Source organism: Abrus precatorius, unplaced genomic scaffold (assembly GCF_003935025.1).
Source record: "Abrus precatorius isolate BTA unplaced genomic scaffold, Abrus_2018 Scaffold11, whole genome shotgun sequence".
Classification (NCBI taxonomy): domain Eukaryota; kingdom Viridiplantae; phylum Streptophyta; class Magnoliopsida; order Fabales; family Fabaceae; genus Abrus; species Abrus precatorius.
In genome coordinates, this window is record NW_020874303.1 from 18,650,948 (window position 1) to 18,705,232 (window position 54,285).

At 32.9% G+C, this 54,285-nt stretch overlaps 5 protein-coding genes across 7 annotated transcripts; 3 read left to right on the top strand and 2 right to left on the bottom strand.

The window, feature by feature from the left end:
* The first annotated feature begins 13,278 nt into the window (after window positions 1-13,278).
* On the top strand, window positions 13,279-22,356 carry LOC113853990 (respiratory burst oxidase homolog protein A). 3 transcript variants are annotated; one of them, XM_027484759.1, is made up of 14 exons: window positions 13,279-14,480; window positions 14,679-14,838; window positions 15,096-15,144; window positions 15,698-15,811; window positions 17,670-18,092; window positions 18,789-19,175; window positions 19,275-19,370; window positions 19,820-19,935; window positions 20,305-20,472; window positions 20,593-20,752; window positions 20,945-21,142; window positions 21,274-21,402; window positions 21,534-21,612; window positions 21,889-22,356. In XM_027484759.1, exons 1-14 carry the CDS (start codon window positions 13,823-13,825, stop codon window positions 21,996-21,998), a joined length of 2,847 nt encoding a protein of 948 aa, XP_027340560.1. In that variant the 5' UTR covers window positions 13,279-13,822; the 3' UTR covers window positions 21,999-22,356. The 3 variants fall into 3 exon arrangements, with proteins under 3 accessions (XP_027340560.1, XP_027340562.1, XP_027340561.1); XM_027484761.1 differs by having other exon boundaries at window positions 13,410-14,480; window positions 20,305-20,481; window positions 20,593-20,756; window positions 20,970-21,142; XM_027484760.1 differs by having other exon boundaries at window positions 13,410-14,480; window positions 20,593-20,756; window positions 20,970-21,142.
* Window positions 22,357-24,372: 2,016 nt separating this feature from the next.
* LOC113856673 lies at window positions 24,373-25,038 on the top strand. Its single transcript, XM_027488626.1, has one exon. The coding sequence runs from the start codon at window positions 24,373-24,375 to the stop codon at window positions 25,036-25,038; it is 666 nt and encodes a 221-aa protein (XP_027344427.1).
* Window positions 25,039-31,627: 6,589 nt separating this feature from the next.
* LOC113855748 (probable membrane-associated kinase regulator 2) lies at window positions 31,628-32,892 on the bottom strand. The gene is made up of 2 exons (XM_027487379.1): window positions 31,839-32,892; window positions 31,628-31,725 (listed from the first exon to the last, which is right to left on the bottom strand). Exons 1-2 carry the CDS (start codon window positions 32,890-32,892, stop codon window positions 31,628-31,630), a joined length of 1,152 nt encoding a protein of 383 aa, XP_027343180.1.
* A 7,726-nt stretch (window positions 32,893-40,618) lies between these two features.
* Window positions 40,619-43,591, top strand: LOC113853751 (reticulon-like protein B2). Its single transcript, XM_027484339.1, has 5 exons — window positions 40,619-41,345; window positions 41,969-42,149; window positions 42,241-42,382; window positions 42,714-42,783; window positions 42,889-43,591. The coding sequence occupies exons 1-5, from the start codon at window positions 41,144-41,146 to the stop codon at window positions 43,056-43,058; spliced, it is 765 nt and encodes a 254-aa protein (XP_027340140.1). The 5' UTR covers window positions 40,619-41,143; the 3' UTR covers window positions 43,059-43,591.
* A 1,300-nt stretch (window positions 43,592-44,891) lies between these two features.
* Window positions 44,892-51,067, bottom strand: LOC113854077 (putative cell division cycle ATPase). Its single transcript, XM_027484917.1, has 16 exons — window positions 50,518-51,067; window positions 49,735-49,856; window positions 49,534-49,622; window positions 49,412-49,447; window positions 49,217-49,310; window positions 48,821-48,863; window positions 48,628-48,728; window positions 48,136-48,200; window positions 47,518-48,014; window positions 47,349-47,436; window positions 47,100-47,243; window positions 46,350-46,918; window positions 45,975-46,113; window positions 45,811-45,879; window positions 45,567-45,707; window positions 44,892-45,417 (listed from the first exon to the last, which is right to left on the bottom strand). Exons 1-16 carry the CDS (start codon window positions 50,733-50,735, stop codon window positions 45,304-45,306), a joined length of 2,529 nt encoding a protein of 842 aa, XP_027340718.1. The 5' UTR covers window positions 50,736-51,067; the 3' UTR covers window positions 44,892-45,303.
* Window positions 51,068-54,285: the final 3,218 nt, after the last annotated feature.

Here is a 54,285-nt window from a genome sequence, read left to right on the forward strand (position 1 = left end):
TTATATGTTCTTTTCTGAGACATTCTTACATTAACGCCTTTAAAATCTGGCTCACTTGGTTACCAGTCATTAAGGATGTAGTTGGAGAATTTTCATGGAGCGATATGTAAATAAGAACAATACTTTATTTAGGGTTAAAAAAGGGTTAAATAATTTGTTTTACAATATTTTTGCTTCTATAAACATTAAGAGGTACATCCTCCAGCAATCGGGGTAATTGAGTTTGAATTTAAATTTTTTTGTTAATGGTTGTTCATAACTCGTTAAGTCCTCCATAAAGCTTATTGAAGAATTTTATTTAATCATGGATTGCAGCAACAATGATCACTTTACATAATGTTGTTTCATGTAAATAAAGATTACTATATCAAAATAAAAAAAAATACATAATTACTATATATGTTTCTGTTTTTTTTTTTCACTCTCCTTCTCGTCTGTTTAATTATTTTAATATAAACATAAAAATATGATATTGAAGAATTTTTAGGTCTTTTTTAGAATCAACTTGTGAACTTTTATTTATTATTTAACTTATTCTTTAGCTGTATATTAATGTAATTTACTTCATAATCTATTTAAATGTGCATTATACACTGTTGTAAAATTAACATGAGATTCAATAATTGATACAATAAATCGCACCAATAAAAAAACTATGAGAATAACAATAACATTAATTTTTAAAAAATTTAAAAAATGAGTTTCATTAAAAAATTTATAATGTTTATTTTTTATTTTTTCACAATTTCTTAGTTCCTTTTCAAATTAACCCCAAACACTCAACCCAATATTAATTGCATAATTTACCCGAATTTCTAAATCGAGCTTTGAGCTCATGATTTACATTTCGTAGTTTAATGTTTCAACATGCAAATGAAATTAGTTTCTTTATAAAGTTTGGTTCAAACGATACGTAAGCTTGAATTCAACTATCGACATGCATGCTATTGTAATGTTAGTAAAATTGAGAAAACCTTACCATTCAGTATAGTTATTGTCTTTTGTTCGAAAAGCTGGAGAAACCGTCATAATGTTTTTACAAAAATTAAAGTTGTTTTGGTGGCCGTTTTACATCAGAGTAGTTTGGTTACGTCCGTTGACGTTATATATTAGCTCACTTCATATACGAGTATTAAATTTAAATATTTACATTTTGTAATAATCTTTTTATAAAATATAAGATCAATTAATATGACTGTTAAATAATTTAATATTATATATAAAATTAATTAATGATTATGCCTATTAAATTTTTTGCAATTTGAACATTTACTTATTAAAAATTTAATATTTATTTATATTTTAAAAACGTGACTCTATTATATATATATATACCTAAGAAATTAGGGATGCATTCACATTTGGCGGATTGTAACAGTTCGCATGTATTACTCGTGAACGACTCAGTTATGATTTTCTTTAAAGCAGAAATATGATAAATAATATCAGTTCACAATCCCCAATCCGTCATGAAAATTACTGCAAATGGTTTTTTGACAGCTTCTTCGTAAAACAGACACCTATGCTGAGGCCAATCAATGCAACTCATTATTCCAACTATATTCCCATAGCTGTCAAACCTCTCTATTTTAAGGGTGTAAATTTTAATAGTATGTTACTCCAAAAATTGCATATATAATTCTATTCTTTAAAAAAAAAACTTTACTAAATTAGTTTAGTAAATTTTTTTTTATCACTTTTATCTCTTAAGAGATTTACCATTAATTTAACTTGTTAAACATTAAGTTTGCCATTAAATTAAAATTTAAAAAATTCTTCGTATTATTTTTTATTTAATTTTATATTAAAAATCATGAAATATTAATTTAACAAAAAATTTCAGTTTAAAATATTAATTTTATAATTAAAATAAAAATTTAGCGAAATGAATTGAAAATTTACTCTTTTTGATATCATAAAATATCATGTTTGATGTCACAAGTGAAAATAGTACAAGGGCAATTCAAGAAAAGAATGTGGAGGAAAATAATTTTGTTAGAAAGAATGGACAGGTGTCAAATAATCCTATGATTGTGGGCAACTGAAAAAGTGCAAGAAAGAGGATGACCAATTCACACATGAAAGATTATGTGTGCGGGTAGCAGTTAGTTATATAATATAGTATCTGATTGGGGAAAGGAAGGATATGAGTATTGTTGCATTCTGTCTTTTCTCCTCTCTTGTCTTTGTAGTTGCTATCGTTGCATAGTAACCTTCATTTTCCTTATTGTAATAGAACGTGCAATACAATAATACATACAGAGAATTATCCATACTATCCATTTGCCCATTCAATCATTATTTCATTCCGTAATTGATTGTCCCCCGTTACATTGGTGCTTTCATTCACGACTCATTTCCATTCATGGCTGAAAACACACGATTGAAAGAGCTGTCCTTCGATGTCAAGCAAATTTTAGAATTGATGGAATCTCGGCATGTGGAGTATTCTACTCGTTTTGAGAGCCTTGAAGCTGGAGTTACGTCTTTGCATGTAGCGAGTGAGTCATTGAAAAGTTCTGTGCCACCGTTTCAGGTTCGTAATGTCAAACTTGATTTTCCACGTTTCAATGGCTCAAATGTGCTGGAGTGGATTTTTCGGGCAGAACAATTTTTCACTTTTTACAATACCCCGGAGGAGCAACGTCTTACCATTGATGCAGTTCATATGGAGGCAGATGTGATTCCTTGGTTCCAAATGATAGCTAAGACCAATCCCTTTCAATCTTGGATTGGTTTCACGCGATCCTTGGAATTGGAATTTGGCCCATCCCCTTATGAATGCCCTCATTCTACACTTTTTAAACTGATGCAAACGGGATTAGTTCAGGATTATTTCCGCGAATTTACACCTTTGGCCAATCGTGTTCAGGGGATTACTGCAGATGTTTTACTTGATTGTTTCCCTAGCGGCCTCAAGATTGACATTCATAGAGATGTTATTGCTCAAAATCCCATTTCATTGTTACATGCTGTTTCATTGGCAAAGCTTTTCGAAGAGAAGTACCTGTCTAAACAGAAACCTACCTCAGCCCACCTTTACCCAAAATACCAACCATCATCCCTAGCCCAAACAACCAAATCCACGAGCCTACCATGTGACACCCTTACTACTTACTAAGCAATAAATATAAATATAATCATAAAATAACCAAGCAATAAGAACATCACATGCATGGGTCTATATCTATTCAGATATAGTGAAATTAAATACACTACCATTACTAGAAGTATTCATTTCATATATACACATCATCTGTTAATTTATACAATCATCCAGTTATCTAAATATATACATAACTGAATTACATACAAACTAAAGTGGGGTCACGATATCAGAGACGACAACCCAAAACGAAGACCTCACGAGCTTTCCCCTGGATCCCTGATCACCAAAGTGCCCATTTCCTTCCAAAATTCAACAACGGTAAGGTTAGGCTTCCTATATACCCCTTTTTCTTTTCAGTCAAAAGTACTTACACCTACGTATATATATAGATTATCCCTTACTCGACTCTAACCTACTCTCCTTTTTCACTAGATTCCTACTCAGAGGGGGCAAAATTAGGAAGGAGTCCTGCTTGAGAAGCAGTTCTCTTCCTTCCGATAGCAGTAGAGGTGTTTGAACAGTGAGAAGAATCAGGAGAGTCCGAAGAACTAGAGGAAGACGAAGAGGAAGTGGATGAGATAGAAATAGGTCTTGCTAAAAGTGTGTCAACTAAACTAGTTCGTTCAACAAGTGGTAAATATGGTATAGAAGGACGTAAAGGTCTAAGAAAACCTGGGGGTAATACCGGGGGTGATAATACAGGAACAGGAGGTGGGGTAGGGGGTCTCACAAATTGTACATCTGGAGGAAATGGAAAAGTAAGTCTCATGGGTACTCGGATGGGGATAGGGTAAGCTCGTGGGCCTGGGCCATTTCTATCTAACAAAAAGGTAATAGAGTCAGTGTGGGTGAATCGTTGTTGCTCCCAGTCGTGCACCCATGTTCCCTCAGGATCATATCTGATCGAGACGCTGAATTGGTACGGTGGTCGAGCCATCAATGTTTTCACCTAATAAACATATTCACACACAACACACATAGCAATAAAAGGGTGAGACAATTTAATTCAATCTCCAGCAGCAAAAGACATATAAGGGTTTCAATCACACAATTAATTATCAACACCTATAATCTACCAAGCAAATGCATATGCCATGAATGAGAAGTGATGCAAGTCCATTATTATAACTTAGTACATTTTGACACATGCATGTGGGCCCAAAACCATCAATATGTTTCTTTTACTCAGGGAAGGATCAGGAGTTTCACTGTTACTTATCTGCCATTTTTGTTCATCTCATAATACAGTAACAGCTCTACTAATACAAGAATCTATCGGGACCAGTCAGGATAGTAAAGTTTTGCAGTGAGAGTCTACAACACAAGATGGCGAGCCTTGGCCACTGTCAGATTCAATCACACGTCACTATCCCCAAGACTACCCTGGAGCCGCCCCTAGATTTCTTATACTTCCCTGTTCACTCATCACACTATCACATGTTCATGATGCATGTCTTCACTCCTAATTAATGTAATTAGAGAAAAACTTTAATTTTTCTTTTCTGTTAAGTACAATCCTTAACTTTTTCTTTTCTCAATAAAATTTGACAGAGTCTCCTCTGTAAATCAGATATTCCAAAATTTTCTTCTTCCTGTAAAACAACCAGAAAAATCCAGAATACTTCTAATTCATTAAATTCCACCTCCATCATCTCAAAATCCATGGAAACCGTATCTTCCCCTCTTTCTTTAAATATGTTTTTATACTTAAAAATTTAAAACTTAATCATTTTAAAAATGATTCAAGCCTTCCAAATATCCAATACTACTTTCTCAGTAATATAATTTATTTATTTATTTTTATTAAATCTATTTTCAAAAGAAGTCAAAAGATACTTGTACTATATATAAAATGCATAATTATATATATATATATATACCTTAAAAACATATTTTCTTCTTTCCAACAAGTCTTAATGGACATTTAGATTATATCAATCTATATGCTCACACCACATGAAACTATATTACTTCCAATCTTTACTATTATATGGCATTCCTACCAACAAGAATATCTACACAAGCACATAATGAGAATTCAACCAATTATAAAGAAATATTTCAATACAGCACTTCAACCATAAATCATTCCAATACATTAATTTAAATACACAAAAGACCTTACATATAAGGGAGAGTCCTTGTTCAATCAATTTCCTGGTCTAAGGCAACCTTTCACACATGTCAAGTGCTATAACAAAATCTTCTAAAAATTATGGGATAGCTCTAAAACAACCCAAATTCATTTTATTTGATTAGAACAATAGAGAATCATTCCCTTATGGTTCTTAATGCCACCTATTGAAATAAAATTATCCCACCCCTTACCTTACGGATATTCTTTGATGAAGATATGGATGAATTTTTTTCTGATTCTTTAGAAAACTCGAACAATCCAATCTTCGAAACGATCAACCTAATCAATTAATCATGCCTAAACATAATTAATACTAAGGAGATGCTAATTTTATACTCTTATATGTATATGTAAAAATTGAAATTTTCTAACTTTTGCTATAAAAGTCCGATTAACACAAAATTAGTTTCTATGATCTAACTAATATAAAAGAATAAAATGGAATTGAAAAACACTCACTTCACCTTCTCTAAAACTACATGGCAGCCAACCCTTGTGAGGGTTTAGTGCTTTTTAATCACATTTTTGAAAAACTAATTATGTAAGCAATATAAGCCATGCATAGTCTACATATAGTACAAAAGAAAGTAAGTTTAAAAACCAATAATTTTGAAGTAAAGTAAGACCCATTTTTACTGTTCATGACAGCCAAAAATAGAAAAAATTTAAAATTTTAATCGGATGAAATGATAATTAACAACTAATTAAGCTTAATTAAGGATATATATTAAAAACATACCTTAAAACAAGCTTAAATGAGTGGAAGAAAATGAAAATGGTGAAAGGAAGAAGAAGGGGTTATGGACTTGGAGAAGAAGAAGATTTACGTAAGAAAATGGTCAATTTAGTCAAATAGATAAAGAAATAATAATATAATAATCAATTATTTTACTATTTTAATGTAATTAAATAAAATAATTATGAATAAAACTCAAAAATAAAAATAATTTATGCCAAACAATTAAAATAATTATAACATAATTTTTGACATCAATATCTCTTTGGTTATCACTTAAAAAGAAAAAGAAAAGGAAAAAAGAAAAGAAAAAAAAATAATCACACCGTTCCTGTGAACACATAAAACAGTATTAACCAAAAATTTAAAAATAAGCAATAATTGCCAAAATAATTATTTTTACACTCCAAATATTATTTCTAATTAAAATATAATTTTTTATTATTTAAAATAATTCTTCTAGATTAAAAATGTTATTTTTATCCTCATAGAGCAATTTTAACCGGTATAAACGAGCATTTTTTTTTATTTTTTTTATTTTCCAAAAATTGAAGAATTATAATCTAAATTATAACTATATTAACAAATTAACTGTTTAGGAAAAACGAGGATGTTACATACCACCCTTGTTACCCAACCCAAACACTATAAACCAGCCCATCCAACAATCACTTAAGTTTTCCAATGTTAAAAAAATGTCGGCAGCAGAAATGCAATTGCGACGGGAGAAGGGATTGTGTTTCACTTGTGATAAGAAATTTTCACCTAACCATAGATGCCCCAACAAACAATACTTGTTGTTACAATTAGAGGAAGAGGAGGACTCGAAACTAGGACTTGACCCACCTGATGAGGCCAATATCCATCAAATGCAATCGCTGGAGCAAGAACATCACCTTTCTTTTAATGCTCTCAAAGGAGCCTCAGGCATTGGTACTATGCGATTTCGGGGTACTATCAATGGGGTGAAGGTTCAAGTACTAATTGACAGTGGTAGTTCAGATAACTTCTTGCAACCGCGGCTTGCCCATTGCTTGAAATTAGCCATTGAACCCACCGTTGGATTTCAGGTCTTAGTCGGTAATGACAACTCTTTGACTGTGGAAGGTATGGTGAGGGTAGTTGAAGTCCAGATCCAATGGCACTCTTTAAAACTACCAGTTTACTTATTGCCAATCTCGGGTGCAGATTTGGTCCTGGGGGCAGCTTGGTTAGCTACTTTGGGCTCCCATATTTTTTACTACAGTGCTTTGACATTGAAGTTTTTTGTGGATGGAAACTTCATTACCCTTCAGGGTGATAAACCAAAACTTCCAGCTCCAGCCCAATACAATCATCTTCGGAGGATGCAAAAGACTCATGCCATCTTTGAACTATTTACATTACAGTTTCAGCAACCAAATTGTGCTACTGATTCTGGGTTGCAGTTACCTCAGAACATGGACCCAGAATTAGCATTACTTCTGCATACCTATCATGATGTGTTTGCAGTTCCTATTGGTCTTCCTCCTAGCAGATCAAACGATCATTGTATTCCTTTGATTAAAGGAGTAGATCCTGTTAAGGTTAGACCCAATAGGTACCCTCACAGTCAAAAAGAACAAATTGAGAAGATGGTCAAAGATATGTTACAAGAAGGCATTATAGTGCCCAGTACTAGCCCTTTCTCTTTACCAATTGTGCTGGTTAAGAAGAAAGATAGTACTTGGAGATTCTGTACAGACTATCGGGCCTTAAATGCCATAACCATCAAAGATAGTTTTCCCATTCCCACTGTCGATGAGTTAATTGATGAGTTATTTGGGGCTCAGTATTTTTCCAAACTGGATCTTAGGTCTGGCTATCATCAGATCTTACTAAAAAAGGAAGACCGCTATAAGACAGCATTCAAAACACATCATGGGCACTATGACTGGCTTGTCATGCCATTTGGATTGACGAATGCTCCAGCTACTTTCCAGTGCTTGATGAATGAAGTCTTTCAAGATATGTTGAGGAAATCTGTCTTAGTTTTTTTTTACGACATACTGGTGTACAGTCCAACTTGGTCGTCTCATTTACAATAATTATAAGCTGTCTTGCAATTACTACGGAAGCATAAATTATTTGCCAAGTTCTCTAAGTGTTCATTTGGTCTTACTCAAGTGGAAGACTTAAGACACACAGTTTCTGGTCAAGGCGTAGCTGTGGATGCTTCCAAGGTACAAGCTGTGTTAGCTTGGCCTATTCTTACTAACCTCAAGCAGTTAAGGGGATTTCTGGGTCTTATAGGTTATTGTCGAAAGTTTATCAAGGGATATGCATCTATTGCTGCTCCTTTGACAAACTTGCTCAAGAAAGACAACTTTAATTGGGATGTTATTGTTACTACAGCTTTTGAAACACTCAAATCAACTTTAATTCAGGCTCTAGTTCTCGCTATTCCAGATTTTCTAAGGCTTTTGTACTGGAAACAAATGCGTCAGGGACCGGTATTGGGGCAATGCTTAGTCAAAACAATCATCCAGTTGCTTTCTTCTCGAAGAAATTAACTCCCAGACTTCAAAAACAATTAGCTTATGCGCGAGAACTATATGCCATCACTGAAGCAATAGCAAAATTCAGACATTACCTATTAGGACACAAGTTCTTAATTAGGACAGATCAGAGGAGTCTCAGGAGTCTTACCCAGCAGTCCTTACAAACTCCTGAACAACAATCTTGGTTGCATAAATTGTTAGGCTATGACTTTATTATCGAGTACAAACCGGGGAAGGACAATTTGGCAGCAGATGCTTTGTCTAGATCATTTTTCATGGCATGGTCTCAGCCACACATGGAAATTCTGCCCATATTGCGTGCTGCGATTACAGAGAATGCTGAGTTAAACAACATTCGCGAGTTATGCCGCAGGGGTACTCCTCCTCATCCCAATTATTCCACACATGATGACATGCTTTACTGGAATGGTAGATTGGTTATTCCTAGGAAGCATGACTTGGTTTAGCAAATATTACATGAATTCTACTCTTCTCCACTCAGAGGACACTCGGGTGTTGCAAGAACTGTATCTCGGATTGCTGCACAATTTCGCTAGCAGGGTATGCATAAAGACATAGCTGAGTTTGTTAAACAATGCCTCATTTGTTAGCAGGCTAAGTCTTCCAATACACTACCTTCTGGGTTGTTGCATCCTCTCCCAATTCCAGCATAGATATGGGATGATATCGCGATGGATTTCATCACGGGACTACCCAATGCTAGTGGTTTTACAGTGATCATGGTCGTGGTAGATCGACTTTCTAAGTATGTCTATTTTGCTCCTCTAAAAGCAGATTACACGAGTGCACACGTGGCAGTGGTGAAATTGCATGGATTCCCCAAGTCTATTGTATCCGATAGAGACAAAGTTTTTATGAGTCAATTCTGGAAACAATTATTCAAGTTGAGTGGTACTTCATTGGCCATGAGCACTGCATACCATCCTCAATCCGATGGCCAATCCGAAGCTGTCAATCGTTGTTTGGAAATGTATTTACGTTGTTTTGCTTATGACAATCCAAAGATGTGGCTGAAATTGTTACCCTGGGCGAAATTTTGGTATAATACCTCATACCACCTCAGTATGGGTATGACGCCATTCAAGGTAGTTTATGGCAGGGATCCTCCTAGGATTGACAAATATGTTACTGATTCGAATGATCCTCCAACATTGCAGGAGCTGTTGCAGCAGCGTGATGCTGTTTTGCATCAATTAAAAGGCAATTTGCATAAAGCCTAGCAGTATATGAAGAAACAAGCGGATAAGAGGAGATGTCATGTGGAATTCAAAGTTGGAGATATGGTGTTGGTTAAGCTCCAACCGTATAGACAGACTTCTGTTGCTTTGAGAAAAAACCAGAAACTAGGCATGAGATTCTTTGGTCCTTTCCCTATTATCCAATGTGTTGGTCCGGTTGCATACAAGCTGTTGCTGCCCTCAACTGCTCGAATTCATCCTATTTTTCATGTGTCGCAGTTAAAGCCATGCCAAGGTGTTCATCAACAATCATATATTCCACTTCCTCTGGTTACTAATGACATGGGCCCTACATTACAACCACAAGAGATTTTACAATCTCGAGTTATTCTGAAGGGTGTCCAATATATTCATCAAGTTTTGGTACACTGGAAGGCCTTGGTGCAAATCATGCTACTTGGGAGGATCTTTCTTATGTGCAACAAGCTTATCCTGACTTCAACCTTGGGGGCAAGGTTGATTTTAATGGGGGAGGTAATGCCACAAGTGAAAATAGTACAAGGGCAATTCAGGAAAAGAACGTGGAGAAAAATAATTTTGTTAGAAAGAATGGACAGGTGTCAAATAATCCTATGATTGTGGACAACCAAAAAAAGTGCAAGAATGAGGATGACCAATTCACACATGAAAGATTATGTTATATAGTATCTGACTGGGGAAAGGAAGGATATGGGTATTGTTGCATTCTGTCTTTTCTCCTCTCTTGTCTCTGTAGTTGCTATCGTTGCATAGTAACCTTCATTTTCCTTATTGTAATAGAACCCGCAATACAATAATACATACAGAGAATTATCCATACTACCCATTTGCCCATTCAATCATTATTTCATTCCATAATTGATTGTCCCCCGTTACATTTGACATTGTACCCATTGAGACAGAACACCATGGCTGCATTACATGCATGAGTTTATAATCAAATAAGAAAGAAATATGATTAAAAAATGAAGAAAAAAAGATATGTAGAAATGTTATATTTTAAATAAATAAAAACAAAAAAAAAAACTCTCTCAACGAGCACACGAAGTTTGAGAGAAGAAACAAATATGAAGTATTTGCTGAAGCATTACGCACATTTTAATCGATTAATTAATAAGGGTTGCAATTATTTAAAGGTTGTTGGCAAATACTAGGGCACACCTACATTGAAAATGTTTGCTTAATCAAATATGCAATCCAAAAACTTTATTCACTAAATTAGAATTAACTTAAGTATCTTATATTTAACAAGTGCTTTAAGAGAGTAAGAAATTTAAAGTAAAAAAATTATTAAAATTATGGTAAAATATATTAAAATTATAATTTTGTTAACCTCAGTTTTAAAAATTGAGTTTAAGCATCTGCAAATAGAAAATTTTTATGAAAAAAATATACAGTTATTATATTAAAATTATAAAAATATAATAAATATTTCTCTTTCTAAAAAAATTTTACTATTATTAGTTGCTTATTCTTAGAGTTGAAGTTAATAAAATCTTTAAAATTATAGTTCTTCTCAAATTTTGCATTTTCTATAAATTTCTTCTCACAATATTTTATCCCAAAAAAAAAAAACATCTTATTAATTTAGACATATTTTTCAACATTTCGTATTGCTAGCCTATTTGTTTATATATTTTAAAAGATAAGTGAAATTAATGAAATTGAATATACTATTAATGTTAAACTCTTAATGTGATGCAAACGGCAAAAACATAAATAGGAAAGTAATGTCTTAAATATCGAACTTGTAGATATTAGTTTGGATTTTATTACCACATATATCAGTATCATCCGAAGTCATGATCATTGAAGTGCATAAATCAATTAATACGTGATTAATTCAGCTTACTTAATGATATCAAATTTAAACTCTAAATATATAACTATGTTAAATACTTTAAAAATCATCCATAATAATTAAAATAATCACCCTAAACCACCTTTATGTGCACTTTTTAAAAGGTTATATATGCATTATAATTAATTACATAATTAGTCACATAAATGATCGTAAACATGAGTGTGCCACACGATGAGGACTAACAACAATGCTAAAACGAAAATTCTACGTTAGGGATGTGATGACGCAGGTTCATATATATATATATATATATAGTTTTACATTTGTTTTAATGGTAAGAGACTTTGAGATATTATCAAGTTAATTTAAGTTTAAATGACTCAATTATTTTTTGCTTACGATTTATAATTATTACTGAATCGAGGGAGTTTTACCTTTACAAATATACGTAATAAAATAGCTTCATTCGATTGTTTCCGTTTATATAGATCTTATATATGTGTGTGTATGTATAAATTAAAGTATTTTATTTTATACCAGTAGACCGAGGCAAACCTAATGATTAATCATTAGTATAAGGATTTTTTAGTGAAATCAAAATAAAATATAATCGTGGCTTTTATATATATATATATATATATATATATATATATTAAATGCGTATCTATTTGTTTTGTTTTTCACATAGAAAATAATAGAAAATGAAAATACAGTAAGCGGTTATAGGTAATGCATTATTAAGAACAAAACTTATATCTTAAATCATATAAAAGAATCTACTTATAATGATATATTTTTTATACGCTTTGTCACAAAGATTCTATCATTATTAATAATCAATTTTTTAAAATGTTTGAAATATTAACTGAAAATATATAGATAATTCTATTTTTTATTTTAGTTTATTTAACCAGCTTAAAAAATTGTTTGACCAAAATGGATTTTTTGGCAAATAAATTTACTCTGGTGGTAGTGTTTTTTAAAATGTAACGGTTAAATTTATAAGCTCTTAATTTACCAATTTTAAATTTTTTCTCATAATTTTATTAGAAGTTCTCTTTTACCTTTTTTAATGTTTAAAAACCCTCAACACTCTCACACAGTCACTATCTTTTCACTCTCATCACACGACACCTTTTATTATTGATTTAATAATTTTTAATAACAATTTATCACTTTTAATTAATTAATTAATTATTCATAAAGATTAAAATCGACATTTTTCTTAATTTAGTTAGCAAAAGTTAACATGAATATGCATGGGGTGTAATATATACTGGACTTGTGTTTGGATTAATAGATTAAGAAAAAACAAAAGATTTTCTTGAGAAATATATTTCAGAAGTTATTATTTTGTTCGAAGGAAAAACTGTTATAAACAAACAATGACTTAAATAGACAGTAAACTTGAGAAAAAGGAAAAGAAATATTATTAAAAGAAAAAAGGGAGTTTAAAAAAAGTGAAACGACCTGCACAAACCGATAGTGGGTGGAGTTGACATGGCGATCCCTGCCGTCGACTCAAAAACACTGGAATGAGCGGTCCCACTCACGTAAAATAGAGATATTCCCTTTCGTTTTCCGACCCACCACTCGGTCACTCGCACACTCTCTTTCTCTTTCTGTATCTGCCTCTACTACTTGACTACTTCTAAAGACTAGGGGCCAAGCCACTCCAACCGCGTCATGCCACAGAATGCAAGTATTAAAGAAAAACCAAACACCAACATCTTTTAGTGGTCTTACACACACGCCGTTTCTTCTTTTTCCATCTCTCCTCCCAGCTTTAGCTAGGAAATCCCACACTACTAATATAAAACTCAACAACACACCCTTAAATTGTTTTATTTTACTTAAACACCATTCCATCATTTTTTGTTCTTCCTCTTAATCACTTGTGTTATATAGGTTCACCCATTACCAATTAAGCCCAGCTTAACATTTTGATATCTGCTGCGCAAGCCCTCCCTTCTCCTCTTTCTATTTCTGAGCAATCTCTTTACGCGTTCATGTCTCTCTCTCATAGATTATGAACACGTTCTCCCTATCTCTCGCCTCTTTGAAATTCAACTCGCTCTAAGTCTAAACCAAGCCAAAAATCCCTCTCGTAACTTTCCTCAACAACCTGTCCAGGTTAGCAACAAACGCCGAATAGCATTATACAATTAACAAATTCACGTTCCTTTTTGCTGTAAAGAAATAGAAAAACTTGAGTTGAAGAAAGAAATAGTTATTTAAAGGCCGATCCATATATTTCTTTGGGTTGTTTTGTCTTATAAATGAATGGTAATCCGAAACACGAGCGCCGATGGGCGTCCGACACTGTTCCCGGAAAAGCAACCGTCAGCGCCGGAACTTCGCCGGGAACTGAGTCCAATTCCGCTGCCGAGGAGTTTGTGGAGGTCACTCTCGATCTTCAAGACGATGACACCATCGTTCTTCGGAGCGTTGAGCCAGCCTCTGTTATTAACATCGACGACAGCGTCGCCGGAAGCGGATATGAAACTCCGGCGTCCGTTCCGCGGTCTCCAACGATCCGGAGGAGCTCGTCGAGAGGATTTCGGCAGTTCTCGCAGGAGCTGAAAGCCGAGGCAGTTGCCAAGGCTAGGCAGTTCTCGCAGGAGCTTAAATCGGAGTTGCGACGGTTCTCGTGGAGCCATGGCCATGCTTCGCGCCAGCTTTCATCTTCCTCTGCTCAGAACGGGACCGGCGCTGCCGCCGGTGGCGGATTTGAAACGGCGTTGGCGGCTCGTGCTCTCAGGAAGCAACGCGCTCAGCTTGATCGCACTCGTTCCGGTGCTCACAAAGCACTCCGTGGTCTGAAGTTCATCAGCAGCAAATCCAATGGCGTTGATGCGTGGAACCAGGTGCAGAGCAACTTCGATAGGCTTGCCAAGGACGGTTTCCTCTATCGCGCCGATTTCGCTCAATGCATAGGTCCGTTTCTTTTTCAAATCTCGTTTCGGATTCTTGCATTGTTCGTTTGAATCGTTTGAGTCCTTATCCTATATAGTTTCCCCTCCCTGTTTCATTGCATTGGATTTTATAGCTTAAAAATTGTCAGGATCTTACATACTTTGCTACTGTTTCTGTTGTTGGCTTCAAGTCTGTTTTTGTACTTTTTTGTTCCTGAAGGCATGAAAGAGTCCAAGGAATTCGCTTTGGAACTGTTTGATGCTCTGAGTCGCAAACGAAGATTGAGTATTGATAAGATCAGCAGAGATGAACTTTTCGAATTCTGGTCGCAAATTACCGATCAAAGTTTTGATTCGCGGCTCCAGATCTTCTTCGACATGTAATTATTCGGTCATTATTGTTATTGTTGAAATTCGATTTAATTAGTGATAAATAATCTTCCTCGTTTCCGTTTCCTTTCTTTAATTAATCTGGTGCTACCTAATATGAAATTAAACACAGCATTGTTAAATGTCACGTATATTTGCTTTATTATTTAAATACCTGTCAAAGCTTTGATGCTTTCTTTGCTTGTAATTCAATTATGATCATTGCGTGCTTTTTATTTTAAAATAATATTCTTAATCATCTTCACAGGGTGGACAAGAACGAAGATGGAAGAATCACCGAAGAAGAAGTGAAAGAGGTATAGAAGACTTTTATTTTATATTCCAAAACTGAAACTTTATCTCTCATGTTTGTATTCACTATTCAACTGAATTTTAATTTAAATACTCTTTTCCTTTTACTAATTTGTTTTTCTTCTTCATGTAGTGAACGTAATACTTTGCTTACATGGTGTCCACTAGAGTTTTAATTAATCAACATTAGGCTGGATTAGTTGAACTTAATTAAATGGTTACTAATAACTACGTCCAATGTTCAGTGTTCCAACTTATAATGTTTTCCATATTCTTGAACATAATATTAGTTGGTATATATTCAAGAGTTAGTGAACAATGTCTTACTTTTGCGGCTTTGGTCATACATATGGCGCTTTCATTTTTCTGATTTTACCAAATTCTTGGAATTTATAATGAAGACGTTATCAGTGGAGTTGGTGGGGGCGTAGTCGTCATTTTAAGCAAAACCTTTTCTTTTGTCCCGATATAGTTGTTTTCTCAAAGACGTAATATTTAGTGAAAAGTTCTCACATTAATTTTTAATTAACCAATTCTTGTTGCATCTATTGATCACAGATCATTATGTTAAGCGCTTCGGCAAATAAGTTATCCAGATTGAAGGAGCAGGCCGAAGAATATGCAGCTCTGATCATGGAAGAGTTAGACCCTGAAGGACTTGGCTACATCGAGGTGGGAAATCTTTCTGTTTTACTATGTAACGCATGCATACATTTATTCATATATATTCTGACTGCAATTTATTCATAATAATTAACCAGAATATAATGTGGTCGCATTATTTTTTTTTTCTACATCGTTTTTATGCTAATGAACAACGTTAATAGGGTGTACTGCACCATGAACGGGAATAACCCATTATGCCAGTCAAGTACATAATAAGTTAATAACGTTGTTTGCTATATTCACCGATAATGAGAAAATATAATTGTGTTGTGCTCTTAGCGTGTTAAAGCTTTTGGTTTGTCGTAGACATTGTTTTATATCAAATGTGTTTAACAATATTAATTTGTAATTTTTTTATAAACTAACAGAGTTGTTTAGTATATAAAAAATAAAAAAAATATATAACTTGAAAGTTAATTTATAAAGAGTTACTTTAAGTAACTTTTAGCTTATTAGAAATTGATTACTAATATTTTTTTAACTTTTAAAATAATTTATATTTATATAAAATAATTCTAATATTTTTTAATCATTTAATACAATTTTAACTAGTTACTTCTAAAACTTTTAACTAGTCACACAATTTATTTTTAATTTAATATATTAATTATAAACTATAAATTTCAATTATAAATCATAAATTTTTTAACTATTTTTATTGCGCAGAATCATAATTTTCATAAGATAACCATAACAGAAAACATTGTTTTTTTTCCTGAAATATTAGGTTTTCATATCATATTATATCGCAATTTTGATTATACAATTTAATAAAATCTCAAAATAAATAAAGTTTTAATTTTTACCGACAAATTGGTTAACAAATACTAACGAGTAAATATTAAATGAGAAGACAAGTTATTAATATATGAAATGCTGTATTGTTTAAATATTTGTTTCTTAATTTTTTAACAAATATTTTCATCGTAAACATTAGTGAAGGATGCTCGTTTGTCAGCTGTCCTACTTAGGTTTGTGTACCTTTTTGTCAGCGTTGGAGTAGGACCGTGCTTTTCTCAGTCAACAGTTGGGCTGAATTGTGTGATTGTGCAAATCACACGACATATTTAGTAGGAGTGGAGCCAGGAATTTAGATTAAGGGCTTGGTCAAAACTAAAGTGTTTTGTAATTTTCAAAAAATAACTATTTTATTATTTCATATTTACTTTTATATTGTATTTTATTAAAGTTAGTATGAGAAGTTTAAAAATATAATGTTATATATTAACAGTCTCTATAAAATATAGTTTTTTTTATCAAAAATATATATTACTATACAAAAAAAAATAAAATTTGCCGGTGGCCCCAAGATATGTATGCCATCCCACCCCTTCCCTCCCACACCCACCCCCCCCGCGGCGCCTGTTTCTAGAGTAGTTCGGCCGTGTAGGACAAAAAAGACAAATTAGGCATATTATAATCATCACAAAATGCCTTGCTGAATTTATAAAATGATTTGATGTGCTAAATCATTGCATCGTAGTGGTAAGTGTGCCCTCAATTTGCAGCTAAATTAAAAAAGGATCAATACCATTAGCCTTCGCTAATTTACGTCGCGGACGAAAACTCGGAAATGAAAAAGGGGTTATCGCCCTGACCATCTGCAATATTGACATTGTGATATCATATTCCTGCTGGGTCGTTTTTCTAAGGTACATGTTTCATCATGCTTCCGTTCCCAACTGGCCTTTCTGCTTCTTCGCCAGTTACACGCGTACACCTTACTCGACACGTATGCACGCGTGATGCATTCTGTTGTTCTTGTAATGCCAATAATGCATATAGTTGACATGCTGAAATATCTTTACACGATTCAATCTCTGATAGTTTTGCGGCATTATCGATGGTCATTATGTCATCGCAGCTATGGCAATTGGAGACGCTTCTTCTACAAAAGGACACGTACCTCAACTATAGCCAAGCTCTAAGCTACACAAGCCAAGCTTTGAGCCAGAACCTACAGGGGCTAAGGAAGAAAAGTCCTATACGTAGGATGAGCCGCAGATTGCTCTACTATTTGCAAGAGAATTGGAGGAGACTTTGGGTTTTAACATTGTGGGTTTGCATAATGATTGGGCTATTCACGTGGAAGTTTATTCAGTACAAGCATAAAGATGGATTTCAGATCATGGGTTACTGCCTTCTCACGGCTAAAGGAGCGGCTGAGACTCTAAAGTTCAACATGGCACTTATACTCTTACCCGTGTGCAGAAATACCATAACTTGGCTCAGGTCTACCAAGCTGGGTTATATTTTACCTTTCGACGACAACATCAACTTCCATAAGGTACGCACTAACGCCACCCGGGAGCCTGTTTAAGTATTGAATATTCACTTAACAGTGTAAGTTAGTGATCGCCACCAAAAACTGTAAATTCAAATTAATTTTTGGTCTTGTACATCATGATATCATTGTTTTTACTATTTATAAATTTAAAACCTGTAGTGATCAGTGGTAAATTGAAAAAAAAATGCCAACTAATATTAAACATGAGACGCGCAAATATATATAAAATAAAATTAAGTTTGAAAATGTTTTTATCTATAAAAAATATTATTTTTCTTTTAAATTTTATTTTTTTAGCCACCCTATGACATTTTTTTATAATTTTAAAATGTTAAAAACGGAACAAATTCAAATAAATACAAATTGTAAAAATAATATAGCAACGAAAACATATTTAAATCATAAAACAGTATAATGTCTTTAGAAATACTTCATAAAATTTGTCAAATCGATCATAATCTATAATATATATTATCAATAAATTACTGATGTAATTATATTAAACCTTTATTTTTAATTCTATATTAGCTTAATGAATGTGAATGTAATATAAAAATCCTTTCTCTGCCACAAATTTTTAAAAAATAACAAAAACATAATGGCTTATGTACCCCAATAGGCAGGTATATAATTTCCAAGTTCACTTTTTTTTTTCTTTTTTGTTAAGCTCCAAGTCTACTTTATTGATTCTTACAGACAATTGCTGGTGCCATCGTGATTGGTGTTATACTTCATGTCGGGGATCATCTTGCTTGTGATTTTCCAAGACTTGTAAATACGTCTGAAGAACGTTATGACAAGTATTTGAAAGGTGTATTTGGCCGCCATAAACCCACGTATCGAGACCTAGTTAAAGGCGCTGAGGGTGTGACTGGAATTTTGATGGTGGTTTTTATGGCGATTGCATTTACACTAGCAACCAAGTGGTTCCGCCGAAATCTCATTAAGCTGCCTAAACCATTTAGTAGGCTCACTGGCTTCAATGCCTTCTGGTATTCACACCATCTGTTTGTCATTGTATATGGTCTACTCATCGTCCACGGAATAAAGCTTTACTTCGTGCATAAATGGTACCTTAAAACGGTATATAATTTTTACCATCGTATTTCAATTATTTAGGAAATCTATCAAATGCTTTGTTTGCCGGTGATTAATAAGTCATGCACTGTTTTCCGTTTTCAGACATGGATGTATATTGCGGTACCTGTTTTACTTTATACGTCAGAAAGAATACTCAGATTCTTTCGTTCGGGTTTGTATACGGTTCGTCTGGTAAAGGTGAGCAGAGAAAGTGAACCGATCAGAGTTAGGCTCTGAAAGTAGATTTCAACTTCATAAATACGTTTTTATTACTTGTCTTGACGTACAATTGGCCTGGTCTATTTGTGAGCATTCAGACAGAAGATTCATACAAAAGTATATGTTAAAAACTATGAGGACCAAGAGTCCAAATCCTCAAAAGCCACACTAGCTTAATCACTTATAAATTTTGGAAAATGATTCTTTCACATCCCATTTGGGAAAAGAGCGATAGGAAGAAAAAGAAGAGAGGGAAAATAGAAAATGTGATGAATGAAGTGATAGAAAATAAAGAGAGAATTAGGAAGAAAAGAAGAATGAAAAATGGATGTAAGAGAAAATGAGTATGCAAATATAATAATTGATAAAATTTAATCATGTAAAGTGAACTTATGTTAACATCCTTTTTTAATGTGGAAAACATTTAGGTTGCCATATATCCTGGAAATGTTCTCACATTACAAATGTCCAAGCCTCCTCAATTTCGCTACAAAAGCGGACAATACATGTTTGTACAATGTCCTGATATTTCTCCGTTTGAGTGGTAAGTTGCATTTTAAATTTTTTTACATAAATTGCAATACCTACGGTGATTTTTGGCGTTAGAATTTACATTATGATTGATATACTGTTTTGGAAGTTAGTAGTGTGGATTAAATTGAACGAAATGTGGTGAAGCAATATGAATTTGGGATAATTAACCGTCCTCCCCCCATAAGACAGAGATCAAAGTGTAGTGTACTTTTGCCCCTGAGGCTCAGGTATATTGAACAGGAAAAGAAGAAAAAAGTGAAGTGATATTACACTTTAAGAGCAGTTAGGAGTCTTGATTTCGTTTCAGATCGAAACTTGCCATCATTGCTCAATTAGTGTCGGCATCTAACAGTAACATGGGACAATATATATATGACAGGCATCCGTTTTCTATTACCTCAGCCCCTGGCGATGACTACCTGAGTGTTCACATTCGGCAACTGGGTGACTGGACACAGGAGCTTAAAAGGGTATTCTCTGAGGCCTGTGAGCCTCCTGTATCTGGGAAGAGTGGGCTTCTCAGGGCTGATGAAACGACTAAGAAAAGGTACATGTTGCGCTTGCCATATTTTTTTTTGCTTTGCCTTTTAATTTTCAATCTTCAGGTAGTCAGGACAAGCAATCTATACTTAATTTCCTGCCTACTTCTTGTTAAACATTGATACAGTTTGCCAAAGTTAAAGATAGATGGACCTTACGGTGCGCCAGCACAAGATTATGCAAAATATGATGTTTTGTTACTTGTTGGTCTTGGGATAGGGGCAACACCTTTCATCAGCATTCTGAAAGATCTTCTTAACAACATCATCAAAATGGAGGAGATGGCGGTGAGTTTCAGCACTACGTCATATTAATTATTGAACATGCAGATAACAAAGTAGTTACATATTCATGTTATATATCAATTGGCTGTGGTGTCTGATGTATTGCATACGAATTGTTATCCTGATCATTATTTGAACATCTGTATGTAAATTTAGTACGATAAAAAAGTAACACTCAGGGTTACTTCTATTCAGGATTCAATATCTGATATCAGTAGAGGTTCAGACCTTAGTGTTGGGAGTGCTGATTCACCGTCTCTTAATAAAATTGCGCCAAAACGGAAGAAAACATTGAAGACCACCAATGCTTATTTCTACTGGGTTACAAGAGAGCAAGGCTCTTTTGATTGGTTCAAAGGAGTCATGAATGAAGTAGCAGAGCTTGATCAAAGGGTACTTGTTATTGTAGAAGATTTATTTATCTTATTGATACTTCGTCCTGAAGAACTATTAGCATTCCTTTTCCCTGCTGCAAGATGAATAAGAATTATTTACAATGGTTAATGTCAAATTATGGACTTCAGGGTGTCATTGAGATGCACAACTACTTGACTAGCGTATACGAGGAAGGGGATGCTAGATCCGCGCTCATCACCATGGTGCAAGCACTCAACCATGCCAAAAATGGAGTTGACATAGTTTCTGGGACTAGAGTAAGCCTTCAACTTTTGTTATTTTTCATTATGTATCAAAATTTTCTACACAATCGTTAGCACCAATTTAATGTCCAAGTCGGGAGTAAGTAAATTTAAAACCGCATGCTTCTTTGGATTTCTCGTGCCAGGTGCGAACTCATTTTGCTAGGCCTAACTGGAAGAAGGTTTTCTCTAAAATATGTTCCAAGCACTGCAATGGACGAATAGGTCAGTCAGTCTCCATTGAGCATATTTTGGTACTCGGTAGAATATTTTTAAAATTTATCGTTTAAGTATCAAATAAATAATAGACATGATGATATACATTATCATTATCTTTATTACTTTTATATTTTTGATATGCATGCATTTAAAAATTTTCTTTCAAAATAAAAAATATCAAGAAGTTATCCCATTTTATTATATACAAAAGCGTTTTTTTTTTTTTCATTTTTTCCTTTCTTTTTCTTCTGCTGACATTATGGTCATCCTGGTTCCTGTCAGGGGTGTTTTATTGTGGCGCACCAGTCTTGGCCAAAGAGCTTAGCAAGCTCTGCTTCGAGTTCAATGAAAAAGGGCCAACGAAATTTGAGTTCCACAAGGAGCATTTCTAGGGAATTTGGACGGAGCTCTCCCAACTCTACTTGAAAGTTAACACAGTCACGCACAACCTAAACCCGTCATTTTAGCAACTTGGCGTGGCCAGATTATATGATTATGTTCAATAAGCTAAAACCTTTTTTGTATAGATTTGAAGTATTGTACATACCGCCCAGCAAGATTGCTTGGTATTTCACCATACATGTGGCCACATAACTAAAGAGATAAGCGCAGCAGATGTACCGTGCACCGCCTAAAGTGCGATACAGCTACGTTGGAGGCGTTGACCTGATTGTGGAGCCACCTGGATTATTGGCAGATAGATCCACATTGAATTGGATATGGACATTCTTGAAAAGGTAATAGGAAATAAGGGGACTAAGGAATTCGATTGGGGTGCCTTTCTGAGAGTAACTTCCTCATTTTCCTTCGAGGGGATTCTGGGAATTCTAGAAAACTGAGAGTGATACGAATGACTCACCTCTGCTTCTGTTTGGATTCCTTGGGGGGGGGGGGGGGGTTTGTATCTCTGTAAATGAGACTGGTATAGTTTTTTCTTTTTTTTCAAAGTGACCATAATTTTTAACTCTTTTTTTTTATCATACATTTGATAAAACTAGTGGCAAACACGAATTAGACGATTGAGTTGAATCAACTGATGGAATATCACTCTGCTCATCTGGTCAATCCTAACGTTAGAGTTATTTGCACGTAGTTGACGAACCAGATCAGAAGTATATGGATGGAAAATTGGGCCCGCCCTGGCTTTCTCACGAGCCACCTCGCGTATAGAACACTAAAGCATGAAAATTGTTCAGTAAGGTTCAATTTGGGTATTTTTCATTTTATTTATTCAAAACTTTGAATATGATTTGACACGTTCTCAATAAATGCGATTTGAATCCGAGTTTGAAAAGGATGCGTACGAAAAAAAAGCCTAAATGCATAATCTCTTCTGCATAAAGGACAGTGGGTTTTATTATGTCAACTGTCAACTGAAGTGAAGTACTGTAAAGAACATATGTAGTTGATTACTACCGATGTAAATTTGATGATGCACTTTATACGCCTTTTAAAACATAAAATGGATGTAAAAATTAAATTTAGTATGCAAGGATTGCAACACACAAGAAAGTTACAAATAAAGCAGGCACTTCTGTCAGGAAAGTGGTACTTTATTTACTTTTTTATACATGAGGAATAGATGAGTCATTTCTATATATAAAGTGTGAAAGACTCGTTTAAAAAGATACAATGTTCTTTGTCATATATCACTGGCACTGTTATTTTATTTTATTTTTATTACTATGAATAGTATGGATGTGGAGGACAGGGATAGCTCGGGCGCACCCAAAAAATAAAGTAAACGGTCAACTGAATCTAGCGTAAAATGTCAACCCAATGGGCCAAAATGATAGCTATTTTTCCTACGCCCGATGATATTTTTGCAATCTTATATGGGGTGTTGTTTAAGTACAAAGAAAAGAGAGATAAATGAAATGTAAGAAACAGGTATGAAAATATTATTATTAATTTTCAACTTCAGCAGTAAAAGTTTTTTCAGAACAGAGAAATTTTTTTCACTATAACAAGCAAATGAAAATCAGTCTGTGATGGACCCCAAAAAAAAAAATGACGGTCAACGAAGATCAATATAGCATGTCTCTTTGATTGAGTCAACAAATAAGGGAAATAAGATGGATACATTGGTGGAGGAAATTTTATGGTAACTGCTAACGTTAGAATTCCCCTGGTTAAATTTGGTCATTTGATGTTTATCTCCTCTTGCCTTCCCCACCAGTGTTAAAAATTTATATTTCGAATGCGAAGCTTGGTCTTCATGACCAAATCAAATATAATTAATTGTCACATTCACAACCGGCGTAAATCAATAAGATACAGGGAAGAAACTTGGTCTAATTTAATTTGTTACATAACTCATTCGCCGATCTGTTATTAAGCATTATTTCACAATTCATTCTGATGAGGCCGGATTGTCGTTTCCTCCACGGCTATTTCTAGAATCCTTCAAATTCACTTATCTTAAATCACCATCTTCATTTTTAATAGATAATTAATTCATAATTTAGTCATTCCCTTCCCTTCCCTTCATTTCAAGCAAGACCCAATTTAGTCAACATTCAAACCGTGCCATTAGTGGAAGCGCGTAGAGAAAAACATCAACCATGGACCGACTCCAATGAGTCCTTAATGCTTAAAGTTGAAGGTCAAGACACAAATCTATCCTTATCAACGTAGAATCAACCATTTGAAAACGTTCCATAATGGAAATGCATCTAAATACCCGCTACCCAATAACTAATATACCATAATGTATAGTAGCATAAAGACCCCGTTAGATTAAAATCAACAAAACCACATATCACTATGGCTCAGAACCAAACTGAACAATTCAAGCCCTTAGCTCCATTCATATCATCAACTCATCACTTCAGCAGACAAGAGGATCAAAACATTTCCCAACAAAAAATCATTCGTGCAAAAAAGTTCATAAGATGCTGTGGCTGTGTCACTGCCCTTTTAGTGATATCTGTAGTCATAATATTAGTGTTGGGCTTCACCGTTTACAATGTGAAAGAACCCGAAGTGAGGATGAACGGGGTTACCCTTCTCAATGGATCTTTTGCCGACGGTGCTACTAATAACATTACACTTCTTGCAGATGTCTCTGTGAAGAATACAAACGATTTTACCTTCAGGTTTGGAAACGCCAATACCACTGTTTACTATGATGGCATGGGAATAGGTAAGGGTTTTTCTCCACCGGGTAAGGCCAAGGCCAGAAGGACGATAAGGTTCAACGTGACCATGCAGATTGTGACACAGAAGCTTTTGGCTGTTCCAAGCTCGATGATTGACCTCAAGGATCAAGCTTTGAATCTCAGTAGCTATACCATGATAGATGGCAAGGTGAAAATACTTAACCTGTTTATGAGGAAAGTTGAGGTTGAGTTGAATTGTACGGTTCAATACAATATCACCACTGGTTTTATCTCCAATGGTGACAATTGCCTCAGACGTGTTGATATTTAGGTTCCAGAGAAATGCGATCAATTTTCTTTTAAATATACTCTTCAATGCATTTTTTTGTTATTAATTTATTTTTTAAAAAGTTGAAGTGTTTATTTTATAAATTAATTATTTTTTATAAATTATTTTAACTTTTTAAAAATAATTTAATTATAAAAATGTGTTAAAAGAGTATATTCAAAAGAATGTTGTAATAGTTTAGTTTTTTGAAATGAATCTATTAGGCTAATGATATAGTTTTGTACATTATTGCAAAAGTGCAACAGGTCTGTCTAGTTTGTTTCTCAAATGAGTAGTTAGAGATGCTTCATCGATATCTTAGTTTGTATTTTTTTAACCCTTCTCTATTTAACTTTTGCAATTTGATGGTGTATTGATATTATTGTTGATGTCTTAATGCTATGAAAAGAAATTACTTTATCATTACAATGATATTTTGGGAGTAAAAAAATCCACACTTAAATTATATCTTATTATCTATGATTTGAACTAAGTAATGTTATTTATATTAAAAAAATTACAATAATTTATAAATAACATAGAAAAATTACAAAATTAGGAGAAAAAGTGTAGAATAAAATATGTGATGTGATAAAGAAATATACAGGGAAAAAAATAAATGTGTAGAAATGGTTGTGAAAGCTAAGTTATTGTTTCATTTGTTTTTAATTTAGGTTAATAACAACTCTTAGCCATATGATAAATTTTGTTAACTACTGTCTTGGATCATATCATTTGTATTTTAAAATAATGCATATTTCCTAAGATAGTTATTAATCAACAAATTATCATAATAGAATGACTTTATTCAAGAAAAATATCTTCTTCAACAGAATTAAATCTAGTTATTAATTATTTCAGCATTTAAATAAATACTAATAAACAAGGATATTACTAAAAGAATACTCAATTATTCTTTAATTATTTTAAAATTTTAAATACGTTTTAATTCCTTAAAAGTATCGTAATATTTTTAATATGCTTCATATTGTTCATATTTAAAAAAGTTAATTATTGTAACCTGATTCTATAAACGGAAAAATAAATATGCTGTAAATCAATTTCTATGTCCACTAACCTGCATTCACATCATTGTTTTATGAGATTCTGTCCATTCAACATTTCAACTGCGTATAATATATTCTTAGTTTAAATTTGATATTTTTAAGAATTATTAAGGTTGAAATTTTAATATTACACCGTGTAAAAAAAATATGATATGTGCTCTCCGAGGAACTTGATGTATATAATTTTTGGACAATCAAACGGTATTATGGAACAGGTTGCTTTTGCTCCTTATCTCCACAAAGCGATGTTACTCTTAATGGTGTGTTTTTTTTATTATTATAATATAATTTAATAATTTAATGAATGGTTTGGTACTCAGACCACTGTGAAATTAGAATATTTTAATATAATTGAAACTCAAATTTAAGATAATAAATTAAATTAAAATAATTTTAAATCAGCTGATTTATATGTTAAATGGTCTTTTCAGTATATTTTGAAAGTAAAAAAATAAGAAGATATATTCTTATTTTTTATAATTTATTAAAATAAATAATATATTAATATTAATTTAATAAATTATTATTATTTATTTTTATAAATATTATATAACTCTTAATTTTTAAGGAAATATTGTTGTCTCCCTTTCTCTCTCTCTCCAAGATCTTTACTCCAAATAAGGTTACAAGAAAAAACAATCAGCTACTTTGGTTGGTCATGCATGAAGCACTCATACAAATAAGCTTCGCTATCGATCTTTGCAACTACCAAGTGTCCTCACTTGCATGAATTTGGCTTCTGAAACCACGAACCCTTCGTTTTTCTTCTGAAACCAGAGCTCCTCTGTTCATTTCAGCCTGGGACGATGCATTTGGAGAATGAGGTGTGACATGTTCTTTTACCAAACTAAATGGGAGTTCACAGCAAGATTGCTTTAGATTTTTTTCATTGATTTGAAGTTAAATTTTAAATTTTTATTTGAGGATAATATTCTAATTAAAATTAAAAAATTGTTTTTTAAAATAAAATTATTTCTTGATATGCAACTTAGACTCAAATTTCAAGAATATTTCATAACCCTGTTATTATATCTGGCTATTTCTTATCTCGCAACTTAATAAACATATATATATATATATATATATATATATATATTATTTCATCCACACTAATCAGCAAGAAAATAAAATTATTGATACTTACATCATGCTGACACATCACTCTCTGTTGTGCTGTAGTTGTGCATCACCTCTCACTATGCACTGTCAACAACATATTGCCATCTGATATCTGATTTATTCCTAATTATTTCTTTATGATATACATACTGAGTTTAGTATATATAGTAATATTCTCTTTTGGGAGAAGATTTTTGGAGGGGAAGGGAGATGAGGGTTTATTTTTTAATTTTATATTAGAAAAAATATTATTTAAGAGGATAAATATATTATTAATATATTAAAATTTTGTTATTATCTTAATTTTTATTTTTTTAAAATTATTAATTTTAAATATATTTATTTAAAATATAAACATAAGCCTCCTTCCTTTCCCCTCTAAAAATTCTCTTCCAAACATATCCTAAAACATGTTTGATCTATTGATATTGAACTTGCAAAAAAATAGACTTAAATCACTTTTAAAACATGTATCAATGCTTGCATGTATCTCATTAAATACAAGAAAGATTAAACACTAGTAAAATGAGAATATACACGTATACATTCGTACATTTTAAAAAGTTTTTTTTTATGTTGTTTAATTTTTAAAAAAAATTTAATGGGACAGAAAATAGAATTAAACAATAAAAATAATAGATCTTTTAATTTCAAAAATATTTAAAATTTGTTAATAATGATATACAAATATTCTATCATATTTAAGATTAATTAAAAAATTATTTATTAAAATAATTAAAAGAAAACCCTAAACCTATCTCTCTTATTATGTAATTAATAAAAGATACGTGGCTAAAAAGGAGGACTACATAAAAATTTATTTTACTTATAAAAACATTAAAAATTTATTTTACTTAAAATTAATTATACTTATAGAAAGTATTTTAAAAAATAACAAAAAAATTCATTTTTGAAGATCATTTTATATTTTAATAATTATTGCGACACTCGGAGAGGAAACAAACATCCACTAAATATATTAAGATTTTTTGAAAAAAATTATAGTTGATTAACTATTACCAAAATGTTTTGCTTTGATTAAACTCTATGACTATTAATTTTAGATTTATTTTATGATTAATCAGATACACTAGCATAACGTATGTACTAATTCTATTTTTTTAATTAATATCAAGGATTTTTTTATTTATATTTATTTTATACGTTTATTATTTGAAAATAAAAATATCAATTATTATTTATAATTATAATTTTATCTTTTCATTTATTAAGAAGGAGAGAGAAAGATATTGCTAAGAATTTTAATTTTTTGTTAATTTTATTGTAAAAAATAGTAATAATATTTTATTAAAAAAATTAAATCAAGTTATTCAAATGAGTTAAGAACGAGTGGATTATGAAATTAAAATTTAAAATTTAAATTTAGCATTAAAAAATTATAAATTTTTTAATAAGTTATATATTTTTTTATAAATAAATCATATTTTTTAAAGTTAAATTATTATTTTTTTAATTCCATACTTTATACTTATGTACTTGATATTGAACATTTACTCTAATAATATAAATAAACTTTAGTTTGAGTATAAGTATTAAATGCATTAATTTATGAGTATTTTAAAACAAAATTTATTAACTTTAATTTTTATATTAAATTTTTTAGAAATAATTTTTTTTTTATTTAGTAGTGACGTGCTATACATTTAACATCTCATGTCAATAACTATTTTGAAGTAATATGTAATATAATATAATTTGATGTATATCGTGTGATTGTTAAATATTTTATTCTAAAAGCTAAAACTTTATTAAATTATATTTACAAAACTAAAAAAAGATTTTACTTATGACTATTTAGTTGCTTATAAAGTCAGCATTTTTCATACTTCATGGATAAAAATGATAATTTTACATCTTCCTATAACATTAAATATATATATTTTTTACTCAATATTTTTATTTAAAATATTAAGTAGATTGATTGAAAGATATTGTAGAAAAAGATAATAATATCATTTCTTTTCTTTTCCCTTTCCTGTAACTGATATAACAGTTAATGTTTGGTATAATAATTGGTTGTTAATTCTACTATCTTACTAATAAATATAGCAAAAAGTGAGAGACTGAGGCTGTGAGTGGCTCCATGTTAGTACTCACTTTAATCGATGTTCCATAAAATGAAAAAATATGAAAGCAATTTAACATACGTCGTGATTCATGCTTTTAATTAAATGATCGACCACTATTTTTAGTTGTTTACGTGCATTTAACAAGAAACAAAAGAGGGAGCTGGATAGAAATTTATTAAGTTTTGAAATTACGTTATGGTGTTCTATTTATTATAAGTCTCATTACTTAATTATTATTTTTTTAAAAATTAAAAGTAGTGTTAGAGCTGGATCGACCTAAGGTGACCAACTCAGAGTAGATGAATCGCGACTAAGAGAGTCAACGGTATAAATTTATGATTAATATGAAATTGAACCATAAAAAAGAAAAACGATGATACTAATGACACATATAAAGAGTATAAACAGCTCAAAAAATATCGTTAAATGGATGATAGTTCACGTAATGTAAACTACAAATACTTGTGATAAAAAAAAGATTTTGCTATAGAAGGAGTCAGATAAAAAGATAAAAATTTATAAAAAGATAAATCCATATATTTACTGTCTTTAACGATTTGAGATTACATTTTGATGTCCTCCTTATTATAAAACTCTCTACCCAGTTACTCTTGAAAATATAAACCAAAAGTTGAGTCCCCACCTTTCTTCTTCACATCACTTCACAAAGTACATTGCAATGCAGTGGCAGTAGGAGTTGGAGCATTTCAGTTGAAGGTGATGATGCATTTGGGGATAAAATTGATGAGAGCATGTTGTTACTTAATGGATAGATGTTAATAGAAATGCAAAGATTGTTCCCAAAACAGACACAGCTTCGCCCATTCCAATAGCTGAAAGGCATGAGAGATGTTGGAGAGTGAAAACATTAACCATTTCCTTTCCCCCAAAAGAAAATCTTACTTTCACTGCTCATCAGTCATGTCCCTTTCCTTTCCCCCTTCTCTCACCGCATTTCCCCTCGTCTCGACTAACTATCACTCCTAATTATTCTTATTATTTTTCAACTTTATCAATTCTACACCAATCATTATCAGTTCAACCCCTTTTTTTTTGTCTCTTCTTGTTTTTCTTTAATCGACAAGCACCCAACCAGGTTCCCGAGGATAAGCATTGTCAACATTTGAGGTTACGAGGATAAGCATTGTCAACATTTGAGGTTTAGAGTTGGACCAATCCCCAACGTTGATAAAGTTATTACTTGACGCTCATATTATTTTTCTTCATATGCATAACGCATCAACTTTAACACTTTTTTTTAAACAAACAATAACAATTATTATTCATTAAATTAAATTACTTTATTATTAATAAATAATAATATAAATAACTTTTATAGACAATGTTAGCATTATTTTCTAATTGAAATTAATTTTTTTAATAATTTGTATAATAAAATTTGATATTGATTCAATATTAAATACTAGTTATAAAAAAAACTTTAATTTTAATTTAAAAATAACACTAACAATACAATTAAATTTTTATAAAACCCTAATATTTTTACTATAACATTACTTATCTCTTTTTTATATCACGACACCTTATTTATCACATTTATTATTTCTCTCTTTCCTATTCTTATTTTTTCGTATTGCAGATGTTACAAGGGATGTTTATTAAATATTCTTTTAGTTTAAAATTTATAAATTTTAAAATTATATAAAACATTGAATAAGAATGTGATAATTCAAAGTTACCATTAAAACATGCCAATTTTAATTTCTAAAATTAAAGTAGCACTGGTGAACACTTTGAGTCTATAGCAATGAGCGAGTCTCAACACCCTCAGTCAAGACTCGAGCAAGAAGAAAACCGATTATTTAGGCAAAAATATGGAATTGACATAACCTAATAATAATGGACCACGAGGTGTTGGTTCAAAAGTGGTGCTTCTGCTACTGCCTAGATATACACAGCAAAGATCTGATTCTTATTCACTTTCTCAGAAAGAAGAGCTTTCCAACACACATTCACACTCGTGGAAATGCAAAACAGAAACACCACTCAATTGGCGAATGATCTTCATTCATCGTAAAACGGCTATTGTCTCTTGCAGCTAGCCCTGCCATGACTACTCGTTTTTTTTACCATTCTTCCCAAAACCTGATGCCGTCAGACCGAGAAAATATATTGTACTCTCACGCAATTATCATATAATATGACAAAATTTTAATATTTTTTATTAATTAGAAAACATAATTACATATCAGATTAACCTACCCCAAACTACCCAATAATTACGACATCTTCCTATGTACAAGCTACATTTTGAAGACAGCTCATTTGTTGCTTAACATCTCAAAGCCACTACTTTTATCCTTCATTCGTAGAATTTCTAGATAATTCCGGAGATATATCCTGCAATGAATCGCTTACACATCCTGCCAGCTCAGAAGACTCGCATTCTGTATCTACCAAAAACAATTCAATTCAAGCAATGTAAAACTCTTCAATTCAACAACTTTAAGGCATTGAGAAAACTGCAAAGAAATTCTTTTGAAAAAAATGGAAAACAATAATTTACCTCTAGAAGCATTGAAGGATCTCTTGCAATGCAAAATAGCACCCTGAATCCCATCCTGTTGCTGCAACAGCGAATCATCACGCCGCCTCGAAGAAACTAAAGCTGCCGCCGCCGGGGTCGGTGTCGCCGCCGACGAAGACGCCGAACGACTCTTCCCCAAATGCTTGCACACAACTCGTAGCCCTGCAGGCAGAGGAATGTTCCCCTGCTTCTGACCCTTCCCGTTGGTTCCCGCAGTTTCAGAACTTTCAGCTTCCGTCTGAGGCTTCTCCGCCACCCCCTTGGCCGGAGAAGACTCCGGCTGTGGCGTTTCCGCTTTATCTGACTCAGGTGTGCTCGCGTTGAGCTGCTCAGAGAACCTTCTAGAAACCTTAACGTAAAGAGGTTTAACCATTTTAAAATACTTGCGCATTAAGCGATTTTCGTCGGAAGCAGAAGAAAGTGATAGCGTCTCTGTTTGTGACTGCGACTCCTGTGTGTTCTGAGAAGGTTTTCCTTTTGAACTGTTATCTCTGGTGAAGAAAGACAGAATGGGAGCTTCTTCAACCTTGAATTTCACTGTAAAAAGCTTTCTCTGTTGCGACTTCTTGGGCTGTGAGTCAGAGGCGTTGGGCTCTTTGTCGGAGACGACGTTGGGCTTTGATTTCTTGAGGCCCAACATGAAGACGCGGAACTTGGTGGCGGATTTGAAGAAGGAGGCAGTGAGGTGAGGCTTGGAGTTAGGTTCGGAGTGGGAAGGTGAGGGCGAAAGGTTAGGGTCATTGCTGGAATTGGAAGGGGAAATGGTGAACTTGAACTCACTCTCTGACTCTGACTCTGACTCTGAGTCATCGTTGTCGTTGTTATTAATATCATCGTCGCCTAGGTCGTCGTTTAGATTTTCATTAGCGTCTTCAGAGTCGTCGGGTAGAGTGAACTCTAAGTCGAAGAAAGGGCCATCGTCGGTGTCGTCTTGGTGGGTTTGGATGTCGCTTAGAGGTAGTGTGGGTGAGGTAGGTGTGAGAGTGAGTGCGGCACCTCCTTTCCAGTATTTGAGAAAGCTAAAAGCTTCCATGGTTGGGAAAGCCAGTATAAGTGGAATACACAGAAAAAGGAGAATAAAGAAAATAAATGGGGTGTTGAGAAAATAAGGGAAGGGTGAATGGAGGTTGCAGTGGCTGCAGAGAGCGAGTGTTTTTGGCTATGCCTTTATTTTGTCTGCTTCCTGAACTGCAGGTGACTCATGTGAGACAAGTCAGAGTAAAATTGTATTTTCATGGGAATCAATAAAGAGTAAAGTATAATTTATAAAATAATTTTTATGTTTTTTAAGATTCAAGAATCAAGTACACTCTTTTATTAAATAGGAAATTAATTAAATAATAGTTTTGATAAATTTTCTCTGCTTTGAAATTTAGAGGAAAGGAGAGTAAAATGTAGATGTTAAAATTTCTTCAAACTTAATTTCTTCTCCCTTTAAATCGGATGGTTTTAAGAGGAAAATTATTTGCATTATTTATTTATTCATTTTATTTACTTTTAAAAAACATAATAGTAAATTATTTTTTTATTTTATATTTTTTTATATGTTTAATTAGTGGTTTCAATTAACTTATAATTTATTAACATATATTTTTTGGACTAAACAAAGGTGCTTGATAAGAAAACTTTTCATAAATTCATAGTCTTTTTTAAACACTATTTTAAATTATATATAATTTTATATCTTACTATTTTAAATCTTCGCTTCTAATGTTTTAATAAAATGTCTATTGTGTATATCGAATAAAATAGATTATAACTTACAAGAGCATGGGAACAACCTAATTAAATTATCATAAATATTTACGTTATTTTATAGACATCAACTTTATGTCATCTACAGTTTTCTTCAACTTAAATGTTATTAAAAAAAATTAACCTATTTATGAATTAAAATACTATAAAGATCCTATTTTATTTTTAGAGCTAAACTTAGACTTTTATAAGTAACAAGATTTTATTAAACAAATATTTATTACACTAGAGATAAAAAATATATAAAAAATATTTTTTAATTAAAATTATTATTATTAATTTTTTAAATGATAGAGTATAGCTAAACGATATTTTAATTTTATTTTAATAATTTATGCAATAAAGTTTTGTGTAAAGGTTGAGACACGTTATGAAGAAACAGAGTTTAAACAACTTCAAAAAAGAGAGACACACTAAATTGCCTTTTTTAGCATATTTACATACATGTTGCAAACATCTAATTGTATATTAACTATACAAATACAAAAATAAAGATAAATGATAAAGTATGGAATTAAATAAACATTCATACCACGCATTAACGCTCAATTTTGTTTTCTAATTCATTTTTTAAACGTGTGTTTAAGGGGATGTTTTAGATATTAAAATTAAATAATATATTTGATATATATTTATATAATAAATTTAAGTATTTTTTAGAATATATTCAATATTTTCAATATATACTCTTATTAGAATAGTGGTTTTTAATTTAGGCTGCAGAGTGCAGACCTACCTACCTACCTGCTAGTTAATGGGGGCCTGTCTTCCATAGCTAAATTGCAATGCATTGTTCTGTACAGTACAGTATACACTGCATGGTGCTGTCAACCCTCCCATTAAATTTTACCTATATTTTATGCGTTGTGCCATTTTTTAAAAGCCATTTATCGACATTTTAGATGATTAGTAATTTCTACGAACGTTCCAGTACTGGAAATATTTTGCGTAAATTTTGTAACATGAATCGTATATATTCCTTGAGTTCACATGTGAAGAAAACTGGGCAGAGAAAATGGGGACCCTCAGGGGTGCAGGTCTGAAGAGTAGCAGAGAAGAGGAAAAGTGGAGCCCTTTGCATTATTTTCGAGTGCCAAGTTCTAATCAAAGATCGTGCGAGACGCACTATCCTTTTAGGTTTCACAATCACTAGTCATTGTGTTGGTGGGAAAATGAACCGTTTTGATATTGTTTCTGTATCGGCTAAGCTATCAAACCATGCATGCTTAGGTACCGTTTCATTGTTGGGTACACAGAGAAGGATATGTCTATAATTTCACCCAACCACTACAAATAAATACATTCCGTATTTATGAATTAATTGAGTTGTCTGCAGAATGGAGAATCTTACTATTTACTATCTAAATTTGACTAATGTTATTTTTATAATAATTTTTGCACATATTATCTGTTATATTTTATATTTTTTTACTCTTTTTTTTTTATTAAAAACTATTATAAATTTGTGTTTTATAGATAACATTTTAATTCAACATTTAAACAAAGAAATGTTTATAATTTAAAAATCTTATTTTGATATTTAGACAACTTCACATTATTGCATTAAAGATAATCACTTTATTTTAATGCATTAATGCTGTACTTTGTATTAGATTTTTCGGAAAATGTATTTAGTAGTTAAGTTTTTTAAATATTATCTTTTTTAAATTTTAACATGACATTGTTTATTAGCTGAGTAATTATGTATTTTCTTTATTTTTTAAAATATTATAATATTTTTTTTTTACATTTAAGAATCTCATAATCAAATATTATAGATCCCAGTAACGCTTATAATCTTATGATATTACGCATAGTCGCATACAAAATATAATCTCATATTATTAAAATATTTGAAATTCATATTAAATCTTTGACTATCATGAAAGATTACACACAATGCAATGAAAATATTAATATAAAAAATTATGAAATTTACATGTCTTTGTTTACTGTTATCAACCAATTAGTTCATTTTTTAACATGAAATTTTAATAAAAAAATATTTACTTGATATATATATATATATATATTTCACACATCACTTTACAATATCATCTAAGGTAAAACTGAATCAATCAAAATGTTTGTACAGTGTGACCTCTCCTAAGCCTCGTTATTTAACTTCGTCATGAAGGTCTTAATCTTGATTCTTGAACGCTCAGTCGCACGTTCAAGGATCACGCCAAATCAACGAAGAAAGTGCTAATATCTAGAAGAATGTTGATCATTTCAACGTTCATTTAAAAGTTACATTATCAAATTTTGCTTATGCAGATTATACATAATAAAGGCGTTATGTCTAAATAGGCGATAGATAAGGGTCCATATGAAAAGCACTATTTTGTGTAGAGGCTTATAAGAACTAATTATAAATTTAATGACTCATTTAAATGCGGCTTACGAGAGTCGGCATGTACCTGTAAGTAAGTTAATAGATTTGAACAACAGGTTTGCACGTCAACCCGCAAGTCAAAGCATTGTTTGTATTGACCGAAAAAGACAACATTTTTTACATTAATGAGAAAATGTGTTTGATTAAGATGTAGGTAACAAAGTTTGTGAAATGATTACCATTTACTCATCTGGACCTGGTTAGCTTTCTTACTATAACTAATTGATGAATCGAATTTAGAAAACTATCCAATAAAGAATATGATGTTGAAAGAGATTGAATCACGCGAAACTTATGTGTAGTGATACAATGTTCATTTAATTTTTTTATTTTTGTGTGTGTGTGTATTTAGTCTAAAGATTTATTAATCTTTTTGGTTTGTCAGTTTTTAAACTATCACATAGTAAGGTTGAAAGGACCACAATGATTATCAAATCACACTATTTTTAATGAAACACAAGGATTTAAAATATAAAAATTAAATTAAAAACTATAAAACTTTTAAGAACCAAAAAAGTATTTAAATTAAAAGAATATATTTAAAATATCCCATTTGATCTAAAATTTCATAGAAAAGAGTTAATAAACCAATGTCTATACCCTTGGGTTAGTGTAACACTAACATTGGTTTCGTGAATTGGGCCACGTGGGCAAGTTAATGAATTGGGTGAGTTGGTCTGAGCTGCAGGCCTATGGGCCGAAGTGCTGCATTATGGCGACGCTATATGAAGTATGAACATTGGAAGGCTGAAGCACGTGTTGCAATAGGTAAGGGTATAGACAACGCATATTCGTTAAATGTTCTCTCTCTCTCCCTTACTCTAAATTACCACAATACCCATTTCCAAGCCAGCAGTTATTTGCAAACCAAAGACAAATCCTAAATCTTGATGGCATTTTGTGTGAAGCTACGCAACACAAAACAAGTGTCATCATCGTCGTCCATGAATAGATCCAGGTTGTTCATCTCTATAAACGATTATAGCAGGAGACCACACAGCACGTGCAACTAGAACACACACACACACACACAGAGTTCAGCAACTCAACCTTTTGCTTCTCATGCTTGCCCTCCATTCTCTTCCTTTTTGCGTCTTTCTGTTTGAGACTAATTAAGGTAATTCATTTCTACCCCACTGTCCCTCTACTTTTTATCTCTTTACTTTACACCACATATAATCTCCATTAGTTTTACTAACTATGAAACTTTATTGCTCTGATTTCTGGGTGTCAATGAAAACAATCGAATAATTCATTTTCTCTTTGTACCTTTGTGGAATTATGAAATATAATATATCTTAATAAACTGCGTTTATTAAGACCCGGCATAGAGGATGTACATTAATATTGTTCATTCTATGTTAGTTATGATAAAAGGCATTTATATCTCGCATGCATCCACAGTGTAGTTAAAGAAGAACAATATCTTGTAATCGATAATTTTGCCTCAGCCCAAATATTTGTGGCATAATCAAATTCTCGTTAATATCATCCCCTTAACCCGGTTCGGGAGGGGTTGTTCTTTGTTTTAGCAAGAAGTGTTGTTGGGTTGCAAATATTTGACTCGCCAACAACCGCTACAAAAGCTTGAAAACCACTCACAAATTCACCCGTTTGGGGTTTTTCTATTGGAGCTGTCGAGTGTGGGTGAACTGGATTGAGAGTAACAGATTAATCAAGTGACATGCCAACTAATCAATTAAAAATTGTTCATCTCAGTAGACACCTTGACAGAGACTTTGACATTGTTTTTCTATATACTCTCGGTTGGTCTCTTGCATCATTAGCTATTATACCTGTGTCTGTTCTAGTTGGCGTAAATGTCATCTTTCTTTCGTCTTTTCTTAGGTCTGTTCTTACGCTTAATTTTTTACCCGGTGTTCGGAATCTATTGAATCAAACCACTCAATCATTTAGTTATAAATTATTATTTAATCCTAAAATCCAACCGTTACAAACACATGAGGATTAATAATTTCATCTTTATGTACCAATAAATAACAATGATAAGTTCATAACAGTTTTTGCCACGTCTGATTCCCTATATAGTGCTACAATTCTTTGTACTCTTATTCCATTATTCTTCTATTATATTATTTTTATTTAGTTTTTCACCTTGATTAATTTTTATGTGTTTAGAACAATATAAACGTGAATTTTACATAAAAATTATAATTAGTTGCATTAAAATAAACACGAATCTATTTGCATTTTAATTTAAAACCAAACATGGTATACTTACTTTATGCACACATCCGAGCCAGATTCTATTATTTTGTTCAGTAGCCAGACTTAAATTCTCCAATTTTGTTACAGGAAAAGCCATTGATTTTAAATATAATGGTCAAAATTTCACGATGTCGTTAAGGTATTTTTTAAAGAAAATAATATGGTGAAATTTAACCATTAAATTTAAAATCAGTGATCCAAATTCAGTCGAAATCGGTATATATAATATATATAATCCCTAGTTGAGAAAGCCCAAAAAAGTGTAATATACGTACTTGTTTTACATCCAACTGGATGATAAGATCAAGATTGTTAGCTTGCTCGGGTTGTGTTGCTCTCAGCAAACCAAATTAGCATTAAGATATAAATCTAATTTGGACTCCTTTTCCTCACGGTGGCGTTCCTTGATTGGATGGTTGTTGCATTATACCCGAAATGTTTTTCTTTTTCCATCGGGTCTTAAGGTTGTAGTTTTCGTTGTGGGAGTTACGAAATGGTTGTTTCCTGCTTTTGATGCTTTGCATGTTGCCTTCCCTTTTGTCCACAACGCTTTCTTTTTTGGTCCACAACGCTTATTTCCTCTCCAAGTACCTGTGAACATTTGAACCTTTTTGGGGAAGGCGTGGTCTCTCACAAACAGGTTGGAGATGGGGTCTAGAATTCCTTTAGGTCTGGATTAGTGTCACAAAACGATGAAGGAAATTGGGGTTGGCCCTTTACAGCTTTCATTATGTGCCTTTGTATATGTTGCCAATGATTAATGGATTTCGTATTTTGTGAGGAATCGGTTTAGAGGACAAAACTAAATTTGAATTAATTTAATTATGTCTACACATTAGTATCTATTTGTTTTTATTTAAGGTGTAATTGTTATTCGTTTTATTTATATTAGGTTAGATATGATTAATTTTTCAGTTTCTTTCATTAATCTTTAATGTGTGAATTCATCAAATCATATATATGTATGTATCGGTTTTTTTTATTACATACATATACACACTATAGAAAAAGAAAATTATGTTTGAATTGAGGTATATTAGAAACATATACAAATACACACGTATATATTATGAAATTTTATTTGGTAAAATATTATTTCAAAAATATAAATAAGATTTTTGTTTCATCTGGGATGGATTGATCTTAAGTTTTAGATTTAAAATATATCTAATATAATTAATTTTGATTTTTTTATTTTTAAGTATGTTTTTTATTCTTTTGACCTTTTTATTAGGTTGTTTCGATTTTAAACATTATGCTTTTCTTTTTCAAAAAAAGAAAGATTAGTTTATTCTTAGTTCAGACTTGTTACAAGCATTAAGATCTTTTATAATAATATTTATAAATAATCAACCAATGAAAGTGTCGAATTGAATCATTACCTTTTCTGTTAACACTTTTAGATCCAACTAATCCCATGTACGTGAATTTTATTCGGTACATGCCTTCCTTTGATTGACATTTCAGCTCAAAGCAATGGAAGAAATGGTGGGGTCGATAATTTCACATCAATTCATTGATTTGCTTGAACATGATTAGTAGGTGCTTTGGGTTTTGATGGTCTATCATGTTGATTTAAGCAATTGCTCGTCATTATCTTTTAAACGAAAAAATTAAAATAAAATTCTAACATGCAAAATGTGTTGCAAGGGTAAAAGTAAAAAAAAAAAAGAGGCTTAAATCACATGGGGGTGTTAAGTAATGAAAGGCTAAATGCTATGCAATTTCGTTATTCTTTAATTAATCATTACACAAAGAAAAGTATAATGTTAATCATTAAATTCTAACCTTTACTCTATGTTTGATTGAACTTTTGCTGTAAAAATCACAGAAAAAGGAGGATGGGCCTGTATGTAACATTAAAATATGGGGTCATCACTGGTTTGATTATTGTCTTGATGATGATATATGTGATATATGTAATATATTGTTAATATAAGCAATGTTATGAATTTGATATTGAAATTGAAGTGTACAGTGTTGAGGAACTGAATGGACACGGATTGGGGCAGTCACATATCCTCGTCAATTGAAATGAATTACAAGGCATCCTCATCGGTGTGGGACACGTATTCCCGCATGCCTGTCCCACCATTGCTTCTCATGCCCCCGCGAAGATTCTGCTATTTGTCTATTTTACATCCAAACATGCAAAGTAAATGCTAAAGGCCTAGAATCTTCTCTTCCACTCCGGGTCGGGCCTCTTGTTTTTCCACCGCGTAAGCTCACTCCAATTTTCTTAACTCTTAAGAATTAAGTTTGTTGACTAAAAAGAAAAGAATTAAGTTTATAAGTTTTGGGGACTAAGATTCAAAATTTCATATATATATTTTATATGTAATAAATAAATAAATAAATGTATTGAACCCGGGAATTTAGTAATCTGGGTCCCCACTCCCCAAACAACGCAATCCTACGTGTCGGAGATCTGTGTGCTGCAATATGGTGATATTTTGTTTGTTGAACTGCGTGTGAGACTTTGAAGCACCGATTACGGTCCTAATGCCACGTGTCCATATTCATGACATTTAAATTGAGTTTTTTAACGGCTTGGGTCCCTTGGCACTTGCGAAATGTGAAAGTGGAACGCAGCGACGCACATTCACTATCTGTAATCGGGTCGGGTCATCCATTTCGAGCCCGATTTTGACCCATGAGTATTTCGGGTCATAGAATTGAACGGCCGAGATGCCATCCATCGTGATGAAACTCGCTATTTAGAGATGGAAATGAAAGTGAGCGTTACTTTTGCTTTTGCACACAGCACACTCCTGAGGGAAAGGCCAGTTTCTTATTCCTTCCAGACGCTTCTATTCGAATCGAGGATTTAGGGTTTTGTTTTGTTTTTTTATTTTTTTGTTGTTGATCGGTGATCGGAAACGTGAGATTCTGAGTGTGAGGAGAGATGGCGGAGCATCACGAACACGAGGAAGCGAAGGGTGAATCACTGTTGGACAAGGTTTCGGGGAAGATCCACGATCATGATTCCTCTTCTTCGTCGGATTCAGACAACGAGAAAAGCAACTCTTCTCCTTCATTCAAGAACAAGGTTTTCAGGCTTTTCGGCCGGGAAAAGCCCATCCACACTGTTCTTGGCGGTGGAAAACGTATGCGATTTTTATTTCTGATTTTCTATTAGTCTTTTTTTGTGCTACCTTATTTTTTATTCTTGCAATTAGTGTTTTTTCTCGTATAAATTGCTCCGCAACCTAAGTTCTGATTCGAGAAATTTGTTTCTTGCTCTTCCAGTGATGTGAGTTGGTTTATAGGGTGGGTCTTGGGTTTATGAAGTTCAAGTGAGATCTTGTATGTTCGATTGTTGTTCTTGTTGCTCTATTCATATTTTTTGGAGCTATTTAAAAAAAAAAATAACAAAATGATCTACATAGTTTTTGGGGGCTTAGATCTGCATTCCACTGTTCCTCCAGTTGTGTGTTTTGCCCCAAATTCTCCCCAATTAATATAGGTACCTTAGAAGATCTAAGTTCCTAGCTTCGATAATAGCTGGATTTTTGTGAGTGTATTGGAGGAGTTTGGCATTTTTCCTGCGTTTTAATTGTCAACTCAAGTCAAACATTGAGGACTCACCTTGACTATAATACTGCTTCTTGATTTACCTCTATTTTAATGGCATGGGTTTTTTCAATTTTTATTTAGGGCCTGTAACATGTTCACTATTTGTTTGCTCTGTGTGTTTTTGTTTTACACTGAATTGCTTGTTATGGAACAGCGGCGGATGTTTTTCTATGGAGAAATAAGAAGATATCTGCGACGACGCTCGGAGTTGCTACAGCTATATGGATTCTGTTTGAATTGCTTGAATATCACCTTCTCACTTTGGTTTGCCATTTCCTGATACTTGCACTGGCAGCATTGTTCTTATGGTCCAATGCGTCGACGTTTATCAACAAGTAAAGTGTTAAATGTTAATACTGTAATACGATTTTCTGATACTTTCCCACTCTGTTAGTTGATTAAATTACTTGTTTTGATTATGATTAGGAGTCCACCAAGGATCCCACAATTGCACATTCCCGAGGAACCTGTTTTAGAGTTTGCCTCTGCTCTTAGACTTGAGATCAATTGTGCTTTTTCTGTATTAAGGGATATAGCATCTGGAAGGGATCTCAAGAAGTTCCTATCAGTATGTTGATTTCCTTTTTATCATACGTTTTTATGTTGTCCATTGTTGCATTTGCTGTCCACTCTGAAATTTGTGGTGATTAAAATCCCCCGGGGGTGGGGGAAGCAGGTGGGGTTTACGGGCGTGCCTCAGTTTGTTTACATTGTTTACATTGCCATTGATATCTTCGTTTTTGTATTACCTGTATGCTGGTTACATACTTGGCAGTTCTCTACTAGTGAGTCTTAGCGGGAGGACCGCAGGTTTTGTATCCTGCAATGTTGCAGATTGTTGTGCTGATTTCTAACTTCTTGGTTGTTGTTTTGTATGGTTTTTGTTTTGTATTATTCAGGTGATTGCTGGATTATGGGTTTTCTCTATTCTAGGGAGCTGGGCCAACTTCTTGACGCTGTTCTATATAGGTAATGAAGTGCCTTTTATCCTTTGACATTTACTGCCTTGAAAGTTCAAATATTAACCTGAATTGTACATACTTAGATGTGATGTGCTATATTTTCGTGAAACAGCTTTTGTTTTGCTTCACACTGTACCTGTGCTTTATGAGAAATATGAAGATCGCGTGGACTCTTTTGGTGAGAAGGCACTAGCCGAGATTAAGAAGCAATATGCAGTGTTCGATGCGAAGGTTTTGAGCAAGATTCCCAGAGGACCTTTGAAAGATAAAAAGAAAGATTGAAGTGGCACTCAAGTTTGACAAATATGTTGTAGTTGGGTTCGTCAATGTGCTGTTAAATTTAGATTGATCATCAGTTAAAACCCCTATCATGTCAGATTTTAATTTTTTAGGGTCCTTTAGTAGACATTGTGGAAGAAGTATCTTATATAACTTTCTGCTGCTTACATGTACCCCACAAAAAATCCTATATGCTCATGGATGACTGGTTATCTGTATTTTGTGTTGTATTTATATGAAGAATACATACGCCGTGCATTTAAATGCTTTTATAGGAGTGATCGTTCTGTTTTCCAACTCACGCAAGCTTGAAGTAGCTGTTGGTGAGGCGGTGAGGCCCCCCCATCCAGTGTCTGCCCTTGTTCGAACTTGGGCACTGATCAGTTCTAAGAATTACCACAATTATTTCACCCGGGTCATGCAGTCTGGAAGCTCTTGTACAGGTTCCGACATTTTGTAGTACCTGCCTGGGCTTGAACACGGGTTTTGGTCATCCCCCCTCTTACGTCTCTACCCTACCCATACGTAATAAAAACAGGTTCTTCATGACAAGGATATAAATTCTATTAAATGATAATGTAATTAATTAAGAGATAATGGTATATAGATTTTTAGTGGGATTATATTTGCAAGATACATTAAAATTTTAAAAATAAAATATAGAGATAAGAAGTTAGAAGAAATTAAAATAAATTTATGAATGTATAAGATTTAAAAATACATTAATTTTTATTATGTATATTATAGTCGGTCGTTAAAATTGAAGTGCAAGTGTGCTCATCTTAAAGACGTAAATACTATTGTCATCACATTTTTTTCCACGTTGAGCGGTGAAGAAAAAGAAAATGTATTGCTTATTATATAGTTTATCAAGTGGCAAGAGGTGTTGTATAAAGAGAAAAGCAAGAAAGTCTACTGCTTTCCATATACAACAGGTGTTGGCAATAAAATAAGGTGATATTATCTTTGTTGTCTTAATCTTTCTTTGTAACTTTTCATTAATGATTCTGTTATTTCTGTATGCAATTTAAGCTAACAAGTAACAACTAAAAATTCTGTAAAATGAAATATGAGGTTCTGTGCTCGTTTTTCCAATATTATCCCAAGTCATCCATGTAACTTGACAAGAGCTTCCGCAGCTGCGGCTAGAATTGAGAAAAGAATTTGCACAATGACTGACTTTACGTGGACATCCAAATTATTAGTATTGCGAGCTCAATGATAATTGAATTTTAAGTAGAAGTCATTTTTACATATTTCTACGAAGCAATTTATTCTTCTGCATAATAATATCAGATAGGGGAAAAAGGTAAGGAAATAACGGCCGTCTAATGGACATGATAAATATATTTTTAATATCTTTTCTGCCTAATATCAGTGTTAGAAAAAAGTGTGGAAGAATAGATTATCATTTTTCTTATCAGTATATTGCATTAGGTAAGACTGTGCTAGTTTGTGCTGACAAACTGAAGCCCGTACTATATATTCTTTGTAATCTATTTCAAATAGTAACTTTTTTCGGATGAAATGTTTCAACATAATTAAATATTAATTAAGACTATCTGATAATGTTACCCTGGCGTTATTTTCGCTCCCCTAATTGCTGCTTGGTAAACCGTATTGAAAAGATTTGCATAACAAAGGTTTTCATTTCAGTGTAGTATTCTCTGTCCACACGAATGGATCTTCAGTCTTCATATGATTGTGTCATAAAACAGACAGAGGTTATTGATATTCCATATTTTAATGAAAATGGCAAATTTCATTGAAAACACGGTGGAAACATTCTATCGTAATGGACAAAAGATGTCCTGCTGCGTGAAATTTCAAGAGTAGGAACATAATTTAAAATTTTAATTAGAAGTTACATGCATTATGCTATCACATTGAATCACACAACATTTTTTATTTCTTGCACATACAATACAGGTTTAGTAAATCACCGACGCACCATATAATGCTAATACATAAAACCACCACCTGCTTTTAGTGATCAACAGCAAACTTTGAAACACCATTTTATAGAATAGCAATAAGTTACCTTAGTAACTAGTTATATTGGTAGGTTGTTGCAGCCTATGGGAAAAATACCCAAGATATATTAGCTTAGTTCCTAAGCTCAAGGGAATGAAGCCAGCAAGGTATTCTCGGAAAATATATATAGACAGCAGATATTGCTTGTTCGTGGAAATGTTCCTCACACTAACTCATTGAAAGGGTGCAGCTACGATTTTTTTTTTTTTCTTGTTCATAGGAAGTAAGACAATTGCTGTTGCTTCCTTGAACCTCCTTCTCCGTACAAATCGTTCCACTGTTTCAACTCACTCATTCCAGCCCCTTCAGCTGCAAAGCTAGCAGCAACCTGCGATCCAACAAGTTAGATCAGATCAAGCAGTATACAAATAGACGTTTTACTGGCAATGAAAGACCCATTCTTATTATATAACTGGATTAATCTAACTTGAGCTCCACATTTAAAAAAAAAAATCTTTTATTTATTAGTGGTGTTACCTGATTCTTGGCCTCTCTGAAATCCTGCATGTTCAATGGCCTAAGGGTAATAACTCTTTCCTCTTCTGCATCTATAGATTGTACTTCTTCACTGTCTTGGACATCTTCATTCTTTCCCTCGGCAGCTTTCTGCTTTTTATCCTGCAAAAAAAATAAAAAATAGAAAATCAGAGGTTAACATAATGAACACACATAATCAGGATTATAAAGATATTAAAAAAAAATTTATACAATTAGCAATTACCAGACTCTTCAGCCTTTCTTGCTGAATTAACTCTCTAACAGGTCGATAAGCAGCAGTTGTGCACAAATTCTGTGTTGAACAGTTTTTGACAATGAATGGATAGGTTTAATCAGAAAGCCCAAATAGAACAAAAAGCATTAACCATTTTAGAGAATAGTACAAACCTTTAGATCACTTCCGGTATATCCTTCTGTCATAGTTGCAAGTTCCTTAAAATCAAGTTCACTATCCACCTTTTCTTTTGCCAAAAGAGTCCTCAAAATCTTTTCCCTGTTCTCCACAGATGGTAGTCCCACCATGATTCTGCATTACAATAGATTCAAATGATCAAAATATTACACAACTTCAGGGAGGATATTCAGATTTTCACGCGCACACATTATAGATAGCTATATGTCGTCATCATCATTGCCTTTTATATTGCCATCGCATTTGCTCTCACCTCCCTCACACATAAAATTCACAATGAATAGGAAGTAGTATACACATAAATGGAGAAAGTGGAAATCTAGTAACGAGATAAAGAATGTAGTGAGTACCTTCTTTCAAATCGCCTAATTATAGCTTCATCCAGATCAAATGGCCTATTTGTTGCAGCCAGAACAAGGATACGCTCTCCAGGTTTGGTTAAAAGCCCGTCCCAATGAGTCATAAATTCATTCTTTATTTTCCTCATGGCTTCATGCTCCCCGACTCTGGTCCGTTGCCCAAGCATGCTATCAACCTCGTCCACAAATATAATAGTTGGGGAGACCTTGGCTGCAAGCGTGAATAAGGCGCGAACATTCTTCTCATCTTCACCAAACCATTTAGAAGTGATGGTAGACATGGACACATTGATGAAACTTGCTCCAGCCTCCTTTGCAATGGCCTTTGCTAGCATTGTCTTCCCAGTGCCAGGAGGACCAAACAACAATATTCCTCTACAAGGCTTTAGAAGGCCTCCAGTGAAAAGGTCTGGCCTTCTAAGAGGAAGCATTACAAGTTCTTGAAGGGATTCTTTGGTCTCATCTAAGGCACCAATGTCAGAGAATGTGACATCAATCTCTTTTGCCGGTACTACCTCCGGCCTTATTCGCTTCTCAAACTCATTATCAGGTGGAACTTGCTGCAAGTGATTAATGAACATCAAATGTTGAAGTGGAATTTACAGAACAGACAAATAGAGTCAGCAGAATAGAAAGGAGTGTTTCTTAAATCCTGTATGGTATGAAATCAACAGTATGTTTGAACTTTGAATAAGCCTCTTACAAATATACTTGCAATTTTATTAGAAAATAAAGGCTTACAGGGGCTTTTGATGGTGCCGGAACTGAATTTTCACCATCTGCCTTTCCCACTGAATTTGATGTTTCTGCTTCAGCCTTTTTTACAGGAGCAGCATTTTCAGACTTCGCTTCCGGTTTTGTAGCAGTTCCTTCACCTTTTTGCATCTTTTATGTCCACAGGAGAGAGAGAGAGAGAGAGAACATTGAAAGCATATCAGCACATGGTAGGTGTTCTCAATTTAATAAACAAACATAACAAGTTGTGCAAACCTCAGATTTTACAGCTTGATCTTCCAATTTTGATGTATCTCTTCCATTTGATTTCCCCTTGTGGAATATACTCAATGCATGGGACAAACTGTTTCACAAACCATAAAAGTATGTCATCAAATTAAGATAGTTCGGTGCAATTAAAGTTTGAACTTACTTTAAGCCTCACCTATTGCAAGAAATAACAAGTTTCCCATTTCTGTATTCTGGGTCTTTGTTTTTCATCAAATGATAAGAAATTGCTGACACAATAATCTCTTCTATATAGTTACTGAGAACCACTGTGTCTTGCACACAAATGGAATCCAGGTCATCACAATCAAGATCATTTGCTGCAAGCACTTCCATGATATGGTTTTTGTTATCCTGAACTTGTATCATCTTCATATCCTCTTCTAATTGAGACTTCCAGCTAACAAGATGTGACTCATCTTCTGGTGGCCTGATTTCTATGTTGTATGGGAAGAGGGAAGTAAGTTTCTCATCCACCTCTTCGTAGTCATTATCAGTATCAATGACTCGTGAACCAAGAATCAAAATTGGTCCAGATAATTTCTTCAACATTTTCTGGAACATGTTATATATCCTTTGTGATTTATATAACAACCTATCAACATCCCGCAGATATAGCACAATTGGATAAGTTTTTGACACAAAAACCAGAACCTGCAAGTAAAATTCCACTTATCAAGTCAATGTCATTCTGGAGGAATGTGATATGTGGCCTTGGTTAGTTTCAATAATGCTCTGATGCTGGAATATCCATATAATAATAAAAAAAATTTACCTTATAAAGAGACTGTATAAGAAGCTTTTCATCAAAAGACCAGCTGCTTGTACGCTTCAGAGGAGCTGAAAGGAGATTAAACATATAAGAAATCATGAGAGAGAGAGAAAGAAAGAGAAGCATGATCAAATGAGACTGCTCTCTCTAAAAATGAACGTAAAATATACTAGTTATTGCTCCAAAAGATTAAGAATCTAATGCATAAAACCAATTCTGTAAAAGATGCAGATTGTAACTTCAAATTGGAAAGTACCACTTTGATTTATGCATAAATTAACTAAACAATATGGGTCTGATCATGTAGCTGATTCAAGAATACAATGAAAACGCATCCCTCTTTCATATTTTGTCTTTTTCTTTACATGCTTCTGGCACTTGTATCATTCCGAAATTATATCTCTGCCTAAAAATAAATCTCTACCTGACCATAACTAGTAAATGAATAAAATCAACAGCCATAGTTAATCTTTTTATGTAATTTCTTCAAGTAACCTGAATTTGTAGGATTGCTTTGCAAAGTAAGGCCACTGATATTTGAAGAGGAAGAAGCATTCCTACGGAGCTTTGGAGGATTGCTAGATGCTTCAGCCCCCCTACAAACCAAAAGGCAAACACACACATTAATATAAATAAACTGGCAGCAAAGTTATATCTGTTTCTCACAATCTGAACATAGTTCAGATACATTGATTGGAGGTCCACTCCACTGCTTGGCCTGTGCATTTTGCCTGCAAATAAATACTCCAGGTCAGTGATGTAGTTTTTATAGGCATTCTAGTTAGTAAGTTGTCAATTACAGACTACCATATAGAATACCAATATCCTGATACAGTAGGAAGTTCAAGGGAATCAAACACTAGCTATCACACTTGGCAAACATTAAACAAAAACAGATAAAGTTATTTGCACACCCATCTAACCTTCCACAACATCTTTTATTCAATTAGAAGTTACCATTATTATAACTTTTCTTCGCATAAAACATAGCCGCAAAACCTTGAGTGAAAGGTTGACAAAGCTTTTGGTTGATTATGAATCTAGCTATGTGCCCGGGTCAGAGAAGATGTTAATCAGTTTGTACCTTTAGGTTCCTCCCTCTGTGGAAAGATTGAAAATGACCCAAATAGATCAGATAACCGCTCCAAAGTTGACTCAGAAGTGGATCTTTTGAAAGACTGCAATAGCATGTTTTGCTATGATGATAAGCAACATAAAATAATACACTCGGCAGAAATCAAAAGTAAAAGCAATAAACAATAAACCAGAAATATCTTACAGATTCTTTGTTGGTAGAACCATATTTACTCTGAATCTGCAGAAATGAAAGACCAACCATTATGTACATAAGTAACGGACGAAAGTAAAAATGACTCAAAACTTCTTACACTCCCTACTCACCTTCAATGAAAAGTCTGTTACATCCAACAAAAGCAACTTGGCCTCAAAGTAATGAGCCAAAGCCTTGGCAAGCATCTGTTGGTAAAGTTCTTTAGGACATAAAAAAGGGAAGAGGAGAAGATATAGTTAGCTTGACAGTGACAGTAGAAGCACCAAATCATATAAAATCCCTCATCAATAGATGCCAAGTAAATTACTAACCTGCTGGCCCTGAAAGCAGAATAGTCCTGCTTGCAGGAGCAAGATTACGTGTGTATTTAGAAACATCAGCATGCTTTAAATGGACATAAGCAGCACTTGTCAGCAAAACACGCGTCTGCTCACTGTTATCACGAATAGGATGTGAAGTGTTACTTATACCCGAACAGAGATTGAATAATCAATATATAGTAACGCTTCAGATATATGGTCAAATCAAGCCTTCATCAATGCAACAATAAGAGCATGAAATGGATTAGTATCCAATAAACTGTTTCAGTGAAACATTAATTAAATGTAATTTCTTAACAAATTATATTTGAAAAATATTGTCGCCATATACCAGATTATGTAACGTAATCTGGAAAATCATCTTACGGTTATATTTATATTACAGCATGTCATGTCAGATATAAACATAGTTCTGTTCATATCACACGGTTGTCCTCCCTCACAGACAAGGCCACCTGATTACAAAATTTCATTCATACGATTTCACTTTCACACAATGCAAAAGCATATGCCAACCGTGTAGGGATTAAACAAGAAAAACAGTACACAGGACAATTGAATTCAGATAAAATATGTATGCATGCCGTCGCCAGCAAACTTCTTTTAAACCATTTTGATTTTCCATGATTACAGGAAAAGAACCAACGTTGCATACTATAATATATATGAATGATCAAGAGTGTGTGTGTGTGTGTGTGTATAAAACCATGCTGGTTTGCATGCATAAGACATAAGAGAAAACAGATTAAGGAGCAAAAGTTTGTGGTGCGATGCCTGAGGTAATAAGGGAACTTATCAAAAGTGAGATTGCTTTCTCTTCCATCAACGACTTGTCGTAGCATTTCTTGCTCCATCTTCTCAGCAGAAACAGCGTTTGAGGAGAAAGTGTTGGCTCCCCATTTGCCAACGGTTTGCCCAGAAGCCAATCCAATCCCCACTCCCACTCCCACCCCAACACTCAACGCCGATATCAGTATGCTTTTCTGTTCCATCACTTCTTTCTAATGAAATAATATATCAGTAACTCTTAACTTCTTTTATAGAATGACAGAGAACGAAGAAGAACCCTCTCTTTATTTCTTCCTCTCTCTCTCTCTCTCTCACACACACACACACACACACAAAAGAACTAAACTTTATGTTATTAAGGGTTTTGGGGTGTAACTAAACTTTAAACTTGAACTATAGAGTATAAGTATAATATAATTAATATTAATATATGGTGGGTGGGTGCAATAACTGATAGTTTTTCCTTTGAGGGGATGGCGGTGAAAGTGGTGGTTAACGGCGGAGTGTTTATCAGTTCCCGCTTGTTTGTGCCTCTGCTTCATTGGTGTTTGGTGTTGAGTTTTTAAAGGGGAAGATTGGTGACTCATGTTTGTGTTATGTTACGTGTCACTCTTTTGACGGTTTATTTGTCGGTTTGACAGTTTTTTTTTTAATTTATTTCTGCTTTCTTTGGATATGCTTCCGCTTTTCTTTCTTCATCGTGAAGTTTTTTTTAACTCTTTAAAATGTTTCTTCTGTTTGATATATATATTTTTTGTTTTCACAAATAATTATAGAAAAGGAAATGATAATTATTTTCAAAACAAAACCGTCAATAACATAAAATCAAAAGGATAATTTATAATTATTATTATTAATAATAAAATATTTTTTTCATACAATCATGATTTAATGACTGAATTTTTTATATTTTATTAAATATTTCATATATGAAAAAGTAAGTGGAGAAATTTTGTACAATCTTTTTGTGCTTCTGGGAAATTCACTCTCTTCTCAAGACAAATGCACGACAAAAAATTTCTTTCACTGTTTACACAATATTTTTATCTTTCTTTTATTTTATTATTTATCACATTATTTGTTTATAATATCTTTCACTTTCATTTTTATCTCTCTGAATTTTCTCTTTCTATTTCTACTTCCAAAAGATGTAGTGTACAACAAAGTTATCCACAGAGAGCTGTGAGTTTGCCACGAAAAATCACTGTGAATATGCTATGAACAATATGTGATTGCACATAATTAACCAAACAATAAAAGTAAAATAATAGCTCCATGAAAATCATAACATCCTGCTGTCCTTAAGGTTTTGTATTTTTTTTTCGTGAATAAATTTCGTATTATTTAGCATTCCTTTTACCCATAATAAAACCATCAAAATGAAAGTTCCTAGTTCTGACAAATATAAATAAAAAAATACCTCAGAGAAGAGCTTGTCATGCTACTCGCAATCACCTTTGGAAAAAAATCTAAATCCTATATCCTACGTCAAACATCTAAGTCCTTTCAACCAATGATAGTAAATTCTCATCACCATACTGATACCACTCTTTTCCTCCTTTGATGTGATAGGTGCTTCCATTTCTTGTTCTTGGTTTAAAAAAGTTGGTCGTGAGATTAAAAAAAAAAGCCTTTTATGTTGGCAACATGCCCATAACGAAGTTGTTGGTGGTATTGATCCGGAGATAATATAATTGTTAGTTGAGCATTCTCTAAAATATAATTACCTCTTTTTGTGCGCATTTTACTCTGAAATTTGAAAGGGTTTAATTTGCCCCTCAAGATTTTGAGACGTACCTCGTTAAATACCTTTTAACAATGACCTCCAATCACAACCATAGTTCTGAAATTTGCTTCTCCTTGACTCCCTCTGGTAATCCTCTACAACTGTGAATATTTTATCCTTCGACCCTCTCTCAATTCCATGCAAACATATAATTTGGCTATTTATACAGATTTTAGACATCGGTAATCACAAACAAATGTTAAAATTTGCTGTTGTATTTTTTGTGTGATCATATATACCATTGAATCATTAACTGGTTTTTTCAAACTTAATGAATGAAATGTCTGAGAATTTGTGAAAAAGGTTAAATCCAATGTTATCCATTATTATTAAATCAGTGAGTACATTTGTACCCAAAAAAATCCTTCCATACAAGCCACCTAAAACAAAAACAATTAGCCCTTAATGTTATCCTTTTTTTTTTGTCAAACATAATGCTATCCACTTAAATTCCTTGTTTTGCTTCGATTGTATGGATCTTAGAGAAAGACAGTTGTGAAGGAATTAGTTGGGCACATCATGAGTTAAAATGCGCAAGAATTAATTTTCCAAACACTAAAGTATATAATTTTTTCAGTTCTCATTGAATATATACTCCTTTTCTTCATATAAAAATGCTCACTATCCTATAACTAGTTTTCTCTCTAATTTAATTGTTTTAAAATTAAAAATAAAGAAAAAGCTATCAATTAAGAACTGTAATCGCAAGGAAGTAGATGTTTCAGAAGTATAAAAAATTTATTCAAAAAATAGATAAATTATAAATATAATCAATAAATTATATTAAAATAGTATAAAAATTATTATATTTTATTGAATATACGTTAATATTTTAATTTTTTAAATAATATGGAAAACAGAGCAGCAGGCTGATTCGCCGAAATTCTGTGGAGATAAGGACATTATTATTTGAGAAATGTAAACTCAGATGGCCTCATCTCATATGGGTACGCTCCATGAACTCAAACAGCAGATCGGGATCAGAGTCGTGCACCCTTTACAAAACATTGATATACATAAACACATCGACTTGTGAATTGAAACTGTAAAAAAAAAATATTAAAAAATTGAAAACAGCTTTTCCCTCATGCCTGCAAGTTTTGTTTGATCAAACTTACAGGAGTAAAGAGATACTGGGACAGACCTACTTTACAGCCATAAATCATAACGAAAATGTTCTTCTATAATAAAAATGGGATAATTTATGTTCTTATTTTATTATATTTTCAATATATGTAATATAAAAAGATAAAAAAAATGAGATATATATTTAAAAAAAGTATACATAATATTAAATACAATATCAATTATTTGATGTTCAAATCTTATGTTGTACAACTTCTAAAGATTTTACTTATCTCAATTCATTAACATTTTAGGAACTAAAGTATGATATAAAGTGCCTTATAGAATTATATGCCATTATAACTATTATAAAAATTTGAACTGTTTGATCTTATATGAATACACAGAAGAGGTAACAATACATACTTTATCATAGCAGTACTTGACGTCAAATTGGCAAGTGGGAGGCGAATGCATGAGGCCATCATGTAATAGCACAAAAGAAATGTGCATTGTAAATTGTAGGCAAAGTGCTCCACCAATACATACGGGCACAGCTTCCTATGTGTATCAGACAAGAATAAAATAGGAGTGGCACAAACAAAAATACAACTTGCCCAGAAAACTAATCTACTAATTTGGTTGGTGCATGCTTTCTGTGCAGATACACCACCTTTGTATTGCACGTGACATGGAAAGTGGCAGCAACACTGCAACTGCAAGGGATGCATTCGTTGCCTGCCAATTACAATAGTAAAACATATTACAGATGTAGTAATTGGATCCAATGGCAATTATCTTGCAGCTGAAAGATGTATAAATTTATTGGTTTTGAAGATTTAGATGACATGATTGGCTTCCATTTTTTTTTTTTAAGTTTTTCAAACTGGGAAGTTGCAAAT

What these genes read in the sequence shown, in the direction of transcription:
- LOC113856673 (XM_027488626.1), top strand. Translation starts at nt 24,373, where the DNA reads ATGGCTCAGAACCAAACTGAACAATTCAAGCCCTTAGCTCCATTCATA.
- LOC113855748 (XM_027487379.1), bottom strand. Translation starts at nt 32,892, where the DNA reads ATGGAAGCTTTTAGCTTTCTCAAATACTGGAAAGGAGGTGCCGCACTC. An exon ending in ATCCTTCAATGCTTCTAGAG is followed by an intron (nt 31,726 to 31,838) that starts GTAAATTATTGT and finishes TGTTTTTGGTAG; the next exon opens with ATACAGAATGCGAGTCTTCT.
- LOC113853990 (XM_027484759.1), top strand. Translation starts at nt 13,823, where the DNA reads ATGAATGGTAATCCGAAACACGAGCGCCGATGGGCGTCCGACACTGTT. An exon ending in CTCCAGATCTTCTTCGACAT is followed by an intron (nt 14,839 to 15,095) that starts GTAATTATTCGG and finishes TCATCTTCACAG; the next exon opens with GGTGGACAAGAACGAAGATG. An exon ending in TCAAAATGGAGGAGATGGCG is followed by an intron (nt 20,753 to 20,944) that starts GTGAGTTTCAGC and finishes ACTTCTATTCAG; the next exon opens with GATTCAATATCTGATATCAG.
- LOC113853751 (XM_027484339.1), top strand. Translation starts at nt 41,144, where the DNA reads ATGGCGGAGCATCACGAACACGAGGAAGCGAAGGGTGAATCACTGTTG. An exon ending in ATCTCAAGAAGTTCCTATCA is followed by an intron (nt 42,383 to 42,713) that starts GTATGTTGATTT and finishes TGTATTATTCAG; the next exon opens with GTGATTGCTGGATTATGGGT. An exon ending in CTTGACGCTGTTCTATATAG is followed by an intron (nt 42,784 to 42,888) that starts GTAATGAAGTGC and finishes TTCGTGAAACAG; the next exon opens with CTTTTGTTTTGCTTCACACT.
- LOC113854077 (XM_027484917.1), bottom strand. Translation starts at nt 50,735, where the DNA reads ATGGAACAGAAAAGCATACTGATATCGGCGTTGAGTGTTGGGGTGGGA. An exon ending in GTTCTACCAACAAAGAATCT is followed by an intron (nt 49,311 to 49,411) that starts GTAAGATATTTC and finishes ATGCTATTGCAG; the next exon opens with TCTTTCAAAAGATCCACTTC. An exon ending in CGGCACCATCAAAAGCCCCT is followed by an intron (nt 46,919 to 47,099) that starts GTAAGCCTTTAT and finishes AATCACTTGCAG; the next exon opens with CAAGTTCCACCTGATAATGA.